This window comes from Cygnus olor, chromosome 18 (genome assembly GCF_009769625.2).
Source record: "Cygnus olor isolate bCygOlo1 chromosome 18, bCygOlo1.pri.v2, whole genome shotgun sequence".
NCBI lineage: Eukaryota > Metazoa > Chordata > Aves > Anseriformes > Anatidae > Cygnus > Cygnus olor.
The window spans coordinates 2,600,519-2,672,607 of record NC_049186.1 but is presented as its reverse complement, the minus strand read 5'-3'; the positions used below and the strand labels follow the sequence as shown (position 1 = coordinate 2,672,607).

At 46.9% G+C, this 72,089-nt stretch overlaps 1 long non-coding RNA gene across 1 annotated transcript; it reads right to left on the bottom strand.

Annotated features, from left to right (window-relative positions):
• Window positions 1–19,573: 19,573 nt before the first annotated feature.
• LOC121056959 lies at window positions 19,574–48,619 on the bottom strand. Its single transcript, XR_005813577.1, has 3 exons — window positions 48,456–48,619; window positions 26,676–26,789; window positions 19,574–20,459 (listed from the first exon to the last, which is right to left on the bottom strand). It is a non-coding gene; the product is annotated as an uncharacterized LOC121056959 (long non-coding RNA).
• Between the last annotated feature and the right edge of the window lie 23,470 nt (window positions 48,620–72,089).

Here is a 72,089-nt window from a genome sequence, read left to right as displayed (position 1 = left end):
ACCCATTCAAATGACATTTGGAAGCGTCATTTTGTGGCATTACCCCTTGTCATATCATTTCCCACCACCAACAGACGAAGAGCTTGGCTCTGACGTCTTTAATACAGTTCTTCAAAGTATTTGTAGGCTGTTAGTAGATTGCCCTTCAGTAGTTGCCAGTAGATCACTGGTGTATAAATATACACTGGTGGCACATCCTGACTGCTATGTGAGTCCTGGTTCTCCCTATGTTCACAATGCCTACCAAGTGGTGAGCAGCCAGCACTTCCCTCTGGTACATGAGAACATGCTTCCTTGGTGAGAGAATTAAAGTAATGATGCTCATGTCATTCCTGAAGGCAGGATATGGATGGGTTCAGGACCCAGTGTGCAAGAAGACATTTCATGCTTGATAAACCTCTGAAATCATTGCCCTGCTATGGACACCAGATGCAGACACACCTGCTCCACACCAACGCTGGCCTGGGATCCCAGAGGGACGGATGCTGGGCTGGGGACCACAATGCACTGCCTCCTGCTCAGACCCTGGAAGATGAAGCTTTTCACCCTCCTGGGCTGAGGAAGGTGAGGTCTCTACACCTAATACCTCTGCAACAGAAACCACCACAACTATCTGCAGGGGTTGATCATGTTTTCCCCTTCCCCAGATCACCTTCTTGTGATTTGAAACATCTATGCTTTCTTTTCACATGCCTATCTTACCTCTCCCTGGTTTTTTACCCCGTATTATAATATATTCTTTTAACCTCACCTCTGCATAGCATTTTTCTTACATCAAGCAGCCTTGCTGCATTTATTATGCTTTTGGGGAGTAAAGGAAGAGCTCTGCATGGTGCAGTAGCCTTGAGGATGGCAGTAAAAATAAAATAAAATCAGGATACCATAAAGTTATCAACATCAACAAAGTGAAGAGCTAAAAAACAGCAGCAATTTTCAGCCTCCTCCGATGGCATTCATTATGTATGCACAGCACAGAAATTTTCACAAAACTTTCTTTCAAATGGACCTGTTTAAATGTATAAAATGTGTAGTGGATTAGGTGATTCTTTAACCAGGCTCCCAACGGGACTTACTTAAGTGGAAACAGCTCTTTAGAGGAACATCCTGAAATTTGTTTTGACTTATCTCCCGAGCTGTCTAGAGATTTAAATCGTCACTCTTAGATGTGGTCTCCTGACTGTGCCTGCAGCTTAAAATAGCATAGGAAATGGGTTTCTAAAAGGCTGTTAAATAACAAAAATGCTGGCAAAAAATAATAATGTTAATTTCTCTATTCCTCTCGAAATGGGGGAAAATGTTATTGACCTGTTCGAGCTCAATAGAAATTTTCTCACAAGTTGAAAGAACTGGTTGTTTGAGCAGATTACATTACCCAAATTGTCTCCTGTGGGAGACTTGATCACTTATTGTCTTTTCTGAGAGCTGCTCCTTTTCCAGTACATGCTCATGTCACCCCCTTTGAAACTGCAATAGAATAATTAAGACCATCCAAAAAGTTCTGTTTCCCAGAAAACTGGGCTTCTGGACAACAACAAACGTCTAGTAAGAAAATGCAGGGTTTTGTTTTAAGTACTTCCTTTAAAACACTGAATGCTCCCAACTAAAAATAAACTCATTTTTCATCCAAAAGCCCAAAGATTTCTCTTTTGAAATGCTACTATGCTATTTCACGAAAGGAAACATTCATGAGTCTGCTATGTTTGGACAAATTTCTGTGGTCATACCTCATGCCTTACAATGCATTTTGGTCATGATGCTTCCCTTACCAAGAGACTGTGAAGCGATATGGGAGAAACAGTTCAAACTATCTGGTCCATAAGGAAGGAGGAGAATGAGGCACCCACAATACACTTCCCATAAAGTGCCATGGGAGCCCAAATTGTTATTAGGGGTAGTGAAGGTGATCTAGCTACCACTAATCTAGTTACCATGAATAACCATAATATTTAGCAAGCACCCAGGAGGCAGAGTAAGCACGATGCAGTGTTCAGTCTGGGTCATTTCCCCATCTGTAACATGAAGGTAGCCATGTGGCTCTTTCCTAGCTTTTGCCTGCCTTATTTCCCTCAACACAGGTTCTTCAGGCTGTCTGTCCCATGCAGGGCAGGGAGCACATCCCTGGGTCTGTTTCCCTGAGGTGTTCCCTGTAGCCATGACGAGATATCTGCAGGGGACCGTCACCTTGAAGACCTTCCACACACCTTTACTGGCATCAAATTAGTAGAAGCAGAGCGCAACGCTGTGAGTTTTGACTCCATGAAATACCTGAATGAGGAACAGCCAGTAGCAGATTGGATTCAAAGAAGCAAAGCTCTGAAGTGATCTTTGCACTGCTCTCACAGGTAAGTCAGAGGTAAAGTGCCTCCTGGAGGGCCCCTGGCACGCCCAAAGAGAGGCCCCAGAGCTGCACCTTGCATCTGCACCCCCTTGTCCTTAGCCCCAGATGCCCCATCCCTCTCTGTCCTGCTGGAGGTCTTTACCTACCTGTGGTGCTCTGCAGCCCCAGCTCTCAGCTATGCCCAAAGCTTCCTCAGGGTTCTGGTCTCTGGTATGGACGCACTCCTCACAGCCTCACATTTGGCCTCCTGCACCGAGAGCACTTAGGGGAGCCTACAGCTCTGTTCCCCCATCCTCACGTGCTGCAGCAGGTTCCAGATGTACACTCTTTCCATCTTATTATTATATTATTATTATAAGCATCCATGTGCCCTGCTGCCAAGGGAAGGCCACATGGGACAGTCACTTGCTCACTCCAGGCCCTCAGAAGCTCTGCCCCTGTCACGCCATCTCCCAGTGCCCCCAAACCCCTTACAACAGCCACCTCTCTCACACAGAGACCACATCCACCCAAGGGTGCTCCCAAAGACACTGGTGTCAGAGCTAAAGTTGTCGCAGGGATAGATAACACAACAAAAGGTCTACAAACCATCTCAGTGATTCAGATTCTGTTACCTGCTTTCAAACAGGGCTGAAGCACACAAGATGATCTTCAGCTGGCCTAACTTCAGGTGGTGAAAACTGCCCCTATGCTGACAAGTAGTTTGGTGTAATGGGGCAGACCCGAGCACCTGCACACCTGGTCCTGATACTCAATATGCATCCTGGGGGATTGATTTAGCACAAAGTTTAGTCTGGTGCCCCAGAATAAACATCCTGACCATGCTTGTGCTTCAGAGCTGGAAGGATCAGCCTTTGATTTGGACCATTACATCTCCACCAGGGGATGGAGAGCATCTGGAGCACACCTGGAGACAAAACGGGGATTTGCTTCAGAACTGCTCTCCTCCTCTGCACTAGAATACTCATTTATTTACAGGTAAAAGACTACATATCTAATCCAAAGCAGTTGCCAAGATGCCACTTACAGTCGCTGGAAAAAGAAGACTTTCTCAGGGTGAGATTAAGAAACCTTACTTTTTAAAAGAGTACTTCAATGCTTCAGTAAAGCTGCCTGTATGTTTTTTTTTGTTCTTTTTTTTTTTTTTTGAAGATTTGATTAGAAAATGCCAATTAATCTGCTTCATCAAAAAAAAAAAAAAAGACCAACAACTTTTCCTGGGAAAGCATCTGTTTTGATGTTGTTTTCTTTCTTCTTTTTTCTTTATTTTTATTTTTAAAGAGACAGAAGTTATAAACAAAAAAAAGAATCCAGTTTTCTGGTTTAAAATTACTTTGAAATTTAAGCTAATTGGAGTAAAATAAATCTTTTAAAAATAAGAAACATTCATAACCAAAGTGAAACATGACCTTTCTGGGGATTTTCATCTTCAGAGGGAAAAGCACACTTTGAGCTCTCATCTATACCGTGGGTAATAAGAAAAAACAGGAGCTATATATGTGTTTTAAACTATTCTTAGTAAAATATTAACAAGCCATGGATGCCTTTTAATGGCTCTTTGGCATCCCCAAGTCTCTGGAGTGGGAATCTCAGACTCCAGCTGAACCATCTGCATCTCAGAGCAGCACCAAGAGCCTTGTGCTGACCGGGCTGCACTACCTCGCACATCCATGGAGGACATTTGCCCTCACCTTGTAGCGCAGTGCCTTGGCAGACCCCGACTCCCCAGGTTCCCAGAAACATCCCAGAGCATCTCTGCTCGAGTTCAGACATTCAAAATGAATAAACAGATAAACAAACACAAAACGGCCCCACCTCATGCCGCTCCCTCCCCTTCCCTCAGCCATCCCGCACACCCTCCGAATGCTGCTCTACAGAGATAAGCCCCTGGCATTTTCCCTCCCAGCCTCCAATCAGCCATTATCATAAGAAAGTGCAAAGCATCTATCAGCCGCACAGCCCAGTGATTTATGTTCAAAGTTAGGATTATCTATTCTGCTCAAATCCCTTCAAACAGGAAACCAGATAAAAGAGAATCAGACTCCGCAGATAAAATTGGAATATAGGTTCATGCAACAGAATGACAGGCAGGTTTTTATCTCACGGCAGCTCCAACCACCTCATTTTGTCAGGAATTGTGCATTATCCACAGCCAGGGACTCGCTGCATGACCTTCACGACATTCGTGCACCTTTCCCCAGGCTGCTGTGTGCGCGGGATGTGGTGTGCAAGCCTCCTGGCCAGGGAAGGGGCAACAACCCTGCAATAACGTCTCTGTTAAAGCACAGCCCCAGGGCTTCCAGGGCATGGTGCCAGACAGCAGAGCTCCCACCAGCCCATTTCTGCTCCCTGCTGGGCAGTGATACACGCTTCTGCCCCTTATAATGACCAGTTGATCTCATCATTACACTGCTTCCACCCTCACGTCTGCAGTTGTGCTCTATGCTTTAAGAGGAGAGAATAAAAAAGTCTGTTGAAGCAATGCACAAATAAATACCATCCTGAGCCGGGCAATTTAGCAAAAAGAAAAACAAGTTTCCAGTGTTGGACCTTTTTGACTACTTCTTTTCCAGCATACCAGGATGCAGGGCTCGGTAATTTATTGCCTCCGTCTGACAAATAACTTCTCTATCCTGTAGCCATTACGCTTCATCTCTCTTTATTCTGCTTAATTAGACACTATTATTGCTGGCACAGTAATGAGACTTTTGCAAGCAGGATCACAACGGGCTAAGGTAGAATGCTTTCTTAATACAGTAGAAACCTTTTTGACAAGACAGCCATTCATTATGGCTGCAAAGCAAGGCACAAAGGCACTTTGTTGGGCTTTTAATTGATTGCCACTTCGTCTGCCTCCCTTGGACTACCTAGCTGTATTCACAGGAAAAACGGGTGGTTTAAGAAGTGGTGGAAAGCAAGGGAGGACCAGATGACCACTCAGTGTAAATGAAGGGATAGGAAGCAAACTCAGCCAACACAAAGCATCCTTTAGGGTGACTGCTTGGGTACAGGGGTGTCCTGCAGTCCACACCGTGAGTTACTGCCACCAGCTGAGATAGGAGCAGGCAGAAGAGATGTGTTAATGCTGGGACACTTCACCAGACCAGGTGGTTTCCAAGTCACATCAAGTTGCATTTATCTTCCCTTTTTCCTCTGGCTCAGGCACTGAAGAACCATGATTCTGTCCGAACCACTTACACGACCTGCATATCCATGTATTTTTCTCTTGGGATATTCTCAAAAGTACCAATTAACCACCTCCTACTTTTTTTTTCCCCCTTCTAGAACACAGACCCAAGTGACCCTCTCTGACAAGTGAGGGACACTCAGACTGCAGGGATGTGAAGGTACCACAGCCAAAACAGGCTTCAACAGCTGAAGTAACATCTTTTGGTGGAAGACTGGAGGCCTGCGAGGAGAGGGGATCAAGGAAAGGCACAGAGGGTGTGAAAAGATCTCTGACCTGCCTGCACAGCACCTAGCATGCCACAGCCCAGCTCCATGCTTGGGTCTCCTTGTTGTGACCACAGCAGGAATCAAACAGGTCTTCAAAAGTCTTCAAAATCTAGGGAGTGTGATCCTGCTTGCAAAATGTAGGGGAACAACAAAACTACTGCCCTCTTATCCTCAGTAAGCAATAGAACTCCACACTTACTTATATTATTTTTAATCCTTTAAATTTTAATAACATTGTTATTTAGCATTTGAGGTATTCAAGACAAGATTATGTTGAACAAGGTGATGACACAGCCAGCTTTGACAGAACTATGCCAGAAGGACACACTCAGGGCAAAGCAGTAATTTATGATTTACGTTGCACTACTTTACACTGGGGAAGAAGCAAATCTGGAGCCGCAGCAGAGCTGGCTGCGGCTGGGACTGTTTCTCATTTGCTGCAGGACAAAGAGCCCAGCAGGACGAAAGAAAGAAAGAAAGGGCCACAAAGACCTTTCCTTACCTTTCCTCATTTACTCAGAGGCTTCATCTAAAGATTCACAAAGGGCAGGAGATTAATTGTGCCAGCTGCCATCTCTCTTCTGTATAACCACAGACTTAGGACCTTTCGGTTCTTTCTCTGCAGTGCCTGCCACAGCTTTGGGAGATTTACAGTCTGTCAGCCCCTAGCATCCTCAGTTTTGTTCTCCCTGAACCTCTCTCTCTGGCATCACCTTCATGTCGGGTCCAATTCCTACCTTAGATAGGTGTTTGGCCATATTACCTGAGAACTACCTGCTTTCTACCCCAAAACTACCACAGTTGTGTCCTGACGCTGCTGTCTATGACAGCCCTCTGCTCCAGCGAGGGCATGGGGCTAAGTCTGAGAAGTGCCCCCAGCCCTGGTGGGAGCTGTCCTGCGCCCCCTGGCAGCAGCCACTGCACCACATCCCTGGGTGCCTGGAAGGCCAAGGCTGTCCCCACAGGTCTCTCCTATACTGAGAGATTCAGAAGAAACCACTGCCACTAGGCCAGCAGCGCAGGTACAGCAGATGTTGGTCATCCCAGGTGTCACCAGTTGTTGATTCAAGGGGTCGAGGCAGAGAAAAGCTGACTTTCTCCTGGTGCAAATCACTCTAGATCCTGGTTGCTGGTACAGAGAGAAAAGCAGCAGAGAAAAGAATTTTCTAGCCTAACTAGGTGGCTTTAATCTGCCATTAACCTGAGCTTCAGCAACTTGTCTGGACCCAGTCTCTGGTAAATAGCCATTGCTCAGAAGCAGCCCGGAGAGGAACAGAACAAGCAGGACCTCTGGTGCTTAGGTACCCTGTGAAGTCCGTGACCATCCTTCTCCATCGAGCTGTGGTCCCATTCCTGGAGACATCCCCTGCAGCACAGCGCCAGCACGGGCACATCCCTGACAGCTGCAGCCACCGCAGCAGAGAAATGCCCTCAAGAGCATTAGACAAAATTATTGCATTTCCAGCTTGCTGCTCCTGCTCCAGCATCCTGCACCACAGCTGTGCAAGAACACATCCCAGAGCTGCAGCAGAGCAGCCAGGAGGCCTGGCAGGAGCTGACTGCCAGCACATCTTCAGCAGCACCAAAGATCATGCACACCTGCATGGCCAAATGCAAGTATCCTTACTGTGTCTGTGCCCCCTTGGGACTTTGGTTTGAAGCTAACAGGTCTGCTACCACGCCATGGTGCACGTGAAGGTGATCCTGCCTGACTTAGATGCCCTTGGCATGGCTGACATGCAAGCTTACAAACGAGGAAGAGTTTACAAGCCTTCACAAGATAAATGAGGATTGCATGAAGAGTCTCAAAAGTGTAAGAGACAGGAAAAAAAAATCAGGTGAAAAAAACTCATGACTCACATTGCTCACTAATTCACGGTGCTGGCAGTATCGAATGAGCCACAGGAACAGAGACCAGAGCTGTAAACTGGGATTACTGCAGAAAATCTGAATTTCCAGTTTGTGCTATTTTTACATCTCTGTCTAATCCATCTCCATCTCACCATATCAGAACTATCTCAGCAGCCCCTAATAGCTTCCCACTCCCCCAGCCATTACAGCTATCATGTATCATTTCACTTCTTTAGCATTCATTAACACCTTTTCAGGCCTCCCTTCAAGCAATGCATCCACAGAAAATCAGTGACATTACCCTGCTGCGAACAGGAGCAGCCCTGGCGTTTCTGGGAGAAATACCCAGGCCAGGCTGGCCCAGCTCCAATGCAAACACCTTCTTAATGCACCTAATCAATGCCTTGATTACAGCAATTTAGTTTTCTTTTTAATGGGCTGCACAGAAAACAGAGCCAAAAGGAAGGGTCCTGGGGCACTGTCCCAAGACAGGACCAAATCAATGTAAAATACTCAAAAAAAAAAAAAAAAAAAAAAGAAAAAGTTGATTTGATCTCCTAAAAACCTTCAGTGTGGACTCTTCTGTTCCCCCATCCAATCCCCACGTTTTCCCCCACCCCAACAGATAGCCAACATCTAACTTAATTTCTCTACTGTGGTTTAAACTCCTTGGGACAAATTACATCTCCTCCATGGGTGCATGTTGGTTCTCTGTGAAACCACCCCAAGGGATCACCAGCCCCACCGCCAGTCCCAGCAGCTTGGGTGTTTCCAAACCTGGGTTTCCCTTCACAGCCAGGGCTTTGCATGCCCACCTATCCGTGGAGTGGAGCCCAGAGCCCCACAGAGATGGGGTGGGCATGCAGAAACAGGTACCAGGGCTTGCTGACAGCCACTTTCCAAATTACTGGTAGATCCAAGGCTTCTTTGTGCTGTTGTGAAGCCATAAAATGGCCTTTAAGGAGGATCACGTTGCACTTCCCTGAAGCTATTTTGTACCATAGGAGAGATTGCAAGCTGATTCAGGGATCAAGCCCAAAGGAGTTCAATTAGGACGTTACCCCCAGCATCTTGCACTCCTCTTGGAACTCCACCCTGGGCAAACCAACAAAAACTCTCCTATTTCTCTCATATTTCTGAGCACTGTTTTCCTGCCTCTCCCAGCCAGGCTCACCAGTTGTTCACAACAGGTCCAGCCCATTCTCAAAGGGCTGTCTTTCTATCCTGTCCCAGGCACACAGCAATGCTCAGCCCTGCAGCTGAGAAGGCTCCGTGGTCCTCTGGGAAACAGTGCCACAGCTCTCCTCAGGGACCTTCAGGTGTGGACGGACAGCTGGACCTGGTCAGAACCAACCCAGAAACCAACCTTGCAGAGAGCTGCCCCCAGTTGGTGTGAACATTGTGTGTGTGCCCTACCAGTGAGAAGATTTTAGCTGCTGAGTTTTGGGTCCTCACAGTTTGCCCTGTGTTAGAGACAATGCATACAGGGAGGCAGAAGACCAAACCCTCTGGGCACTTGTTCCTTTGCATGAAATAGCACTTTCAAGCTACGTCAAAAGCCTGAATGAATTGTTTTTGCAAGGCTCTCTAGTGCCCTGGGATGCAAAGTTCCAGTGGGGCAAAGCAGCGCTGCTAACAGAAATGCAAACATCAAAGTCGTCTTCTGGAATGGGCTGAAGTGCTGATTTGAAAATATTTCCAAAAGATGTTTTGCAGCTGGAGAAACCCAGTATTCTAGCAATAAGTGGGAGAGCATTCCCATGTAAATTAATATTTTCAAATGCACAAGCAAAAGACGTAAGAGTTTTTCAGAGACGCAAGATTGGAAAAATCCCCCCCATCTTAAATCTACGAAGGGCATTTTTGGTAATGGAAAGAAAGGAAACAAAAGCCATTTCCCTTCTGGAACATCAAACAGAATTTTACTGTTGCTCTACTCCCCATATTCCGTCCTCAACAATCCAAAACTTTTCCTACAGTGCTTTTCTGTACCTCAGCTGTTTATCTGTTTTTTTTTTCTTCCAGTTAAAAAAAAAAAAATATATATATATATATATAAATCCCTGAATCTTTATGTTTGCCCTCATAGGGACAGAACTTATCCTTGGCAGCTAGGAGTCCAGAAGGCTTTTTTGGGTTCTTTGGTCAGAGTTCCTGAAGCATTTTGACCACATTATAGCTCATCCACATCTTCCCCTTTTTATTGTACAGTTCCCAGTATATTTAGAAGCAGTTAATCATACATCTGAAATGAGAGATAAGCATTTTACATTTATTGCCACTCTCAGGTGCTGTATCGTTTTTTATCCCTTTGGCTATTATCTGATGCATTTGATCTTTCTGTTTAATGCCTGCTTCCCCCATTAACTTCTTAACTTCCGTAGGCTACTGTGCCTAACGTAATAGGGAAGAGCTTTGATAAAAGCATACATCAGTCAAATTCCCTTACTTCAAGCTTTAACTTGAAAGGGACACTGCTAAGGTGTTTGCCATAATGTTTAAAGTCCATTCCCCGCCCCATCAATCTGCGTTTGCAATAACCCTTTGAAAAGCTAGCAACTCAAATCACTTCCCTTAGTGAAAACTTTTCCACCAACTTGCACGCCGCTCTGCAAGGAGAAAGCAGCCAGACCGTGGTTAGAGCAGGAAACAGCAACGCAAGCGTTCTGGTTTCTATTTCCAGCCCTGCCCCACAATGTGCTGAACGGGTCCTTTCAGGTCTATATGACTCAATTTCCCCATCCATAACTGATCACTATCATATATCCCTGCAGAATTGTCGGGAGGTTGGATTAATTAATAGTTGTAGGATATTCTGAGAAAAAAAAATATCCGTCTTCTTGTGGCTAATGCAATATGACTACACAGTTTCTTCCAAATGTGTTGGTATTTATTTAATTAGAAGGAATAAGAGCGGGGGAAACCACTGGGGGATATTCGCTGTTATTAAGAAATCCCATATGCTGAAGCAGGAGCCACCAGGCGAGAGCCCACACGCTGTACATTTCTGGTTCAGTTTGCCCAGGGGCTGCTCACCGGCTGGGCAGCCCCTTCCTCAGCAGCACCAGGACCCCCTGCCCAGAGACCCAGAGCTTCTCCAGCGGCCAGAATTGGACAGACAGAGCAGAGGAATTAGTGGGAACAGCACAGGGGGTAGGAATGCCATGGCTCAGAAGGCACAGCTCTGCTGTGGCCCTGCTCCCTCCCCTGGCTGAGGACATTTTGGCCCTCTACCTTTTTCTGCAGTCCCTTGCAAGAAATGAACACGACGTGCATGAAGGGTCTCAGCCCCTTCCCCGAGGAATGGGTCACCCAGAGTTGAAGTGCCCAACGTCCCCCTGCCCACCGTATGTCCCTCCTTCCTGCGCCACCCACCTTGCCTGGGCTGCTTGGGGAGACCTTGGTTCTCTGCCCGAAGTAAATCAGAGTTTCTCCAGCTCGGCTCAGAGCAGAAACCACCAGGCTCCCTGATACAGGAATATCAGGGACACAACTGATCTGAGGCCACTGCATCCTCTCCAGCTGGACACTGTGCCAGCGGCCCGGCCCCACCAGGTGCTGTTACAAGTGACCCTAATGCCCACTTTGCCATCCCCCTACCCCTCTCACCTCCACCTCCCCTGCCCAGACAGCCCACTAGCTGAATGTCCATCACGTCCCTGAAAAGTTCTATCAATTTTGCTTTGAGAGGGAAAATGATGGCATGGGCATCTTCAGCTAAGCAAGAAGACTCCTGTACAGTAGGCAGAATTTGAGTTTAATGCATCCCAGGGGAATTACTTTCCCATTATTCCATTACTCCCAATATACTCAGATGCTTGCTTTCAGTTTTCTTTTGCCTTTTTTTTTTTTTTTTAAAGACATTCCTCTAATATATTTTTTTGCTGTTTGAAGTTTATGGAAGCCTCTTAATGTTGTAAAAGCATTGAGGAGTGGGCTGGGAACTGCTCTACACACGTTGCCAGACAACACAAGGAAATATGAGGTATTTAACCAGTCTGGCCATACTATTCCACCTTGAAGAAATGCTGCTTTCCCGGTAAAACCATGGCCTGGGCTCCTACTGCTGCTAGGTGACATGGAGAAGAGGTTGTGTGAAGTTACTGATGTGTATTAAAGGGAGAAAAGTTTCATATCCATGCTGGTTAGGATTCATTGAGAAGCTACAAAATAGTGTGATGGAGATAAATCTGTCTATCATGCAAGTCACCCACGGAATTTATTAAGACTTAACGCCCCTGGGTTACACTCAAACTATCTATTTCACAAAGCAAAGAGGGTTGTTATTTTCTTTCTGACCTCCTGTAAGCTGGACTAAGTAATAAATTCTTGTGTCATATAAGCTTGCCATATCTAATCTGGGGACAGCTTCCCCCTTCCCCTGGTGATTCTGCCTCGAATCTGAGCCCACTGAAATTCATTTGGCGACAGGGGGCAGACGACACGAGCAACTTGCCTTGACAGCTAATTATTTTCCAGCATACCGACCTTTCAGGGGATAATATCACTTGGAAACTCACTTCTTTTCACCTTTTAAATTTGGGTACTTTTGCAGAGCAAAGAGACCAGCAGAGCTAGTGCTCCCCAGCAAGGGCACATATCCTCCTTTTTTAAAAAAAAAAATATATATATATATAAATAAATAAATAAGAATTTGCTACATTAACATTGACTGATAAGTCCATGACCTTGACAGTTCTGCTCCTTTCTCTTCCCCCAGCAACACCGATGCCCAAATCCCCCTCTGAGGGGTGGCACAAGAAGCTCTGACCATAATCACACGTGGCTGCTCAAGCACCCCCAGGTCGCAGCAGGGATGGCCAAGGCACACCCAGAGTCCAGGAGAGACTTTGTCCATGCTGGATGAAGCACAGGCAAGGTCTAGAATGGACTTTGGTTCCAGGGCAGTTTGCACCAAGCTGCATTGTGTGAACAAGGCAAACAACAGGGGAGGCACATGGAAAAGCAGTGGTTGCTCAAGGGGTGAGCATAGAAGCAAAGGCTCTGACCAGAACTTTAGTTGGAAAAAACCCTGTGGAGCAGCATCTTGGAGGGAAGAACCTGTCCACATTCAAATGTGTCATCAACTAAAAAAAGATGAGGCTAAGGATTTTCCATTAAAATGCGCCCTTTTCAATTTTCCAGTGTCATAACCCTTTGGGAAGGTGAGAAGAGTGATTTATTGACCCGTTTTAAGCGACAGCATTGCACAGGGAAGCTCTAACTCAGCTGCGGCCAACAGTTGAGTTCTGCCAGCCCTGTGCAGGTGAACATCTCAAAGGGACCCAAGCAGAGCACTTAGAGGACCACATGAAAGAGAGAATAGTGTGAAGGCACAAGAGATGCTGCCTGGGAACTGGATCAAAAAAAACATGTAATGATTTGTAGAGCCTTAGTAAGCAGAGGGCTTTCTGAAGATGCTGACTTCAGGATGTGGGAGAGAGAGGGGGGGATTAGGACTGGCACCGTGCCATCTCCCTGTAATTGCTATTTATAAAATTCTGCACCTGCAGGACGAGGTGATTGATTAACATGCTTCATAAATCTCAGGCAGTTGAGCAGCTACGACGTGGTTACAATTTTCTTCATAAAGTTCTGGCCATGAAAAAATAAAACAGGTTTCCAAGGGAACCCAGGAGCTTCCACAAACATAGCTATTAGGTTGGATTCTTTTTTTAAATGCAAACTTTCAGATGGAAACAAAATGATAAATGCTCATTTTAAGAAGTATCATTTGGGCTTTGTCCTCCAGTTTTGGAAGGACTCTCGCATTCCATTCCTTTCTGTCTTCTTTTCCTCTAAAGTTTTTCTTCTCTTTCAAAGTTTGGAAAGCCACAGAGCTTTTCCCCCTATATTTTTTCCTTCTTAAAATCTCTCATTTTTATAGCAAGAAATAAAAGCAAACCAAGAACAAAATAAATAAATAAATCCTAAACAAAACTTCAAATAAAAGTGTACCCTGTGTTGCTTGAAACCTATAATTAAACTCACCATATTCTTAAGTATCTCATTCAAAGTAAATGGCATTTTCCAAACAGACCTACTTCTTGCGCTTGCTGCATTGTGTGACTCTGGATCCAATGCAGAATTGAGGAGATATGCACAACTGTCTGCCTTGGTAATGCAGAAATACTCAAGGTATATGGCTGTGAAATCATTGACCGAGGGGATTCATCCACAGTCAGGTGATGGGAGCTGTGCTGCAGAGATGACTACTAAAAACAGGGCTCTGGGTGATATGTATAGTCTGCAATATAAACGCTTCCTTTTCAGCATACAAATCCCATCTCTGCCAGAAAGAATTCCATGATAAAGCAGGAATATTAAACAATAGGTACATCCCCAAGTTTGCTAAGAGTTCAGGGCAACAGATACTATTGCAAAAAACAGCCCAAATGGAAGTGAAGCCCAAGCTGGATCCACACCATCTCCGTGCTCCTTTGTGCAGCAGCACTTCAGGCTTTACTCAAGTACTTCCAGAGGATTTACATATACACATATAAAACCAGTTCTACAGAAATCACAGTCCCCTTCCTCCCTGCATCTTCCTGCCCGTCCCCTAACACATGCCATGAGCTGCCTTCAGCAATGCCTCTCCTGCCTCCATCTCACGGCCCGTTTCATTGCATATCTCTCACCACGGAGATGCTGCCATCATCATGGCATTGCAGAAATATATCAGAAAGGACCAGTTGCCATATGCCACCTAATATTTCAGAGCAGAGCAGATGAATGAATGCAACTTGGCAGAGAGCTTCCTGGTTTGATGAAATTGGCCCCATCTGTCTGTCCCTTATGGAAAGAACAGAGCTGCCAATGAAAAATTTGCTGCGTGCACTCTGATTTTCCCTCTTTCCATTTCTATGGGTGCAATTGTGCAAAACTATTTTTATGTTGCAGTGCCGAGGCTTCATGCCCACATCTGTGCTTTTACACTTCTTTCCCGGTGCTGACATTCTCCCATAGCTCAGTGAAAAAGGAAGCTTTCAGAGTGGAGGACGATTTCAAGCATTGCAATCCAAAAGGAAGTCATCAGAGGCCAGTTCACCCAGAAAGGTTGCACTGAGGAAGCAATGCCTGGTTTTTAGCTACTTCGTGGCCCTGAGGAAGAAAATTTACTTCCAGGTCTCAGCTAGAAGGTAGCTTAAATCTGCCACCCAGAGCACAGCCACTGCTGCAGCACAAAGCAACGAGGTGGCTGAAGAACAGGAGCTCTGCCTGGGCACAAGATCAGCACTTCCACGGTAACACCAGCGCCTGGGCATTGCATGAGCACATATGCACAGAGAAGGGAAAGGCTCTGAGATAATCCACACCCCACCCCCTTCTTTTGGGGAACACTGATTTTATTCCCCACTTCAAAGTACCTCTTGCTTTCCCTTTTTGCACAAAAATTGGCTGAGTGTTCTCAGCTGAGATGGAAGCTTTATTCAGGAGTCATTTCTCTTATTGCTGTGGCAAACTTCACAAGCTTTGAGGACCATGCATTTCAGGCGAGCCGAGCTCCTCTTCCCAGCGGCTGAGGCTGCAGCCTTTCCCTGACCTCTTGCTCTGAAGGTTAACATGAGGTTAACAGTGGAAAAGCAAATCAAAGCCCAAATGACACCAGTTACCTGTTCCGGTTTGTGTTGCTTTATGACTCTGACTCCGGGGAACACATGCCTGACCGCCTGCCATCTCCCCCAGGGGGCTGTGAACTAATAACGTCTCTATTTCCTGCCTGGGAGCGCATTTCAGCTCGTGCCTTTAAAAACAACCAAATAAATTTCTGTCTCTATCAAGCTTTCATTGCGAACAGGGAAAATGAGAAGTCGAGATGATGATAACCTAATCACTGGACTCTTTTAATAAGCAGAATTTCCTCTTAAATAACTGGTTTGAATCTCTGCCAAGCAACCAAGCTCCCAACATTTCTAATACCCAGCCGGCGTATCATGAAAGCAAGTATGATGAATTGTTTTGCATTTGGTTCTTGCATTAAACGAAAGCACCAGTTGGGCGTTAAACAGAAGGGTCACGTTCCCATTTGCAGTCGTGGAAATCTGGTGCCGCTCCCCCAAAGGCTATGGAGCCGCTGAGATTCACTGGGTGACGAAGTGCCACGAAGCTAAAGCTCAGGGCAAGCCACTGAAAGAGGGGAAGGAGTGGTGAAGGCACTGCTGCGTGGATCCTCTTTCTGAAGGGGTTAAGGGCTTGCCCAGGGTTACACAGGGAGTTTTATCATGGACCTCCGGAATGCCAACGCAGTGCCTTTGGCAGCCAGACGTTAGATCAGGTTTCCTGTCTAAATACAGACTGAAGTGCCCTGCTTTGTGTGCAGCTGATGATCTGATACATAATCCCAAAAGAGAAATAATAAGAACCATAGGAAGCAGATTTCCCTGCACTGCTCGGTGCAGCCAGCCTCTTGATCCATTTGCTTTCATCTTAACCAGAGGAATTTTTCATCTCCCATTTTATGATCTTTTTTTCACGACAATAGGTTGGGGCTGGGCAGCAAGGCTGCATGTTATCGTTATAATGAGAACAATCGGAGTCGAGCAGTTATTAATCACCCAGTCATATGATCCATTAAAACAAATTCTTATTAACCACAAGACATATGTTTTTCTCCTGAACTCCAGAGATAATGCCTGAAAGCAGATGGAAGAACTGCACTCACAAATTAAATTTGATGGGGCTTTTAAAAATAAATTAAGTCTGGCAGGCCTCTCTTGTGTTAATTAAGCTGCTACATAACTTTGGGAATGTACCTGTTGCTTATTACAGGTGTTGCTGAGGGGTCTATTTTCTACTCATTTTTTTTCACTGCTTCAAAGACCATGAGCTAAATCCTGAACTGCTGTAAAGCAACACGACCTGGGGAGCAGGGAAAGCTCTGGTGAGCCACTGCAGCTCGTCTGGACTATTTGACTTCTGGCCAAATATCTCAGCGTTTTCTTACAACTAATGCCCATGGATTCAATTCAGACATATTTGCTGGCTCCAAGCCGCACCTTATTTCTCCACGGAGTAATTTAGGGTGACTGTTGTGCAGTGGTACACTCCTGCCCCTGCTCAGAAGCATCTCCCTGTGCGTGCCCCTGCCTGCAGCAATGCAGCTCTAAGGAGTATCAGCCTGCCAGCACAATTAAGCAGTTCTCAGCTGAGATCAACATGAGCGCAGGATGGGACTGATGCTGGAAATACCTTAGGGTGTTGCATACACCAGCACTTGGGACTAAAGGCACCGGCCCTAACCAACACACACCACTGGAAAGCATCAGGACATTGAAAGTGACACAAGGGTGATGAAAACACCCACACAGATTGCTCTGTGGGCAAGTCCAGATATCCACAGAAGGTTGTGTCCATGGAAGTTGCCTCCCCAAAGCCCTGGAAGCTCTATGAGCCCTTTAGGAAAGGGCTCGATTTTAGCGTGCCAGTTCAGCTCCTGAGGTTAGGAAGGACAGTAAAATAGTCACCAATACAACCCAGCAAATTTGCAGTTCCTAAATGTTAGGCATTAGTGCCTAAAAGAGTGTCTAGTGACATTTTAAGCTCCCTGAAGTATCCCTCCTGGTGGCCAGAAGAGAGATGCATATCTTTTCTAAAAAGGAATGGGTTTGCCAGAGCAATCCTCTCCCAGCTCCCTACATTCACCTTGCACAGGATGTTGTGTCTAAAATGGCACCAGGCACCTGAATCAGTTCTTGGGTGTGCAATCTCATTAATCATTGAGACTCCTCTGGTCCATGGAAACAGTCAGGCACTTTCAGAAGCTTATTCATTCCTACAACACAAATTGCTTTGCTTTGACCACAGAAGCCTCAACAACTGGCTTACACTAAACGCCTGATTTTTGGTAGCTAAATTTAGAAGAAATGAATCGCTTTGACTGTATATCATTCCCTAGATGAACACAGCAAGGGCCCAAATCTAACCCAAATGGCTTCTATAAAGATTCAAATCAATATTCTTAGATTGATTTTTTTTTTTTTTTAAATAGCATTTTCCCCAGGATATGCCCAGCGCAACTCAGGATGGAAAGTATGTTTTCACATAGAACAGCAAGGCAAAATAGCTTAAGAGTGTAAATTTAGGAGGCAGACTCATTGACACACTACAGGGGAAATTTAAAGTCAAGACAAGGAGAAGAAAATGCCTCAGGAGCAGCAAGTGGTATATCAAAGGATTTCTGTGCTACTTTCATATCCTCTTTTTATCCACAACCTTCACTAATCACCACCATTTCCATTACCTAAGAAGCCTTTTTTGCCTTTAGAAAGTAGAACATGAATGGCTCAAGTATTTGGGAGAGCTATTTATATACCACACTAAAGTCAGGGCAGGTTTAAATACAAGCAATCTGCCCCTCCTTTATCCCTAGCAGAGCACACATACACAGAGTTAACCCAGAATAATGGCATGTTTAATCAGGGGAGTTATTTGAACACATTTGTTCAATATGGCTGGCAGTATTTAAGGTGTGTACACACCATCTCTCAAGGGTGCTAAAACATAGCTGGAATGAATGGTTATTGCAATGAATATCTGTTTTCCCTTGCTCTCAGAAGTCACAGCGGTATTCCCCCTGCCAGCCCAGTCACGCATTAAAAGGTGTGGCTTAAAATTAAAATGTGACTTAAAATTAGAAGGACAGCCTCTCCCCTCTGCTTCTCCTTTTATAAGCATCATCTTTAATATCTAGATATATTAGTATTACTTCAATGTAATGTCAGCTGTGGATAATCAGCATTCTCACCTATGTTAAGCACCATCCACACCACCTCAAAGACATGTTAAATATTTTGGTGTTTTAAGATTCCCTTTATAGGAACATCTTTGCTAAGTAAGAAGCAGGGCCTGAAGCCTTTACCAGCATCCATAGCTGTTCCTCAATGTTAAATACAATGTTAAATACCTAAATACAAATTCATTTTTCAGCTAAGACACTTCCAGTTTTCAAAACCTGAGATCTTGAAGGGATCCACATGGAGGATCCACACCTGGAAGCCACCCCATTTGCACACAGCAGGACCTGGTGCCCTCTGGGTGACTCCCAGGGCTCATTCCCACAGACGCCTCCATCTGCAGCAGGGACAGCAGCTGCGTCCCACGAGCATAAAAGCCTCCCCTCTGGCTTGCCCCTTTGGCTAACTTCACATTACCTGTCTGCTAACAGGGCACCCTCCTGTAAGAGCATTTCTGAGTGCTGGGGGAGAAGATGAAAAGAGGACTTGGGTTCCCAGCTGGTCCCACAGCTGAGCAGGGGACTCAGGTCCCCAGCAGTCAGCACCGACCTGATCTTCTTCCAAGGACGTTTGTGGTGACAAAAAGAGATAACAGATTTATTAGAAGTTTCTCAGCTTTGTAGCCAGCCTTCTAACTTACATTTTAAGCCTTCAATGTGTGAGCAACTCCAGAATGCCTGGAAGCACATGGCCTTCTCTAACAGCACCCCACAAAGCATGGCACCAAACCACCGTGCAGGCAACCAGCAGCTGGCCTGAGCACAAGGCAGTTCACAGACACAGCCAAAAACCACAGCACTGGTTTCTGCCAGGTGACAGGGTGACAACCAGCGAGCTTCTCATCCTAAAATAATGCCCTAGGAGCTGGGAACCACCACAGCTGTAAGAGCATATTGCCCCAAAGGGATATTGGCATTCTGAGCACCAGACTTCATTTATTGCTGAAGTACCATTTAACATCACAAAAGAAGTGCACTAATGACTCTCCAAGTACCTTATGTCTGTTAAAAATCAGCCTTCCTGCCCTGCTGTACAGCAGCTCTTTTTTTTTTTTTTACCCCATTCTGAATTACAAGGCTTTTCCAGTCCAGAGTCTGATTCAAGTGCCAAAATAAAACCTTCTCAAAGGGCAAATAACTTACCATGAGATAGTAAAGATCAAGAAGAGCCTATTTTCCTATTTATTATACTTATTTAAAACATGAAGACAACTTAACACTTGGCAGACATTCCTCCCACTTAAACATTACAGTGTCAAGGTAAAGCATCTGTTGGCTTGCTTACCGCTGGATAACGAGGAACATTTCTGATATACTAATGAGCCTGAATCTCCTCTAGAGTCTGTAGGAAATGGATGGTACAGTTTAAAGACAATCAGCCGCATGATAGACCCCACGGGACCTCAGAAGCTGCTCTGTCCTGTGCAGCTAGGTGAACTTCTGTTGCTGTTTGCAGCACTCGGCAGTTTCAACACTTCATCAAGAAGTTCTGCTGATTTTTCACTGTGGCTCGAATAGCAAAAGCATGGCTGTTTTCCACGTCTCACGGCAAACTCCAGATCTCCAGAACTGCTCTGGCTTGCAGCACGTGCTGGTAAATGGAAACCAAAGCAGCAGCCAGGGTGTTTTATTCCAGGACAGAAGAATTTTGCAGTGGATACAGATGTTATTTCCCAAAGATAGTTAGCTGGCTCATAAATTTACTGCATCTCTACATCCTTTTTTAAAGCCAAAATTTGTGGGAGAAAAAAAAAAAAGCACATTTTTTGCTCCATTGTTAAAAAACCAATGGTTCTAGGCCTCCATTATTATCAGTGCATGAACAAGGAATGGGAATTTCTGCAGCCACACCTGAACAGAGCCAGAGACCATCAGCTGCTATAAAAATTGCCCTTCTCTTATATCATCACCTCCTGGCCACTGCAAGCACTGCTCAACAGCTGCTTCACCAACCACTGTATCAGCAGAAACCTCTGTCTGTCGTGTTGGTACTGGTCTGCACAACACAGAGGTCTGTCTGCAGGAGATGACAGCACAGAGTTTCCCCTGTATTTTGAGGTGTCAGTGTTTTAGCCAGACCTGCTAAAAAAAAAAAAAAAGCAAAACACACAGCTCCTTCTGAAGGGAAATAAAAAAAACTAGAGGACCAAATGAGAGCTGGTCTGGGCGAACAGCCAGGGCAGGAACAGGTCCTAAAGCACTTGGACCTCAACAGGGAGAGTAGCTCAGTAAACTTGGTACTGAAGGCAGGTTTGGGCAGAAGTCAACAAGGGTCCACTCCTCCCCTGTGCAGCCCCCAAACTAGCACCAGCCCTAAGCCATGAGTTGCTCAAAGCAGGAGGTGCTGCCCCTCAGCCCAGCAGGGGTTTTGACCCACTGCACAACACCAGGGCCCAAAAATCCCATCAGGAGGAGGTGTGGAGTTCGGTACCATCAGGACAGAGGGACACATTAAGACTGTGGCTTAAAAAGCAGTAACTTTGAAAAGATGACAGACTACTGATGGGTTTTGGATAAACCACACAGGGGATTCCTTATGCTCCATGCACTGCAGCAATCCCTACACCCCTACCCCCACAGTCCTCCATGGGAGTCAAGAAAATATGAAATGTATACTATCTTTATGAGGTGACCTTGTCACATACACAGCTTCGAACAAGCAATGTAATGGCATCTATTAGACGCAGTCCAGATCCTCTGTAAACTTATCATGCATTTGATTTACTGCCCACAAGTAAAGGTTTACAACAAAACGCAGAGCCAAGGCAAACGTGCCCAGGCACAGGTCCTGCTGCCAAGCTAAAACCGAGGCCAGGCTCTGCAAAGATAAGATTAATAACAGGCAGAGCACCAAGTAAGCCCAGTGCAAACTATAATGCAAATCAGCATTTCACACTCAAACAAAGCAGACCTTGGAGGTTTGGCTTAAATTTCCATGGCCAGAACCTTTCCATCGCGAGTGCTCTGGATGATCCCAGGAGCTCCAAGGCTCCGCTACCAGATATCTCTGCTCCTGCCTGGCGGCTCCATGGGGTGGCATTTCTCCATGGCAGTTCGCACAGCTGGTTTGCAATGTACGTGGCCAGTCTGTCACTGGAAGTGCCCAGGCCATCTCAATGTCTCAGCTGCTTCTTACTTTCCTTCAAACCATTTATCCCCTCTCCCCCCTCAGGCTTGCCTGCCCCCAGAAGAGCCTTCTGGCAGCACGCTCCCATACTGCCCATTTCTGACATGTCTGGAACAAAAGAAGCCACCAAGCTCCGACAGAGCAGACAACTCCCTTTTTGTAAGCTAAAGCTTTCCTAGCAAGGATCACACACTGACTGCTCCTAGGGCTCCAAACGGCTGAAGGGAAATGCTAAAAGACACCCTAAGATTCTCCTTCTCCTCACCCACTTGCCAGGGGTGTGCATCCCGGATGCTGAAACATCCGCTCTGCCATCAGCTCAAATGCAACCTTTTACACCAAGGACCAGCTTTTCAGAAAGTAACCCCAGAAAAGAAATCCTGCTAGCTGCCCCCAGCTCAGAGAAGATTTGCCTGCTGAAATCCTGCCTTCCTTCTGGGAGCTCCTTTGCTCACGCAGGAGCAGGAAGGCACTTGCATGTTTTAAGGAGAGGAAGGGGCTCTGTGTTCCTGGAGTGCATCAACTCCAAGCCCTTCACAACTCCTGCAGCAGCATTCCTCCTCCCTACCATGCAAAAAAATGGTACCAGGCTGCAAGCCAGGCTGATAAAATGGGATTAGGAGAAATTTAGAGGAATATTTTCCTTCTGATTTCACAGCAGAGGCAGGATCAGCCACTGTTTCAGGATCGGAGTGCAGCCCAGCCCACTCCTGCCTGTTAGAGGCAAAGCAGCCTGCAGAAGTGCACCCCAACACCACTGCACATGGGACCACTGTAACTAAAAGGAGAAAAGCAAAAATTAGCGACTAATCTTTAAGTCTGCTTTTCAAGCATCTCTCGTTTGTACCAATTAGCCACATTGCTGCACTTGGGAGCATTAGAAACCTTTTTATTATTCATCTTTTCATCTTTCTGTCTATCATTCCCTTAAAGTTTTCAACTGATGTGATCTTTACTGCCCCATTCTTCGTTCAGATTACAATAATTTGTCATTTGTGTGCAGACAGTTTCTTAACTGCTCCTGTGTTAGAAATAACCTTCGCAACAATATTGGTTCTTTCATCTCCAGGGTCCCGCAAAGCATACAACTATTGAGTGGGAAGGCATTAAGAATGCAAGGAGACCCCATAAGGCAAGGCATTAAACGCGAGCTCTCTTGCTATGAAAATGGAGGGATTGCACAGTACAATTGCTCAAATCTAGCCTGCATTAGGAATAAAACCTTGCTTGAAAAAGGTTCATGGCACCAATGTTGCTTTATCATCTGTAGCCTTAATTTTGGTGGCTGGAAAAGTACTATTTTTTATTATTATGTTTTTATGGGCAGTTTGGGCATATTGACTCATCCTTTTACCTTTTTTTTTCCCCCCCATAGCACAGTCATTCACAGAGTAATATGCTTCAAGGCCAGACAGAAGTACAATTAGGGTGAGGTAGCTTTAGTTGCTGTGTAACAGAGGGCAATGAGAGACTGTACCTGAAGTCCTATCAAATCTCCTGGCACTATGTAGTGAACCCCAAGAGTCCCCAAAAAATAATTGGGAGAAATCTGCACCTGGAATTTTAATTTCTAGCTTCTCAGGACTTCAAGAAGTCCGAAGGGATCACATCACAGCATGTAATTCCAACACTTGAAAGGGTAAAACAAGCGACCTGCAGAACTATAGCACAATTAGCCCTGATACTGGCACAGTGGAATAGCACATTAAAGACTACCAGGGATTTACAGGCCAACACACAAAGACTGCAAGTCACCACAAATCCTGCTTTTGGTGGAGTTGTCAAATCAAGCTTTTTTTTTTTTTTTTTTTTTTTTTAACAAGACTATAGGCTGGCTAGATAAGCCAGCTCTGCTAAGAAAGCGCACTTGGATTTCTCCAAGGCGTTCAGTTCAGCATCATGTGATGGCTTTATGAAAAATATGAATCATATGCAGTAAGTACACACACACTGCATTACAGGCCACCAGGCACATTTTAAATGTAGTTGTCACAGGAAGATATCTGGGGTCAGTGCACCTTATAATTAGCAGACTCCTCTGGGGACATGCTCTCGGGATGAAGTTGTTATCCCCCCTCACACACATTGGAGTTGCAGACGTGGAAAACAGGAGTTATTCACAGAGGAAATCCTTCCTTTCTCACTAGCCCAGCACTGAATGCATTTGTCACAGCTTCTTTTTCCATTGTGGGCACTAGTCCTCCAAGGAGGGCAGAGGCTGTTCCCCAGCCCCTTTACAAGCAAGGCCCAGTATTGGTGCATGCATGGCTCCAGACACATGCAGCTACTCCCAGATCTCCCCAGCCACAACCCAAATACCCACCCATCAGGGATCCCACTCCCTTGTGCCCAGGAGAAGTCAGGGGTTCAGTTAGACTGGTTCTCACAGGAGGCTTGAAATGGCCATGACTGAAACTCTGCAAGAATAAATTACACAAACATCTCTCAGGATGACACAGAGCTGATCCTGCATGCATTAGGGGCTGGACAAGATGACCCCTTGAAAGCTCTTTAAGCTCCACTTCCTACAGTACTTTTGACATGCCAATCTTGGGTCCTTTTTTTTTTTTTAATAAATAAATAAAAATCAAAGCTCATATCTTTATACATGTACAGCAAACAGAAGTGCAAGCAGTTACACATATAAATGCTGCCCTGCAGATCCTGGATGTCCTCCCCTAGGGTTGCAGCAGGACTGGCAGATATCGTGCACTGTCACACGTGCCAACACCTGCCCTTACCTACAGCTGACTGAAGGCACTACGCTGTGACTGGGGCCACTTGTAGCCAACACCACTTTGTTCAGTATCTCCTCAACGCACCCCAAGTTTAACTCCTTAATCTGTCAGATTTCCTGCATTACCTCAGCCCATTTCTCATCCACAACACAGCCCCACACCTGAAGAGGAGACACCAACATCCCGTAAGACCAGCTGATAGGCGCATTGCAGCACAACAAAGAGTTAAGATTTCCCTTATTTTGTCCTTCAGTGCATGTCGTGCTCTGCTGCCATCACGGACCCCTGGAGTTCTCCTTTAAATCACATACAGCAAGAAAACACCCAGAGCAACAGGTTCATCTCAGGACCCAAGTACCATCGTCATTTACCCCCCTGGTTAAGTGTGGTGTACACAGGCAGGCTCAGATGGAGTTTTTCCCTATCGATGGGACATGCCCTGACCCCAGGCTCCTTCTCAAGGGAAATAACAAACCACCTCAGAGGTACAGCCCCACTTGCCCCACTACTAAAAGCAGCAGATACCAAGTGCAATGGAAGTGGAGGACAGCAGAAAGCATGTCTACCATCACCATGGTGCTCATAAGGGCATGGTACCAAGTCTTGATAATTTTGATCCCACAGAATGCTCCCTTCTTCCAAAACATCCCAAAACAGGATGGGAAAAATGTCCCCTCTGGGGTGAGCCTGCTTGCTCTCTACTGTCAAGCCCAGGGGAAGATGGATGGCACTTGGAAGTCACTGGTCAGAGAAGGAAGAGGGTCAGAGCACAAAGGCCATCTGTCGCCATGCGGGGACACCAGCTGAACAAAGGGGGAGCGAGCCCTGAGCACCAGGACCGTGCTGGGAGCCCCTGGGGAGCTGTAGCCTTCATCAATCAAACAGGGCAGAGCAGGGACACACCAGCATTTGTCACAGCCCCCAGCAAGGCAGAGGCAGGCCCCAAATACATGCAAAGCACCACGGCAAAGGGACTTTTCCTCAAATCATGTGCAAGAGCCATTTTTCCTACCACTACTTCGAGATGTGTACGTGCCACGTACTGCAGAGAGCCTCCTGCTCCAAGCCCCTAGGAGCAGCTGCTAAGCCCTGCTGGCTGCTTCAGCTTTTTGGGCAGCCCGCATGAGTTACATGACTCAAATCCTGGGCAGCACAGAGGAGATTTTGTGGCGTAAATATAGGCAGCCACAGCCATCCCAGGCTTCAGCTGCATTACATATAACCAAGGAGGAATGCAGGCAGCCCTGTCCGTGCACGCCTCAGGAATTATTTTAAACATGTTTGGGGGATTTAGAGCCAGCGTTTATGAAATAGTTGAGGCGTGTGGTAAGAAGTGTAGCAATTAAAATGCTGATGAATAACAGGTTAGGTCCATGCTGTTGGCTGGGGGCTGCCAGCAGAGGTGCAGAGCGATCACCTCGGTGTGACCTCAGTGGCTGGAGCGCACCACGAGGCTCCAGGAGGGCTGCACATCCCCATCCCTCCCTGTGCTCAGCATCACCACGGGATCAGGCTCTGGCTGCCTGCACCAGCATCAGGTGGGCTTACTGCAGAGCTCTCTCTTCTGTACCCTTCTAGAGACAGCCACAGGGTTCAGAGGTCCCACTGCCAAGCCAGAGGCTCTTAACCCCCAGCAGATCCAGAAGGAAGCCGATGGTTTCCATCAGGTTTTCTCGTACCTACTTGGAGCTGACAGTAGGAGAGTGACCTGCTGCTCTCCCTGTTAAATAATCATTAACGTTGGAAAAACCTTCAAGATCATCTGATCCAACCGTCCCCCTACCACCAATGTCCCTAAGCACCACACCCAACCTTTCCTTAAACACCCCAGGGACGGTGACACCACCACCTCCCTGGGCAACCCATTCCAATGCCTGTTTTTCCCATGGGCTCCATCTCACCTCCCTCCACCCCTCAGTGAGCCCCCATTTTCAGCAGATCTGCTAGCGAAGCCCATTGCTCTGCGCAGAGCCCTCGTGGCAATCCATCAGCCAATTTGTCACAGCTGTTCCCAGCGACACCACGGCCATCCTGCTGCACCAGGACAGAGCTGTCCTCGCCTCTCCCACACCACGGGAGGGACAGGTGTCTGGAGCACAAAGGACGACACTTCTTAGAAGCAGAGGCTTTTTGCAGAACATTGCACGTACACACTCATCCCAAAGTGGTGGTAGGCACAAAGAACCCCATGGAAGACTCCAAACAGAAGATGTATCTAACATGCTTCAACTACTAGTGGGGACCAATCCCCATGACCAGACTAGAAACATCCCAAGATAAAAAGGGCTAAAAGGTTCACAATGTGAACATCAGCTCCTCAGTACGGTTCCTTCCCCTAGGCTGCTCCTATCACAGCACATTTATCAACAACCCAGAGAAGCTTTGACTCGTGGGGTGCAGCCACAGGACATGAGGAAAGAGAAGCCTGCTTACCTCTGCCAGCTGGGACCCTGCACCCACGCCTGGAGGACTTCCAGAAGAATCCACTGCTACTGTCCGCGATGTTTCATTTCCAAGGCTGGAAAAGCTTTCCGAGTGCATAAGTTCCTGAGGAAATAAGGTGTTTCTAATCAATAACCAGGTTGGAAGACCCTCAGATTTTCCTTCTTGATAAAACCCTGCTGCAAACAGGCAGTGGGAATGTTTTTCCTTATCATCTCATGGTTCAGTTTGTCAATACAACATATTAATTTATAACATTAAAAAAAAATAAAATAGAACTGCTAGAAACTTTTATTATCCCCACTAACATTTCACACATTAGAACTTGCCAGCATCCTTCATTATCACAGCCTGGGTTGCAAATAATGGCTCTAGATCAGTACATTATCCTATCTTCAGTTAATGTAGGATTTAATCCACATGCTCTTTTTTAATAACGTTTCCCACAGTAACATTCCCATTGACAAATGAAAGCTGACACCTCACTTTTATTCCAATTCAAACTGAAGATTGACTTTAGTTTTATTTTAAAAACTTACTGATATTTAAGGACAATTTGATTGCCTTCACAGTCGCTGGGGCATTATGAACCACAGCTTTTTTTTTCTGCCAAGCAGACACTAATAGAAGGAAGTTTAAAATTTGGTGGGGAGGATTTTTCTTTCAGCTAGAGAACTCTTCTTACACAGCCTGATATTAAACAGCAAGCACTAACCCCATATAGCTCCATACCCAGTTTCCCTGTAAGGAGCGCTCAGCTAGCCAGGTGGTCAGCTTAACCGGCAAGCAGCACCTGGGGCTCTACCACCACCCCCAAACACTCCCAGCACTCACGCAAAGGGAAAAGGACTTCCCAAATCAAATAACCAGCCAGAAAAGCCCTTTAGAGCAGGCTGCCTCTCTAAGCTCACGGATTACTTTCCCCCTTCCCATCATCATGCAAGCTCCCAGTACATACATGCCTCTCGAGGTGCTCAGCCCTCTGCCAGCGCCACCCACGGCCATTTTCAGCAGCTTTCTCGCAGAACTGCCACAAGACACCTTCCTACATCCCCCAAACCCCCCAGCTGCTGCTGCTTCCTCCTGCATCTCCCTCCAGCCCTTGCACCAGGTGGAGCCAGGCAGGAGCCCTTAAAGGGCCTGCAGCGCTTCCCCTGGGGCCAGGGGGTGTTTGGGGCCAGGACAAGCCAGCAATACCTGGAGCACCCCTGTGTTTTCTGCTTGGCTCCTTTGCAAAAAAGTGGGAAGTCAGTGCTGCTTTAGGCAGGACAGGCGTTACGGAGCTTCTTGCCCTTGCCACTTCATTTTGCGTTCCTGTTTTTTCTTGCTGTGTTTGCTTCGTGAAGATTTAGCATGCCACACGCAGCATTGCACACCTTTCTACCTCTAGAAGTAAAGAACGATTTTTTTGGTTTTACAAATCCTGGCTTTTTAGCCCTATAAGCTGCCAGCTGAGTCCCTAGTGTGGTCACCATCTTACCCCTCCCCTGAGTCAGGGATGCTGGATTCCACCCATCTCAGGACGGAGCTGCTCCAATCTGCTGGGAATGGGGCCCAGCACTGGAATAGGCTTCAGCTGCACAGCTGAGATTCAAAGCCTGGAGAGACAGAAACCCCAGGGATTGCTATTCACGGGTTCACTTCAGGCCATCAATAACCCTTAGTGATGTTCCCTGGAGAAGAGGAGCCCATGCGCGTAACAAAATGATGGGCTGAAATTACATAATCAGCATCTCCCCTCAGTACAAAGGGAAACGGCCAGCATGTTTCCATGTTGCTATTTTTTTTCCCTTATTACAAAGATGAAGTTGTAAAGAGCAAGGCTGGTGCTCTTGAAACCAGTGGGTCTGCTTTGCAAGGCTTATTTCAACCTCCTCGCTCCCTGATTCCCACATGGCAAAGAGGCATTACAGTCAAAATGAAGTAATCCTTTGATAAAGTGCAGTCATTTATTTGAAAAGTGTAGTCTCACCATTAAAATGCAAATGAAATGAGTGCTAATATATTAACTTGGAACAGGAGTTGAAATAGCTTATGACAAGTGCGCTTTCATGTGGAATAGAGTTAAGTGATAACAGTGGGTGTGTAAGAGAAAGCAATATTCAGATGTACATGTTTGTTTATTGAAGATATTAATGAAGGACAGTGCCTAAAGAGTGTTGTTATTCCCTCAGCTTGTCTGTCTTTCGTCCCTCCCTGGTTCAAGTCTACTACTGAGAGGTTCCTCCCAAGGGGGGTTTGATCAAAAGTCATCTTTGATGAATGATCTGAGTCCACACAAAAGTCTACACAAAAGCTGAAATGTATTTAATGATCTCCTTTGAAGAGGAGCAGAAGGTCCCCCCCAACAGATATCCATATCCCGTGTGCTGCAGTTGGCGTCAAAGCTTTACAGTGATTCAGAAAAGAAAGGAAAATCTTGAGCCATTCTACTCATTTTCGAAAGATACCTCTTGGGAGTGTGGCAAGCATCAGGGGCGGCTCTGGGGCTTCTCTCTTCTTTTCTGCACCCACTACTGCCCCTTTGCACATTGATGACCTTAGGATCCTCCCCAGTACTGGCCCCTTTTGTCCTGATGCAAGTCCCCAGAAGCAAAAGCCTCTTGGGCAGGCAGGGTGTGTTCCTTGAATTACCCTTCAACATTGGGTGCCTCCAGCTTTCGCTGCAATTCCTTGTCTCTCCTCTGTTCCACAGAGCTCCTGCAGGTGGGCAGTTGCCTGCCTAGGCACCTAGCTTCAGGATAATGAGTGAGACACTTACAGCACAGGTCAAGGCTCCCACCACACACCGCGAGGAAAGACTGGTGGGGAAAGAGGGTGAGAGAGTCCATTTAGGGTTTGCACCACCCATGGGAGAGGTCTCCCTGTAGAAGAGCCCAAAGCAATACCAGTCCCAGTTGGGCACCAAAACCTCCTAAACCCATGGACACAGCCTCAGCCCCTGCTCTGATTCCTTCCCACCACTTTGCAGCTCGGGGAGAGGTGGCAGAGCTGGAGCCAACTGAAAGGTGCTGCAGCCAGAGCCCCCCCTGCCAGGCCAGAGGGGAGCAAAAGCGATGTCGAGGAGGAGAAACAGCCACCCCTGTTTCTCAGGCTGGTGCCAGCAGCACTGACGGCTGCTTCCAGAGCACAACTGCTTCAGCTCAGCTTCTCATCCATATGCAAAGCACTGCTAGTCGCATGGGATCCTCGCTTTTTAGATTTGCTTATTTTTGCACTTTCTTGGCAGTTGTAAGCAGAAAACACACCGCTCACCGCCCTCTGCCCTGTGCCCCCCTGCACCCCCCTCTGACCCCCCCAGCAGGAGGATGCCTTCACAGTGCTCTCCCAGACAGCAGAGGAGCTCTGTGAGAAGCAGCTGGGAGAAAACACCAATTTGCAGAGAGCGTTAAAGCACCAGATATGAGATGTCCAGGCCAGAGGCTGCTTCTTGCTCTGTCTCTATCAAGTGAAGAGCCTGAATCCAGGGAGGGGCAGTACTGGGACATCAACATCATACACTCTCAGTCTCAGTGAGATCTTCTCAAGCACCAGAAATTTCAATATTTCATCCCAACAAGACTGATTTCATCAGCCTAAACCTCATTATGGTGCAAAATCAAGAGCTGGCGTTGTACTGAATTGCCAATGTTTGATGCTGTTTTCCTTCTCTTTCTTGCACAAAGCAAAAGGGAAACAAAGATGTTTCTGGAGGATTGGCTTTCTTTGCTGGGTGCTATTTGCACTCAGCAGAAGGCGTTTTTACACTTGTGAAAGCAGGCTGTGAAAGCAGAAGCACCCAACCTGTTGGATGATGATGCCTGCCTTTGTGTAATGTTAGCTATTGAGCATCACATAACACACCCAGGGCTTTGGTGCCAAGGGAGCCATAGACAGAAAGGAAAAAAAAACTCCCAAGGGTCTGTAGCAGGCAGCTGAGGTCACAGCAAGCTTGCACCCTATAAAGAAACATCTCAAAAATAAAAATATATTAAAAAATAAGAAGAAAAAGATAAAGTGTACTTGAGTATAGAGTTTCACGGCCCTTTGCTGTTTGCCAGGAGTGACCCAAAGCCTCCCCTTTCCCTGAGCAGCCCCTGACAGCTTTTTAAATGCACGGCCACGTGGGTTTTAGATTCACCTCTTCCCATTGCCCTGCTTAGCACTTCTCAAAGGTGCAGTGAGCAGGGCTCAAACAGAGAAATGCTCCCTACCCTTCCTTTCCCTTGAAGCAAACTCTGGGTAGGGAGGTGGAGGTTTTGCCTTTGACCCTGTTATCTGAAATAACTGCTTGACACTTTGAAATGAAATCCTCTTGCCAGTGCCATCACCTTCCCCATCTGCTACGTTTATGCACACACAGGTTTGTTATTGTAGGGTTGCTCATAAGGGCCCTGGCTTTGTCTCCATTACACAAAAGGTTTTTTTCCACCAGAACAGCTTATTAAAGTTCATTCTCTTGTTGTGAGATCATTGTCTAGACAAAGAATTACAGATTTTACCTAGATACACCTAGTCAAGACAAACCCAGGCAGTCACATCCAGGTAACACTATCTTATCGCTGTTCGCAATGTACACCAAGGTAGGTATCTCCAGTTAAATTTCTTCTTGTAAAAACGCCTCTCCTTTTGTAGAGAAGACATAACATGAGATACATATGCTTGATCTGCCTGGATTTGGTTGTTTTTATAAAGTTGTCATCATCTTCACCTACATTCTGTTGTTACTTTGCCACTGCAAGCCAGGACGAGACTGCCAAAAATTATTTGCAGCTCTTGCTTTGCATAAAGAAATGCAAACATATTCCATCAGCATTGGGAATCATTTGGTTCATTTTTACAAACATTCACAGGAAGGAAATGTTGTGTGCAAGGCCATTTTTGGAAATGAGAATCAGCAGGAGCACTCATGCAGAGGTGGCTCCACATTTGAAAGGGAGCTGGGGAGAGGCCAGGGGCAGAGCACGTAAAGCCTCTGTCCCCAGGGAGCAGGGGGAAGCCCTCGCCAAAGGCTGCTCCCAGTGAGCCCGTCCGTGAGCAGTCAAGCTCAGGATGTGCTTACCCCACAGCAATCCCGTCTGCAGAAACCACTGTGGCTTGCCCAGCCTCGGGCAGGCTGCAGTAACTCTGTAATCGGTTTTATTCGTTCCTTTCGCGCATCATCCAGGCATTTCCCAATGCACGGTGCAATACTGGGGTTAAGATCCGATTTTGTTCTGTATTTACCTGCCTTTGAGCAGTTTGGACAGACATTTGCGTGATGTCAGGACAGATACATTTGATGCTGCAAAGTGTGATGTAGCAAATGCCTTTGCGAAGATGACCAAGACGCTATGATGCAAACTGTGCCTAAGTTCAGGGATGAGGCAGTGAATTCCTTTAGACTCATCCATCTGCACTGAAGTCCTTGATGTTGCCTGCAGCCATCCAGGGAGCTAAGAAGCTCTGAACCCTAAGACCTTTGCCAATGACCAACCAGATGATGCAAAGCACGTCATCTAACTGTTTGCTGACTCAGACTCGTGAATGCACATGTTGATTACAGACAGACAACTGTCTGGAGCACCTTATCTCTGGACAAAGGGTGCTACTAGCCAGCAACGTATTTGTTATGACTGCAGTGACAGTAGAGATCCCACAACCGCAGTTTAGGGCATCCCCACACACCGGCTGGTTACCACACTTACATTTATTTTCTGCCTTTGTTTTCTGATCCATGCAAGTGTGTGACACCTGAGTCATGCCAAAATTAATCCTGCTTCCTCTGCAGAGAATACAGTTTTCACAAAGCCTCCAGATATTCTTGCATGGCCAAGAAGTTTCTCTTTGCAGCTTCAATTGGTACAGGCATTGCAAGAAAGGAGAGAAAGCCTGGAAAAGTGAGATAAAAAGATGAGATCACCTGGCACAGGGCAATTCTCACATAGAGCATTAGCACTGCAGCAGTCAGCCCTTTAGAAATGCTAAGGAGTTAAAACTCTTTGCTCCATTTAATCTGTGGCCATAAATACATAGAGATCTTGTCAGTGCTTTCTCTGACAAGCCCAGACTGCTTTTGCTGTCCCGAACGAGGGCGTCCTGCTGGCAGAGCAGCCTGGCCACCAGATGACTTCGTGCTGTGTGTGCTCCAGGGACCACAGAGCCGTGGCCATTGCCTGTCACCGTGCCGGCGTTCCCTACCTTGACAGTGCTGCAGGAGCAGTAGTGCTTGTGCAGAGCATTGCCTGTAGCTGTGTGGCATTTCCATGCACAGGCGTCGAGTTCTCTGAAGTCAAAAAAAAAAAAAAAACAAACAAAAAAAACAACCAACAACCCAGCTCTTTTCTCAGGAAAACAAAATTGAAAAATTCTGACGTGACAGTGCCTGTGTGGGAAGCAGTGAAAGGCAGGGAGGGAGGAAAACAACAAAACCATGCATTTCCCCGCGGAAAATTTTGATTTTGCAAACAGGGCACTTTCCTTCAGATAATTATGCCAGTGGAAAAATCTCCAGCTCTAGCTCTAGTATTTACCACGGTGCAGGCACTTAATGATACGGCTCATGGCAGCAATCACTTGTAACTCTGTGGCAGGCTGTCAGAGGGGATTTTTATTGCAGTTTGTTGTAGTGTGGATTGCAGTGGAATAATATAACACACTTTGAGCTACTACCGATTGCAGAAAATAAGATATCCCATTTGAGACCAAGGTACAGTGATACAAAACCAGAAGAACTCACATTTGCAAAAGCACAGCGCTCCAGCAAGGTAGCAAGCTTTCTCCTGGTGTAAGACAGAACAGAGCCTTGCCTTACTTGAAGGAAACAGTGCTATGCATCGAACAGAATAAGCTTTTCCCACCTTTCCCACCTGTTAGAAAGCATTCCTCTTTGGCTTCTCTAAACAAAACCTATATGCCTGCAATTTCCAATATACGCAATTAACCCTGCTTAGCATTGACCTGGAGTTGAAATTTAAGCGATGCTCCTATGGGGTTATAAGCAATGCTAGCTTTTCACGTGCTCCCTCTGGTCATGTTTTGAGCCAAAAGAGCCTGAAAACCTTGTGGGAATTCATTGCCCCCCTTGCCACTCCTTTCCTCTCTGCTGCTTTGGAAACCTCCCCTTGGCTGGGCTCGTTTCAATGGAGCCCGAGCGAGACCAGCAGCACCACGCAGTTGTTCCAGCTGCTGGAACACACTTGGTAACCTTAGAAATGAGAGAAAACAAACCTGGGAGTCCCACAGAGCTGCTCTTAAGGTCCCCATTCATACCCAAGCATAAGACTCACAAAATGTGCTTTACAAAACTCAACCCCTCTTCCCTACCCCCAGTGTCCCATCCATCCCACCTGCCCCATGGCAGCCTTTCAGGGACAGATCCTGAGTGGTGCCAAGCACCAGGCTCCTCTCCATGGCTCTGCGGGGTGCTTGGCTGTGCTGGGGGAGGTGCTGAGCCCCCCAGGATCAGGCCCTGCCAAAAGATGGGGGGCAACGGTGGTAGCACTAGCAACAGGGAGACAAAAGTCAATTGTTCGGCAACAATTGGGAGGGAGGGAGCCCTGCAGTCCCTCCAAGCTGCGTGATTTATGGCTTGCAATAATATGTTTTGGAGCACCGCAACCCAGAGTGCTGTGCGGCGTGACCTGTAAAAATAAGTCTATTAACCCTAATCAATCTCCCATTATCCACCCTCGTCCGCAATTTAGCCAGCAAAGGAGTCGTCAAGGCCTCTCAACTCAGTTTGAACTAATCCCATTGTCTTCCCTAATCAGGGGCCATGAAAGCAGAGCGGCTTCTCCGCAGCACAAAATTATCGCGCAGTGTTTTTTTTAATTTTTATTTTTTTTTAAACGGGGTTTGGTAAAGGGGGGCGCTCTCCTCTTCTCTTTCATCTTTTAATGAGAAAAATGGAGAATTGTTTTCGTTGGAATTGCCAGGGCTAATTGAAGCCCCGGGGCTGTGGTCAGAACGAGGGGCCAGTGGGTATCAGTTCCCAGGGCAGAGGCGCAGCAGTAGGTGAACAGCTCTGACCAAACTTCCCCTTGTAATTAGTACGAGCATTTATCTGGATTAAGTGGTCTATTACAGAAGCTAATTATGAAGTTGATCAGGGAGAGGCAGCCCCAGCCTTGGGAGGACAAAGGGACCAAGCGCAGCGTTGGAGGACCCAACGGGAGCGGGTTCCGCTGAAAACATTGCTTGAATCCGGACCAGGAAAACCAGGAATACAATGCCTCTTTCTGAGGTTTCTTTTTTCTTTCCTTCCCACCCCTTTCCCTCTGCCAAACTTTAAAATAAATAAATAAAGCTGGAGGTCCTATCAAACTGTCAGTGCCCCTAAATAGCAGTAAATCAGGAAACGCTGCAATGTCCCCTGTTTGGTCCCTTGTACAGCAGGGGAGTGCTCAACCATAATAAATGTGCACCATGGTGAAACATCCACTAATTTAGTCCAGTGGCAAATTAATTTTCTTTTGCTCTATTATATTAATCAAAAAGGAAAAGAAAGAGGGAATGTTATCTTGCTAGAACTGAAAACAATTCTCACAAAATTCCACCCTTTCAGCATGAATTAGAGCAGGGGCAAACCCACCATGGGGCTCCAGCAGATCTTTCAGGATTGATTATTATATTCACTAATGGTTCAGCATTTCCTCATAAAATTAAATTTCTCAAACCCCTGTCCTGTGAGTGCACAGACCCATTGTCACCTCCCAGTGTCCCCCAGGGACAGAGGATGAGACCATGGGGCTTTCAGGGGGTTTTGCTTTCAAAGGCACATTGAAAAAAAATAAACAACTCAAGTGGGCTCTGAACAGAGGGAGGCAGTTTCCAACCACCACTTTTTTGGACTGAAGGCATCCCCACAAAACTGAGGATGAAATGGTTCCTGACCCAAACATCTCCCCCCACTCCAGCACGCTGGTGGATGGGTTGCATCACAGCTGTGGACCAGCACAGATTACTGCACAGAGCAAGGGGGGGGGAAGCATCCTATGCACACAGACACCTGCGTACTGCAGACAGGCTTTGATGTATGAAGGCTCCCAGTTAGAAAGATAAATGGATACAGCTGATCTTGGTAATGCTGTCCCACCAAAAGGACTAAGCTTGAAGCAAGTCAGCCGGAGCTCACAAAAGTCTGATGACCCATGTTAGTACACAATCATCTCTGGTGGGATCAGGGCATTTAGCAGCAGACCCTCAGGTAACTGCTCAGCATGAGAAATCGTACCCATTGATGGGGCTGGGGACACAGGGGCTCTCCAGGAGTGACAGAGGAGAGCAGGTCTGGCCCATGTATACCCACAGCCCCATACATGCTTTGTTTTATACATATAATTATCCATACATCCCTACCTATATCTGCCTATGCAATGTGCTCAGCATGTGGGTCAAAAGAGAGGAAGCACCAACATAGTCTCTAGAAGGGGTGTTGAAGATGCTGTGTTATGAATTGAGTGTGTTATTAGATTTATTTAATGAATGAAGATCCTGATGTGTTATTTACAGGATGTCTTTGGAGATAAAGCTCTATCTCATGGGCTGCCATGGGAAATTTGCCACGCCAAGGCCTTGAGGAAAAAGCATTCATTTTTTTTATGGTGTCTGTTAGGGAGGGAAATTAATGCTATGAAGGCAGCGATAATTTGCTGCTTTATAGGACTGAATTATCACCCTGTCAGCACTGAGACGAAAACCCTGAGCCATGAACAAACGCACCTTTACACCTAAAGCTGGCTGGAGCAGCTATGGTGAGCTCTCATCACTGCGTCAGCTCCATTGTTCCAGTAATTAATTCTGAAGGCTCGTGGATTTCACCTTGTCCTTTCACTTGCTGGGCATGCCTTCATTTGGCATTTCGCTATTCCAAGCTCCTTCTCCAGGCTCATAAATCACACGCAAAGCCTTCCTGAGAACAGAAAGGGGATCTGTTCTCTTCTTGATACACACGCACAGCTTCCCAGAGACTTAACACGAGTTTGGCACGTGCACAGGAGAGGTGGCTGCACCCCGTGGACACAGTCACTGACATAGAAAAATAATTGCAAGAGAAACAACTGCCCAAAAAACAAGAGTACTGTGTCTCTGGATCAAATGTGTTATGCTAAATAAGGCAATTTTATAATATGGCATTATTTCTTCCGTGGAAGAAAGAAGGTGGAGTCCTTACCTATGCTCTACCTTTCCTTGCCCCATTTCTTACTGTCACTTCTCCCCACCACTTTTACTGACTGGATTTTTCTAATTGCTCCCAGATGTTGAAGAAAGCTCTCTTGTCCTGTAACCATGCTGGGTTCTAAGGGACATGGAATGAGAGATGGGGCAGTAAAGGACTCCCATCAGTGAGGAGGGGGTTGTGGGCCTCAATCCTCCTCTTTCGCAGGTTGAGCATCCCTACTGATGGACTTCTGCATCACCTGGGGTCTTCTGGACTTCTACTCTGAATGTTTTCTATGAAAAGGTATGGATTATATCTTTAGCACAGGGCACATCCTTCCTTCCTTCAGAAATAAATACAGCTGCTGTTGGTTCCTCTGAAACACGGGGCTCTGGGAAAGAGCTTCTCTGCTTCCTTCAGGGTGGGCTCCAGGCTGTGTCACCCCAGAGGACGGATGGGGGACAAACTGAGTCCACTTTGTGCAAGGAGGCTGAGCTGATAATTGTCTATGAGATTGAGAATAGAGGCAAATCACCCAAGTGCTTGCTCTCAGCATCCTCCAAATTACTTACTATTAGAGAAGTACACAGAGGGGCAATCAGTTTTGCTCTTCTGTCAAGAAGCAAGGTATGATAAAACACCTGGGAGCTTCCACACTGCACAGGGACCATGCTGGCCGAGGACAAGGCATTCCCATGCCAGCATTCATTCACTGTTTTCTGTGTCCACGTACGATCCCAGCAGCTCAGCCACCCCCTGGTGCTGGGATTTTCCAGCTGTCGGTATTGGCCTGATGCTGCTCCCTCGGCAGGTAGGCAGCTGGATGCACGATGTGTACTTTGGCTGATGGCACCTTCAGCAGCAAAAAGATATTTTCCTTGCACAGGCAGAGAAGACAGCCCAGAACTGTTGCTCAGCTTGTTTTCCAGGAGCCAGGACACCTCCCTGTAGCTGTGCTGTTCTGAGGAGCCACCAGCTCTGATAGAGCGAGCTGGAGCTGATCAAACACTTTCAGATGACCTGAGTTGCACCTTTTCCCCATCTTCCAAGTGCTCATTCATCAAAAATGCAAATTTTTCTAAACTTTGCCAGTTGAAACAAGCCAGGCAGCATTTAAAAAAAGGACAGTTTTGACATTTGAGTTGCAGGGTGCTTCACTCAGCACAACTAAGTCTCATACATTTCAGGCAGCTCTACAGCAAATGGCTATGGAAAAAAAATATTTAGACCTATGAAATATTTTGTATCGATGCATTTTATTGTGATAAGCTATTTTTTGTGTTTCAGGATTTGAATGTTATATGCCCATTTGGAACTGGAGTCCTTTTCAACCCCCTGGGAATTCCTGTGGGGAAAAAAAATCATCTTCCACCCAACCCTGGCAGCAAGGCGGGGGGGGGATTTCAAAATGACCATGGAATTGAAGGAATGGCTACCCATTGCTCAGGACCATGGGACAATCGCACTTCATTCATCAATATTTGCAAAAAGCTCTGGTATCCCCAGATTCACGCAGCTCTGGATGGGTCATGGGTAATTATTTGTATAAAAAGAACCAGTGGGACAATGTTGTTCAGCCCTGAAGTCACTGAAAGACGTTAGTGAGTTTGGCTTCTAGGGTGGTAGAGAGGGAGTGTGAAAGCCAATTATACAGCCTGGATTGTTCCCGAGTAGTTTCCATCACTCCCATTTGGCTTTTATTTGTTCTGTAGGAAACCCGATTATAAATGAGAACCGGGCAGCCTTCAAACACATTTTTAGACGGCCTGCCTCCACCAACAGGAGGAAAGTCAGTAATTTATTTGTGCGCCTGGTAACTATGATATCACTTATGATGTGCAATCCTTTTCTCCATACTGTACCTCCAAAATGGCCTTGCTTTAGAAGGATTACCATACAAAACAGGCATTTCATAGCAAAAAAAAAAAAAAAGCCCATCTGCATAGATAGGCATTGCCCCAAACACAGGAAGCAACCCCCTCTATCAGTGCTAATCTCTGCCCCATCCCTATGCATAACCTAACAGCCATAGAAAACAGGCGTACACTAAATGCTAAATAAGTTGATTGTACAACACAGCATTAACCCACTCTGCACATTTTAGTCTCTCAACGATTACTGCATCGACTGAATGTAGCACACAGAGGCAAATGTAGCTCTTCAGGGAGGCATTGGGTTTAATATCTCAGTCCCTGCAAAGTCACTGGCAAGTTTTCCAAAAACTTCAACAGGATAGTATTTATCGTTAATCCTTATTTCACCACGGTATGAAAGTAGTCATATTGCTCTCATAGCCACATCTGCAAAGCTAACAGAAACCCCAGGTGGGCATCAGGCATGAGAAGCAAGCTGGGTAAAACCATCCCAGCCCTACATCGTCACTTCTCTGTCCATCTTTTATTCCAGCAGCCGGATCCCACTGTACCGTGACACCAAGGAATCCCCATGTGTCCCAGAAGAAGCTCAAGAAAAAAGGAAAACACAGTTGCTGCTCCATGAGCAGGTCAAGGTCTGACTATCCTTCAGCTGCACGTCCCATTCATCATCGCTCCCTGCCCAGCCCAATGTTCACACACTATCTGGTCACCTTTCATGCAGGAAGAAATAAAACAACATCCCAGTGAACAAGAAAACAAAAATAAAACAAAAACAAACAAAACAACAACAGAGAACAAGAGAAAAAAAAAAGATCAGAGGGGGTTATCCGGACAGCAAACACCGCCTCCATCCATCGCAAAGACAAGAAAAACTCTGACACTGTCATGGGGCTGCTGGGACTTTGGAGGCTGCTCTGCAGGGCAGCAGTGGCTCTCTGCACAGCTGTGGCACCCAGCAAGTGCCTGGGCACGCAGAAATCTGTGCTTTGTGTTTCCATGTGCTTTTTGTGGACTGAACATTGATGTCAGCACTGCAGTCCTTAAACTTGTATTCTCATTTTCACTGTTGGATTTTAAAAGCATTTGCAAGTGCTATGGACTGTCATGACCTTTTGCAGAGCTAATCAGCTTTTCATATATCAGACTCAGAAACTAATGCACAATTACAAGACATGCAACCCAGATGATCCCTCTCCAACCTGCAAGGGCCCAACATTTCTTCAAACTGCTAGAGAAGTTCCTTCCCTGATGCTCAGGGCTGCCCTTGAAATGCAGGGTTTGTTCTTCGCTAGCAACGCAGCTCCCATAGAGTGGGAGATTGACTGGAAAATGGCCTGGGTTCAGGGTAACAACAGCCCTGAGCATCGCTGCAACCGAATAATTCATCTTGGAGACATTTTTCCTTGTCAGAGTAAATGTAATTATTTATGTGATATAAAGGAATAGCTCCCTGAGTGGAGAAACCAGTTAAACCTGACCTGTGTCCCCAAGGACGAGTTTCCCTGTGAAATTTCTGGTGTCTAACAAAGACTGAGCTTCTGCTGGCTCTCTCCTAGTAAGGCCACTGCTAGCGTCTCTCTCACATCTACCTGCTTGTTCTTACACAACAGGAAAAGCCCCCCCATCTCCAGGCCCCCAACCTCTGACATACATTACACAGGAGATTACAATTGTCAACTGCTTCTGAAATTCCTGTGGGAAAGAGTTTGAAAGCCCTGAGGTGCTTCCATGCTCCTCTCAACTGCCCACTACCAAAAAAAAAGTGGGGGAAAAAAAGAAAAAGACACGATGAGTAGTATAACAGATTAGGCTGCCTGTACTGAACAGGGGATACAGAAGGCTTGTATTTGCTCTCCTTTTCGATTTAAGGCCCAGGATTTGGCTAGGAGACAGAATAGCTTGCTGCAAACCAAACAGAACAGGCTTCTGTCCGACAGTGCAGGCTTTAGATCAGGCCTGTCCAACACGTTGGGCAAGGATCCTGCCAGATTTCCAGCAAAGAAGCAAAAATCAATCAGCGCAAGACAAATTCTGCAACCTTGTCCAGCTCCAGCTAATGATACTGATCAAGTATGTGGACACTGAATGCCCCGATTGGAACCGCTTCTCACGCTTGCACAGCGTTCCCTCTCATTGCCTCGCGTGCTTCCTCCTACTCCCATCCCCTGCAGAGGCAGGACAGGGCATAAAGAACTCAACTCTCTCAGCCTGAAGGTGAGAGTTTAGAAGAGGAAAAATAGAAGAAATGCCTGCTCCTAATGGGTAATCAACAAAGACAGAAAAGGGAAACCACCTCCAGCATAGCATGGCCGAGCCAGGGGTACCAAAAAAATAACAGTATCTGGTACAAGCTCTCTTTCCATCTCCTCAGCTGCTCCACATAGGTACTGGGCAAGAAAAGTGTCCTGTAGGTTGGATTCCTGATGAGCGTGGGGATGGCTCAGTCCTGCATGAACACCATGGCAGCAGATACCAGTGTCCTACCCCAACAGGGAAAAAAATTCAATGCAGACAACCTCTAATAGAGATTTCCTGAAATTCCTGGAGAAGAATAACTCATAGAAAGCTAGTGAACACTTAGACAATAGAAATTCCTCAGCAACTCTTTATTCTTACACATCACTATTTTCTGAAGATTTATGTCCAGATTTTCTGCTGCAGACACCTCTAGGTCTTTGCTGGAGTTGGCATCCCCTGTGCCAGCACAGGCTCATCCCTTGCTGCAGCAGGGTACCCATGGGGCATGCAAGCAACTGACTGAGAAATCAAAGCCTGAGTGGGGAGCACTGTGTGCTATTGAGCCAGCTGATGCTAACCACATGTGTAAATCCCAGCAAAAATGCTTATGACAATAACCTATTTGCTATAGCTTGCTCCTCTGAGCTCTGAATGCTTCTTTGTTGATTCACTTTGTTTTTGCAGCCTGGCCTGACAGCCTGGGCGACTGGCTTGGAGCCTGCCTGTGAGCTGCATTTTCTTTTACCAAAATCCCACCTACCTTGCTTTATATGTTTTTCGCCACTTTTGTCCGTTCTTTTGGTGGTTAAAAGATTCACTGGTAAACTTGTTCAAAATGCAGGCCAGGAATCATCAGAATAGCAGTTCTTATCCTCTGTAACATTAATTTGATCCGAAACTTTGGCCAGGTTGCCTACAAGATTTTTTTTTTTCCCTTTTTTTTTTTCCTCCAGGCAGGAACACTTTCCCAAAATCTCCCCAGCCTCCTGTGGCTCAGGTCTAACAAAAAATTCACTTGCTATCCATAAAATGGAAGTGATAAAAGCTACTTCCATCGGCAAGTTGTGCTGTGCAGGGCAGACTGGAGGTATCAGTGTGCCTCAAAGCTGCGTGCACCTTGCCAGCCTTCCTGGCACCAAACTACAGAAGGTCTGAGCTGCTACAACATGTCTTCCCAACATTTTCAGTTTCTGCTTTTACCACTCAACAGGGCCAACAGCCAGTGACACTGGTGCCAAGAGGAGGAATGAAGAGGTGACACTGCCCTTCCACAGAGCATGGCCTTGCAAGGCTCACACCTGATGTTATCCTGGGGCTGTTTTGGGGGTCCCTGGGGCTGAACCATCCAACACCTGCAGTGACATTACAGCTTGATGGATGGAGCGCTTTGTCTCTAACCATCTCCTCCACAGAGGAGGCTTCAGCTTTCTGCATGCCCAGCTCTAGTCACAGCCCTGCTCACACCAGCCAGGACATCTCATTGCACCTTTGGGGTGTCAGACAAGTTGAGAACTCAGGTATTTGTTTCTCTAGCCACTGCTGGGCATCTACATTTAAGAATTAACAAATCCAAGAAAAACCTGGGCCCAACCTGAAGCTGCTGTAAGTCAGCACTCACAGTGTAAGTCACCACACAGCAACACAACACACTTATCACCTGATGATGTTACCAGGTAAGTTTAATTAGAAGGGTAGGATTTTATCAGCAAAAATGAAAGAGACATTTACCATTAGGTCTTTCTGGCTTCCAAATCCATCAACAACACCACGCATACCTTGCTTTTAGATAAAGAGGCCAGACGTCTGATGGACAATATTTGTCTGTTAAATGATGGTATCCTTTAGGGAAGGACCCACTGTGCAACATTGCCATGACCAGAGCCTTTGGGATGCAGGGACACAGTGAAGATTCAATTAGAGCACCTCTGTGAGTGTGGGAATACTTACTGCTGATCTGCCACAGACTGTGCTAATTGCCTTGTTCAGGCCCAAAAATGCACCAGGTCTGCTCATTAACACAGAACTACACCCTTAAATTCCTAAGGGAGAAAGCACAGGGAACAGAGACATCCTAACCAACTGCATTCACCCTGGAGCATCTGAGTCAGGCAGCTCCTCCAGCTGCCTAGTGATCAGCTAGCGCCTGAACCAAGGCACGTCGAAGGAAATAAGAGCTCTTCTGGAGGCTTCAGGGGATTGACACAGGGTCACAAGGCAGCGATCCACATTAATCTGATTTTGCATGAATTATCTTCAGCTTGAAGGACTCATTGTCCTTCTTCCTCCTGTCTTTGGACTCGTTCCCTTCCCAAAGTGAGCTCAAATTGACTGAAGTCTCCAGAGGCTCTAGGAACATTGTTGACAGCCGTAGAGCCCAGGATGCTTACACAGACCCTTAAGGACCTGGAGCACAGTCCATATTGTTCAGTAATCATTCAAAGCCTTTGACCAAGAGCTGCTGAATGGCTTTACCAGGAGCCACCTCCTGATGGTCCTGCATGCACAGAGTGGATGGTGACACCTTCCCTGATACCTTCGTACCACCACAGGTGACAACCACCACAGGTGACATTCAGGGGTGATTCCAGTAGTGGATACCAGACCTTTCACACCCAGTGCAGAGATGCTGGTGAACCAACCCTGCCACCAGAGACCTGGAGAATAGCTGTGGCCAGTTACTACCACCATGCACACTCAATGAGAAAGGACAAAGGAATGTTTTACGTCTTTCTTTTCTGAAAATAAACCTGTATATGCATGTGAACACATGAAATTAGGGTCTACTGAGACTGCTGACAAATTCAAGTCCTTGGTAGTTTTAAGAAATAGATCCTTGGGCAACTGTAGGTTCTTGCATGTCATCTCAAAGCATAGGTGACTGCGAAGAGATTTCCACAGGCTACTATGACATGGAGGCACCTGATTATTACCAGAAGATGGTGGGATTTGGTCACATCACCATCTCTGGTGTCTGGGAACCTTCCTCTTTAGCAGCCTGCATGGAATCACTTTAAAGATACAGCTTTTTTGCCCTCTCACACCTCATGGAAAAACCAGCAGGTACGTGGCACCTTTTTGCTTCCAGCTCTAAGCATCAGTACAACTTGGGACCTTCATAGTCAGTCTTGCTGAGTTTGTTGAAAACCCAAAAGCTGTTCTCAGTCACACTCCTTTGCAAATCCCCAAAAGCATCTATTTACATCACGGACCTCCCAAACTTGCACGCACGTGCCTGAATCACTTTATAACCCAACTCAAGAGCCCCAACCAGAAGAGAATCCTTCTTCCCTCTCCCACAGTCCCCTCTTTAAGCCCCAGCTCTGCTGGGACAGCCGTGGTTTGTCCTCCTGCCCCGCACGCTGCATTCAGCAGCCATCACATCACATTTCCAAAAGCATTGCTTATGACTGCCACCACAGATTGAAACACGGAGGGAGAAAGAGGAAATTCAGGAGAGGCCAGAAAGTAAGGAATAATTTAGAACATTATGGAGATGAAAGAAATAATACAATTGGTTTAAAACCAGATGAGCTGCAAAGGGGAAACATTAACTGGCTAAGCTGTGAGCAAGCGAGGGCTGGGAGGATGGGAAGGTGAGTGCTGCTTGATATTGGAGGTGATTTAAATGGAGCAAGAAGGTAGCAGGGGCTGGGAGAGAAACTCATCCCCGAGCCAGGGCCCTTTAAGAGCAGCTGCAGTTGAAATGGAAGAATAAAGAGTGCAGCAGCTGAGGGCTGGAATAAGATTGATTTAAGACTAGATACAATTTAAAGGCAAGGCAGAGGTGGAAGCAGAGGCTGGAATGAAATCAATTTACACCAAGATGCGATTTAAACTGATGAACTCGGGATGTGAGAAGCAGGGTTGGGGGAGGGAAAGGGGGATGGGGAAGTTGCAGACATGCCTGGGGGCTGCCGGTGCTGGGGGACAAAGGGCTGGTCCCAAAAACCTGCACAGAGCCAAAGCGTGCTGCAGCCTGTGAGGGCTGCCTGCACTTGTGAACTTGAATAATCCTTAGGTACAGGCTTTGACCAATCCTAGCTGGTCTCGTGACACCTGAAGTGTTGCTTATCCTAAACTGCAATTATCATTTAATAGTGATCCAGGGCTACCTCCAGAGAGCTACCTCCAAATGAGCCAGGCACCGAGGGACAGGTTCCAGAGCTCCCTAAATCAATTTCTAAAATTGGGGGTTTTGACAGAATCTCTCTCAATTGTTCTTAAGTTAGAACTCAGCTGGACACATTTTCAAAGACTCAATTTTGAGATTTCCTTTAAAGACAAACAAGCGTGCACCCACTATGAAGGAACTGATTTGTCACTTATTTCTACTCACTGTTGCTATATCTATACTATAGGTTGTTCATAGGAAGAGAAGTGGCAGAAAGACTGAATTCAAACAAAATTTAGTGGCTTACCAGGCACACTGAATAAAAGCCAGCAATTCAACTAGAGGATCCACTGTTTCCCCCATGCTGCTGAGATGTGGCTTCTGCAGGTACAAAAAGGTCTCCAGCCTCCTTGGAGGGTCAGCAGATAGCAAGCATTCAAGTAAGAGGCAGCTTGTGCCAACAAGCCTCAAGGATAAGGGCAACGTCCAGCACCCCTAGAGGTTTGTGTGTTATCAAAATATCTTTAGAAGTGTCAGTGGATTTGTGAGGGAACCTGGGCTTCAGCAGGATGAAGGCCATAGTTACGCTGGGTTAAATAGCATTGCTTAAAAATTCAACTCAGCCTCATGCAGCACCATAAATCAGGGAAGTGCCACTGAAATCTGCGTTGGCACAGAGACATGGAGGGAGACTGACTGGAAACAGGTACTGGATGTGGAACAGCAGAAGGCACCCTGGGATAAAATGGCCACGGATCAAGCAAGTAAAAGGAGAGACCTGAGTGTCCTTGTTCTGCCCTTCCCATGACACTACAAGGGCTTTTCCCCTGTTGGAGGAGAGATAAACCACCCGATCCTACTCCTGCTTACATAGGTGTATATCAGGAGCAGCCTCACCTTCAGGTCAATCAAGAATGAGACTTGGAAAATACACTGTGCTACCCAGTTGTGCCAGAATGTCTGTGGGTTAGTACTTTCCACTCCTGCTCACATTTAGGAGGGGGGAAAGGAGGAACATGTGTTTCCATCCTCATCTCCCATGAGAATTTTTCATTTTTTAGAGAACACTGCAGACTTTTCCTTTCTAGGTATTATTGATTTTTTTTTTTTTTGATGGGGTTGTAACAGCTCCAGGGTGGCAAAAGGGGAGCTATGCATGACAGAATAATTGCTGTACCTTAGAAGGTCCCTTCTGCAGCACATGCCTGCAAGCAGGAAGCAGCGTGGGTGTGCAATGTACAGGCGATGCCCTATAAATAAAGCAAGGGATTGCCTGGAGGAAGAACAGGGAACAACAAAGGCTCCACAGAACAAAGTGGCTGCAGAACATAACGTGCTAAACCTGAAAGTCAACAGGGAATGGACTGGATGTGAAAAGAAAATAAAGGCAAAGAAAGCCTAATACCTTAGGGAGGGAGATGTTTACATTGTTAAGTCTTTTATGGAAGCAGAAAAATCTATTTTAAATGAAGGCAGGAATAATTACTGGTCCAACTAAATGCTCACTGGGCAATCTGGATGTAGTTCAGGAAGAGCAGCGGATGCTGGATGTTATTCTTGTCAAGAAATAAATTTATTCAGTTTATGTGCATTTCAACAAGGAACACCCAGACTAAATGAATGGATTGGTGGCGACGAGTGGGGGGACACCACCACACAAGTACTGTATGCTATGAACTCCATCCCCTAAATTACTGGAGGTTTGGGGACCCTGGTAATAAGAGACATTTTCTCTTATCTCTATGTTATTCACTGTGATTTGGGTCTGGTGAACAGACTGGACAGCTTTTGGGTGAACAATGAAGGGGGTGGTGAGCAGCCATTTCATTGCTGACACGTTCATGGGTCAATGTACACATGAGCAAGGCAGCCGCAGGGCGAAGCACACGCCATAGGTTGGCACGTGAAAGTCAGGACATGAGAAAGGGAAGGGCCACCCCCTGCAGGAAGACCACCTGGGGTCATGCCAAAGTCTGAAAGGTGCTGGACAGGGAACAAGGAAAACCAAGGACTGGGAAGAAGATGGGCATAGCACAGAAGAGCTACAGGCACAATGTTGAGTTGGACTTCTCACAACATGGTGAAATGTAAGGGATTTCATGAGATGCTTCAATGGGAGCCTGATGCCTCAGGTAGCTTTTTTTAGTCAACTGAAAGCCAACTAATACCACCCTCCCCACAACCTTCTGCTGAGGAATAAGAACACAGCTGGATACATCTTGCTTGTCTATGACATTGGACTCTTAAATGTCTTAGCAGTGATGTGGGTGGAAACATAAAACGAAGACAGTGCAAGTGCTACTTCTTTGTCTTTGCAGTTCATCAGCTGAGAAAAGGAGCTTTCACTATCCAGAGCCCGCCTCTCAGGTGAGGAAAGCAGTATACATTTTGTAGAGGGCAGAAAGGTGCATCAGTGGGTCGGTGACCTTAGACTCTTCAAGCCACGCTGCTGCACAGCACTGGGTGAAGGACCCCCAGAAAGATTCTCCCATGCTCACTTACCACCAACTCCCAAAGGACAGAAAATCAATTTACTTTAAAAATACTTTCACTTTGCCCACTGTCCCAGCCTCCCACAAAAAAAGGTAATTCAGGTCTTTGCAGGCAGGAGGGCAATAAAGGGAAGCCAGCAATCCACACAGGGTTCAGCAACCATGCCCGAAACACGCTCAAAGGGGGCGTGGGTGCATCAGCACATGTGCATAAATACCCCCTGTTCACCACATCCCACCCCCAGTAAATCCATCACCAACCCACGAAGTCACCGCGCCACTGAGTCTCATAGTCTAGACTAAACAGAAAAAAAAAAAAAAAAACAACACCACACAGAGGAGCTGAGCCCTGCGCGCTTCCCAGAGGATTAGCTGGCTGCGCAGCAGGGAGGTTTGAGCTAAGGCAGATATACGGAGTGCGGCGCAAATGGCCGGCGTCAGCGTGCAGAGCCCTGCCAGCTCCCCAGGGGACTGGGTTCGAGCACATTCCTCAGAGCAGGGTCTTGCTTTCAGAGGTTCTGGGACCAACATCCCTGCAGGTTGTGTGTGTGTGCATCCTCATCCCATCACCCAGGTTGGAAACACAGCCACCACTGCCCTGTGCACAGGGCAACTGCACATAGATCTGGGTGACAGCTTCTACATCAAGTTATTTCAATACAAATAAATAAATACAGGATCCTTTTTTTTCTTTTTTTAAATACTTTCAAAATAAGCTGTTTTGATTTTTTCAGTCCCTGCCAGCTTTTCAGTACCACATCTATTTACCTTACCTTTAAAAATGCATTTAACAAATTCAACAGTAATATTAGAGTCTCTCTCTGTGCTTTATAACCCACCCCCATAAAAGTACATTCATAAACCAAGCATTTTCTGCTAAATGTGAATCCTTTCAAATTCTTGGGAGAAAGAAAAAAAAAGTAAAGGAATTACCTCACTCAGTGGGAAACAGGGATCAGTTCTCCTCTCTCTAGCAGGTCTAACAAGCTGCTACTACCTTCTTCTCAACCAAACTGAAAAAGGGGCCAGGGTGCCTTAAAGTGGGAGCTTTTCACCATGGTTCCCATGTCCCACAGGCAGTGGTAGACAGCCTGCAGCTGCTCCACAGCAGCCTTACCCCCCCAGGTGGCTTCATTTGGAAGACTGAATGATGAAGGCCATGCAGTTACCTGCAACAAGTGCTGGGGGCTGACTGCATAAGGACATTTCAGGTGTTTCCCATGTTTGCTGGTGATTAGTAGATCAAACATTTAGTACCAGGCTGTGGAGAGGGAGCAGGCAGCCCCAAGCACATCTGGAAGTGATTAAGCCCCAGCTTTGGGCTGTCCCAGCCTGGTTCTGGGTCTCGGGGGAGCTGCCATTCATTAACACCTGGCTGGATTGGGGTCCTCACCATTAACCAAGTCTGGGGTCAAGCCCATCACGTTCAGGACTTGCCTCAAGCCTCAGCCCAGCTCTCTGGACTTTTTAAACTCACCCTAAAATCATCACTCTTGGGCAGGTCACAAATCATAGGTTTAATGTGTAAAGCAACCACCTCTGTCTTTCCACAGGGGTCCAGCAGAGTTGCCCCCAGATTCCCACCCGTGTGCGAACATCAGCACCATGCAGAGGAGTCCCTCTGCCTCACGTTCCTTTTCTCAGCTAGCAAATGCAAAGCAGTTTTCTTGTCCCTTGTCGTTAGCTTGATTTTGAACAGGCTGAGAATGAAAGAAAACCAGACATTTCCAGTACTTTTAAGCTCCATTTGGTCTGATTAAAGAAGTCTTTAAAAAAAAAAAAAAGAGAGAGAGAGAGAGAAAGGAGGGGGAAAGCAATAACTTTTTAAAACTTGTCCTGAATGCAAAGGAAAATGGAGTCCACTGTATGAGTAATTCAGAATTAATTGTAGACTTATGTTATTCATGCTTTGCTGGTTGGGGGAAAGAACAAGCACTCTTGAAGTCATTAAAGAAAGTCCTAATAAAATATTACTTAGCTGATGTGTGTAGTCTTATTGGCCCTTAAGGGAACGCGTGCGGCAGAAATGTCCAATTTATAGCTCAGGGTCTGTCTATAAATATGTAGTCCAAAGCTACCACTCTGTAGATACAAGGAGGGGGGAAATGTTTATCTGCAGGATATTATGGCTAACCTAAGACCATGTTTCAGGAAAGCATCGCTACTCAGGAAAGCACGTGGCACATAATTAATGCAAAGTCATTGAGATTGAGACAAGCCTTCAGATCACAAGCAGTTTCTTTCTTGCCCAGCAACTGCTTATTTGCCTGTGTGATATGTGAAGTCACGCTTAGTTTTCTAAAGAAAAATGATTTAAAGATGTTTGAAAGTCATATTGCTACAAGCTCAGCTATGGGGCAGCATCATGGCACTGATGCCTCTTCCCTCCTGGGCTGCAGCAGCTGCAGGCTTTTCCCACTCAAGTTACATCATTTTAGGCAGCTCAGATGCAGAAAGGGCCTGCTGCTCTGCAGTGAATCTGGAAACCAGTTTAACTGTGTGCAATGGTGGATTTCATCACAAGCAAGAAGGGCCTGGGGAGGTGGATGCAGGGAGACATGGCTGGTCCTGCTGCCACTGATGTCCCCAGGGCCCAGGCTGCTGCTGAGCAGGTCGAGGGCTGGGCGATGCCTGCCTGGGCTGCAGCTTGGCCCTGGGGCAGAAATTGGGGCCTCTGCTTCAGGAGGAGGAACTGCATCCCCACCTCCAGGTCCTTGTCCCAGCTTCAAGGGGAAAACATCAAGTTTTGGTCACACTTCCACAGCCCTCATACAGCTGTCCTGGGCAGCTGTGAGAAGTGAGGGAGGATGAAAGGCAGTGATTGAGCAGAGAGCAAACCCCGAGAGCAGCTCGCAGCTCCTGTTAATGGATTTGGGGTCCTGGACCAAGCTCGGGTGTGTGCTGCTGCCTGATCCCCACTGAGGCTGCAAGTGCCTGGGGAAGGCACGGTGCCGCCAGCCCACAGCTCCCCTCCTCCTGCCACCTCTCCAGTGTGGCACCACGATTATTTCCTCCCAGTACTTCTCAGCACTTGATTGTTGCCGTATAAATACAGAGCCAAAGAAAAAAGGAAATAAAAAAGGCAGCACTCAGAGTATTATCAATGACATTTAATCTTAACACCGGGATGACACCTAAAGCGTTTAAACCAACGCATTGCCATGTCAGCAACTGTGCAAACAAGATCAAAAGGCTGCTGTAGCTGCAGCTTCATGTGTTTTGGCAGAGATGCGTGATGGCCAGGGGAGCTCCAGGAGCCATGGCTCTGCACTGATGGGTCCCAAGCACGCAGGGGACAGCTAGCCCTGCAGGCACAGGACACACATGGTGGGCACAGCACCCATCTGACTGCGAGCAGAAGTTGCTGTGCAATTGGTCCGTGTCTCTTCAGTCCCAATGTAACTTGACAAATTTGAGTGTATTGAAAATATATTATGTCATGGTCTGGAATGGATTTTAAACGCACCAATTGGCTCGCTCTGGAACATTTTAAATACCTGTTAGAGTGCTGCCACATGGCCCGGCAGGGTGTAACTGCATAATGAGATGAAATTGAGCAAAGGAAAATTAAGGCCAAATAACAGCAGCAAATTCCTTGGGAATGAGGTCTCCTGTTCCCAGACCGCATCCGTGCCGGGAGCTGAACTGCAGGGAGGGTGTTGCAGTGTGCCCATCCCAGCAAAGCAGTTCCACCCTACAAACCAGAAGCCAGGAGAGCTTAACTCTTATTCCTGAAGCAAGCCCTTCAACAGGGCATCCAACAGCTAATGGTGGTGCTGCCTGAGGGCTGGGGGCACTGGGAAAAAGCAATGGTCTTTCTGAATGGAAAGTAACCCGAAAGGAGTAAAGGGAAAACCCCCCAAAGAGAAAGGGAAAACACCAAATGCCAGGAAACAAGGGCTTCACCTCTCTCTGCTGCTTCTTTTTAGGAACATCTGACTGCATCCTGCACCTCCACCCTCACACATACCCATGTGTCCAGACCTTAGGCTTCAACCAATAATAGCAAATTTCATATCCCAGGTCAAAAGTCATAAAAGCAACATGCTTCTCCCAGGCATGTATACATACTATCTGGGACCTTAAAGTCCTATCATGTAAGCCACAGATGTCTCCTATGCCCCCCTCAGCTCCCTTGCTGTTCCCCTTAACCCTAAACCAGGCCACAATTCCTCCCAGTGAGTCAGGATGTCTGATGGAGCAGTTCTGTGCCTCCTCTGCTTTCATACCTTTTTCTGCCAAAGCTAGTTTGTGTTCTCCCAGGGCTATGAGGAAACAGCCCCCACTTAAATTCCATTAGAGATTGACTCCTGGAGTCCATTTTGACAAATAAAGACACTTTTGCTGGACTGCCATGTTACAGCCCCAAAGCTGGAGGGGGGGACACGTGTCCCACAGAGGCGCCTCAGGGTTTGTATCTCTTCCAGCATTGTTGGAGTGAAGCATGCACAACCTGCACGGGGCTTTTTGGGAACAGGTACCTTGTCTCCAGGCCTGGATGGTGCTGAGTGGTTTCACCACCTGCTAAGCCCCTCTCAAAGCCCGGCCGTGCCTTTGAACGCATGTTCCAGTTGCGCTATAGAAAACCTTTGTAAAGCACTGGCCAGCTGCCTAGAAAATGACTGAATGAGAACCCTCTTTTCTGGCCATAGAATAATCGGTTACCTGGCTATCTATGACTGCTCCACTGCATGTCATCGGAGGACAATTCACTCATAGCAAACTCCATTAACCTCGTATGTGAGCCAAAAGGGTTCTGCATCTTGAAGATGCCCCATGAGTCTCTCCATGACACCAGCTAATTATCTCCTCATTAACAACAACATTAGCATTCCATTTGATATATACAAGTTAATTTGTTAATTGCACTTTAATTACAAAGTTATTAAGAGCTCAGAGGCATTCAACAGAAGATTGCAATTAACACAAGCTGCAAAATTGCTCCCAGCAATTTGGAGATGTTATCGGAAACTGATTCTCTGCATTCAAGTGAAGATGGAAAAGAGACAGGAGATTTATGGGCTGACATCACAAATTCTCTGTTCCCTCTGAAGATGCTTTCATCTGCACCCTGGGAAGCACCAGGAGCTGCCATGTTCAGACACTGTTCAATGTGGCTGAGATCTCTGGCCCATGTTTCCAGAAGCTCTGTTCCTCACCATGCACCCAGCAGAGGCTGGAGGGAAGAAGGAAAAAAGGAGGCATCCATGGGACTCAGTAAGTTGCATGAAGTATTTGGCATCTTGCAGATCAGGCCTGCACGTGGATGCAAAATTGCTGGTGCCTTCTGCTGTTGTGGAGAGGCCACGGTAAGATCTTATTCCTCTTCGGAGTTGAATTTCATCTGCACATTGCACTGGTTATCACCTGCACTGCCCGGGATGCTGAGCACCTCCCTACCTTCAGTTCAGCACAACTCACGTCACCCTCTGCGGTGTTGGGCAAGGTTTTGTTTTATTTTACTAGATGTCCACACAGAGGAATGCTTACATTGCTGGGTGGACACCCCAGGGATGAGGCTGCACCTTGGCCATGCTTCTTCCTGACCCCATGCACACCAGGATCTCCCGGGTAGCCTCCAAAACACTGAAAATCTCAATGACTGAGACCACGTTCTCAAACCCTTGGAGCCCTAACGATTAAAAATAACATAACCTGGTATAACCAGGCATCATGCTCAGGATATAATTAAGGCTTTGTTCCTTCCCAGCATGCTGGGTTTCATGACCAACACCCCAATCTGCTCCGCACCTCCTGGAGAAAACCAGGCAGTGGGGGCTCCCCTGGGCTCGGTGAGATTTCCTGTTCTCTTTTTCTTTCTTTCCATTTATCTGAAGCCTCTTACTGCAGCGTCATTCCTTAGATTAGCTGTCAGATCTGCTGGAAAAATGCACTGGTGAATATGGCCATTATCCACCCAGCCAGACGGAGCAGAACCCTGTCGCTGCTGCGTAAAAAGTGCACGGTGGATGGAAAAAAGCAGGACACTGACCGTAGTACATGCCAAAGGCAGAAATAAATGATGAATACAGAGGATTTACAGGTGGATTTAAGATAAAATTCCACTTTCCTACTAGCCTTACTAATGGTGAATTTCTTAAATGTTTTCATTTTGTAACTTATGAAAGACCGAGTTATGAAATGCCAATTGCACTTTATTAAAAAGGCCCCAAAGAAATTTTCTAACTCCTTTGGAAAAAGAACTTCTAGGGAATAACCACCAGCCCAAGGATTAGGGCATCCCAAAGAATGGGGGAAAGAAGAGAATTACATTTCTGCTAGAGAATTCTATAAAAGTGTTCAGAAACCATGCAGATACAGAAAGGAATTTATTCCCTATAAATTATATATATATATATATATATGTAGGCTCATTTCTACAGATCTGTATTATGCGCATTTCAGCTGCCTTCTGTTCCTTTCATCTCAATTTGTCTTTATTGCACTGTTACCTACGGGACTCCATCCCACTTTTGCAATATAAAACATCTCTGGAAGTACCAAGTTTTCCCCACCATTCCCCCTGGACCTGAGTGTTTTCCCTGTTGCACCACACTCCACTGCCACTGCTGCTCTGTGCTCAGGCTCCCTCTGCCGTCACCAGCTCACGGGGCCAGACACCTCACCACGCCGACACACTGAGGACAGGCTTGGTGACGGCTCTGCATCAGGATGAATTACTTGATTTCATCCAACATTACACTTCATAGCTGAAATTACCATTTTTCTCCTCAAGGTGATTCCCACCCACCTTTTCCAGTGAGAACACTTAGGAGGACTTTGGGAATGACACGGTTCGGAAGGGTTCCTCCTGAACCTGAACTCATGAACTCCACGTTCAGCACTGGAGCAATCACTGCGATGCTCCACAGCACACCAGCTAGATGAGATTTAGTGTGAAAATGATCCATACACACACATCAGTTTGAGTTTCCTAGCAGCAAATCAAAACGTGTCAGCAGCAGTCACCCCCTCAGATTAGTTCTGCACAAGCTGCAGAAATGAAAAACCATTCCTCCGATCTGTCCCATGGTAAGAGCAGGAATAAGACAAGTTATAAATACAACTTTGACAACTCGCAGCAAAACCCCAAATAAGAAAAGCTCCTTTTGTTACTCATTTTGGTGAAGCTGCAGTTCCTCAGCTTTCTGATGTTAAAGCACCGGGGGGGCAGAGCAGAGGGAAAGCAGTTCCCAGAGGGGAGGGCATGGTTAAATTTGCTTTGCATTTTGCTGTGCTAAAGGAATCTCATTCCAGTTAGTTTGCAGTTATCAAAGGTAGAAATAATAATAATAATTACAATTTCTCCTACATTATTACTTTGAAAAAGAGCTAATTCCAGCAGAAAAGTGTCTTTGATATGCTAAAAACTATTCTTGCACTCATCACATATTTCAGTCCAAAGTGGGAGGAATATATTCATAAAATCATGATGTTTCAAAGAACTATCTAGATCTCCTTGGACAAATGCTCAATGATTTTAATGAAAACTGAGGGAAAATTCAAGCAAATGGAGGCCAGAGTAGTTCCTGGACCTCTGCTTGCTGAAGTTTCACATGCTGGCAACACTGTTCCCCCACAAGCAGGTCTCCCTGCATGCACAAGATGCAGATGGAAGAGGACAAGAAAGGACGTCGAATGAAAGTCAAAAATAGTTGGGAGAGAGAGGAGTAGTTCAGGATAAGAGGTCACCAAACGTAAGGACTGCAGGGACAGCATGGAGCTGGGGGGAGATACCTGAGGGGTCCTACACCTAGAGAGGGGGAAAGAGGCTCACATGGACACTGCCCTTCTGGGCTGGCATCTCTGCAAGGTTGGGGCTCCTCATCCCGGTCCATTCCTGAGGGGCTTTCTGCAGAGCACCATCGTGCAGGGGCCCAAAGGTGTTGCTCCCACATCTTCCCTTGAATTTTGCAGTGGGTAAACAGAGCTGTCAGACACCAGGACTCTGTCTACACTAAATATTAAGTGTGAGTAGTAAGTGCCGCAGACTTCCCACGCGCTGGCTGGAAAAAACAGTGCCAGTGTTAAACTGCTTGGCACCACCTCTGAGGGCTGCAGCTCAGGCTCCAGGGGAAAAAAAGGAAAAGAAAAAAACAACCTTGGAAGTGGCCAAACTCGCCTGTTTTCAGGGGACGTTTAAACACAACCTCAGCTGTCTGAGGTATACAAGCTGTTTTCAGGATAAAGACATGGGATTGAGTAAACCTGAAAGAAGTCAGCATTTCAAGCAACAATGATGAGAAACTCCGTGCCAGCTCCATCAGCTGGAGACAGCCAAAATTTTCGACTCAAGACATTTTTAAAACAGGCTAATCTGGCCCAATTGAAATGCTCATCCCAACTATATTTTGAGTGTTTTCTGTCAAAGCTCAAAGGCTTGCAGGACCACGACAACTGAAAAATGAAATGTCTACCAATCAAAGAAAAAGCACCAGTAAAACCTATTTATCTTGATGAAGCAGCTAATTCTCTTCGATTTAGATTACCACAAAAACGCCTGAAATGCTTGCTTATTGGCTGCCAAAAGTCAGAAACATTCAGTCTGATGTTTAGACAAAACTCGACTAATTTTATTTACAATTGATCAACAGTTTTCCCCCCAGAAATTGTCTTCAACCCATCTATTCTGAATCGAGCTGGGTTACCTTTAGACAGCAAAGGCCTTAATATTATTTACAAAGGACAGGAGCTAGCATGGAGCAGACCCTTCTCACACACCCGGGGGCACATGAGTAGACAAATATACGTGCAACAGAACTTTGGTTACAGCAAAAAGCAGGACAGAAGTGCCTTTCTCAGTTATGACATGCCACCAGCTGTGGATGTGCATTTCTGGGGTTGTACCCAGCAAAAACTTTCCCCCACTGCCAGCAAAGGCTGGCTGAAGGGATGAGGCTGGTTTGCTGGCTTTCAGTGCAGTGATGAAACTACCAATTCTGCTGCTGTCTGGCCTAATTAAAGTAAAATTATCAACAGCACATGAAATGCCACCAGAATGTAAGAAATAGGGGCTAATTCTACAAGCAAGCAATTGTATGGCTGACTCAGTGTTGAGAGGTCCAGGACCAGGCCCACAGGTGCAACCAGGTGAAGGAGAGCACTGAATTTACCCCTTCAGTTCCCAGGAGGTGCCCCAGGTGTTCAGCTCCAGGGAGGTCTCCCTTGCTTTTCAAGGAAAAAAAAGCTCAAAAGCTTTTCAAAACCAACAGCACTCCCCTTAATGTTTGTCTCAGTTAAAGAGCATTTCGTTGAATGTCACTGACCAGCAATTCCCATCCATGGCCCTATCCAGCAAAGCACTTTGGCCATGCTTTCACCATGGAGTCAGAAGAAACCTTCACTTGCCAAAGGACAGGACCATGTTCAGCTGATGGAAAACACCAAGGCAGCTTTTGGGGCTGTCTGCTCTACGAGGGCAGACAGTGACTTCTTGCCACCTCCAGACAAGCTCAGCAGCATCCCCACATTCACCCGAATCAACCAGCTTGCTAAAATCTGCCATGTGTGAGCATGTCAGCAAGACCTGCTCTTGCAGGTCCACCCCAGTCTTCTCCAGGGCCAGCAGGGGGGTCCGAGCAGGCAGCTGCAGTTTGGCCATCATGAGCCGGTTCCCAGGAGGAAAGCACCTTGGAGCTCACCCCAGTTCCTGCATGGACCCAGCACAGGAATGTGGTGGGAAGCCAAGGACTTGTCAGGCTCTCTCCTGCTGCAGATTTGCCAGGAGGTCTATAAAAATGTTGCTGTCTCTCAGCTGCTGGTGATTATATTCCCCTTTACTATGGCTGCTGGTAATATGTATGTGTGTATATATAAGGGGGAATATCATTTCTGCACAGGGCTGGCCTCCCCCTGGCCTTTTTCAAACAATAATAGACTAAATATAAAGAGACAGAAGCCGTTACTCGGCTCTTTAACCAGTGCCAAGGAAAATGAATAATTAAGAGCATATTACTTGCAATGAATTTATACTGATGCTTTTAAGTTAGGACCTACTGAGATCCTTTTTAAAATACATCATTCCCCCTTCATCTTTCATACAGAGTTCATATTCCAACCTAATACTTTATAGCAGCTACTGTTTAGAACCGAGTTAAAAGAAAGGCAGGCTTTAGGTTTCCATTACACGCCAGAAAGGAGCTCGGTGTAAAGGAATGAGGCAGTTAATCTGGTTTGTCTGTATTCTACCTGCCTGCAACTTTGCATCTCATCAGCCAGAAGAGATTACTCTGGCACCTTAAGCGCAAGCTGCTAGAAACACAGCCTTAACGAGAGAAAGAATTGAAGTACCCACCAGCAAAGATCACAAACATCGATGCTGCTTGCAAATACAATGGTGCTATGGAGCAATTGGTGCCAGAGGAGCCCTGAGCTGTGTCAGAGCCCATGGGCTCAGTTCATCCCCCCCCCCATTCACCCTCTTTTTTTTTTTTTTTAATAAAAATCACCCTCCTCTTCTGAGGGGGACAGAGGGGACTGTCCCCTGCTCATCGCCCACCATGAGACCAATGCTGCAGCACACGGGTCCAGCAGCCTGGAGGAGGCTTTGACGGCCAGGGAACCCCAGGGGACCTTGTTTCGTGGAGGACTGCAGTCTTTGGGGTATTAATTCCATTAAGTGCTCAGCCAGGTGAAGATTTGCTGGTCAACTGTCCAGTGTGGGAAGCTCCGTGATGTGAAGCAGGAGCCAAAGGACCAACATAAAGAGGTTCAGGGTGCTCTATTACCGAGCTCATTCAAGAAAAGGCTGAGAGGTGATTTGGTTACAAAACCTCCAGGAGAGGCTGTGACACCAACAGGTGAAGTTACAGCAAGTTTTGGTAGCTGTTAACCAGAAGTTAAACAACACTCTCAGGGAACAAGTGCAAATTCAATATTTTTAGCTGTCTCTGCAGGTGTGCTGCCCTGCATGAGCAGGCTCACAAATAGTTTGTGGGGATCTTGGGCCTGAATTACACAGAAGGTCAGCCTGGGTTATCCCTATGGTCTGCTAAGGCCTCGCAGGCTTTGCACAGTGGGTCTTTGCAGAAGACTTCAGATTAATTTTATTGCAAACAAGATCCCCGTAGCAATGTCCCTGGTCAGTGACAATGAGCACAAGGCCAGTATGCAGAAGACAGCAGCAATATAAAGCCGCAGCACACACCTCTGCTCAGCTGGCTCAGCATTATCAGAAGTGGTTTCTCCTGCTGGTTTGGCTGTTTTGGGGGTTTCTTCTGCATGTTTGGCTGCTCAGAAAAGAAGTGCCTGTCAGCTGGCTGCTTGCCTTCCAAAGCACCTGCACACCCAGGCCACTGAATGTATGGAAGATACTATAGCAAGTGGAAAAAAAAAACCTCCCATTTTCCACAGTCAGTTCAGCAGCAGCCCCTTGTGATCAGTGCACTATGCATCCATTTATAACATCTAACCACCATTAATTACAAGCCATTTGTGGTATTTCTCTGGGTAACTCCCCTGTTACTCCCACACTCTAAGGAGGTGTATGTAAGTGGTCATCACAAGCCAGGGAAAGCTGTAAAGGTAGTGGGTTTGTACTGACAACCTACAAAATCCAAGATAACACCTTTTCCTTGGATCCAAAAACCTTCACAAGTTTTCCCTCAGAAGCCAGCCACAAGGCCAGCAAAGAGGTCCCTCTGCTGCCGAGATGCCCGCTTCCAAATGCTCAGCTTCCATAAAGGAGAGGAAACAAATTGCAGCAGCCTTTCAGAACAGCAATAAGCATGTTACAAACTACATTTCATTTCATTCAAAAGAACATTTGTGGAGCATCATCTGTGACCACCAGCAATCTCCCACTCACAGCTGCTTTTTGGCAGCCCTGTTACAGCCCCCAGCAAGGCTTTACATTTAATGGGCCTGCAACTTCAGCAGGTCTCATGAATCAAAAGTTCCTCGTGAATCAGAGCCTAGCTGGAAAACACAAGCTCACTGAGCCCCCAAGTGTGCTGTCTGAAACATCTGCCCTTTAGAAGAGCTCTCACTGAGGTCTGATTGCTTTCATTCAGCTCCACCTTTCCTTCCTCTCCCATTCAGCCCTGGGAAGCAGCTGGACCACACCGATGCTCTGCAGGCTGTTGGGTGAGGACACCTAACCTAATCCACTGCTATTTGTTGCCGCCAGCAAGGAGCTGGGCAAACTGTTGTGTCCCACTCACATGGGGCACTGGTAACAGCAGGAGACTGGAAGGGACACGTCTGGGTTTGATACAAGCTTCGTGCTGTAGCTCAGTGACCCCCACTGAGAACTTCAGCCAAGTCCTCCTGCAGCCCAGCCTGCACTAAAGGTTTTGCTCCTCAGGGTCTGCAAACATCTGAGGCCCAAGAAAGATCTGGAGAGTGGCTCAGCTTCCTAGGGAAATGGTGACTGTCATGAAGAACTAACCCTCCTGTTCCTGAGATGAGTTGTTCTTGGATTCCCCCAGCATCAGCAGGTTAATAGGGCAACGTGGGGAAACTAAAGTCATTGCTGCTTACAGAGCACCAGACTCATCAAGAGTAAAGCATGCCCAGAGTGTTAACACCATGGTGCTGAATGCTAACAGTTGCAATCTTTGTTTTTAACCAAAATAACTTTATAATAAATAAGGTCTTAAGCTGCAATCGCTCTTTAGAGATAGGAATTTCCACCAGGTGAGTTGGACACACAGGAGCAGTATTTGCAGGCACTCGATGGCTCTGATCCCAGAGGCGTTAACCACACCGCTAGTACCCAGGCAATTTTAAATTTCTGTTTGAATATTCCTACAAGTGCCACTCCTGAGTTGATTTAACACCATGGCTGTGGCGTCTAATAGCTCTCCAGTGATTAATAACAGTCATTTGTTCAAAGCTAACAGCCCCAGTGTGACAGTAACAGATAAATTAGCAACATTAAAAATACGCTAAAGAAAACATTTATGTACTGGATCAGTGCAGTATGTGATAGTAATATACATCAGTTGTGCCAATAACTAGCTATTAATGATGAGTGCTATATGTTTAAGCAATTTTTGCCCAGTTCCTTTGTAATTGTTCTGACATTGTTCATATTTAACTTGACGAGATGGGACAGTTCTTACAGACATTAGTGGGGTTTTTATGTGCTCAGACAAATACTGCAAGCAGATGGTGGGAGGAACAAGGAGAAGGTATGGCATTGTGTCCCCATCAGTCCTGTTTGTCACTGAGAAGCCAATGTGCCAAGTAATATTTGGGCATAAATTATAAGGCTGTTTACCACACTACGTCCCCAGCATTAAATGTCATGCAAAACATTTTAATAATGCAAATTAAAATTCTTCTGCTCAGCACATCCCGAGACGCTGTGCTTGCTTACCAGAACTCCCTGCAGTGTGCTCCTGCCCCCAGGGATGGCCAGCAGCCCAGGGCAGCCGAGCCCATGCCCTGTATCACAGCCTTCTGGCCCCATTCCAGCCCAGAGAGGAGATATTTAACCTAACTTCTGACAGATGCCTGAGGCTGGCCTGGCCATGTCCCCAGGGCGGGTGAGAAGAGCGATGTGACATCCCCACTTGATCTCCCAGAAGCTGGGGAATACACTCCCAAGGCCTCGTAGTGTCCACATGTAAAGGAACAACCGACCCAGCTGGGCACATCCTTGCTTTTTGCTCTTATTTGTGCTCATGGAGCTCAGCAGACTCAGACTGTTAGCTTCCACCACTGACATTTAGGTGTTTGCAATAGGACAGCACAGTCTGCAGTTTTCCCTGTACATGTGATTCAGGGCATGCAACAGATGCTGCCAGTTGCCCTGGCTTTGATGCAAACAAGGCTACCACAAGCACTGTCGAGGTGGCAATATTCCTAAATAAATCTTACAAGGCAGGCACAAACCCCAAAACTTAGTCCTAAGTAGCAGAAAACCTTACAAACAGTCTGAGCCCTGATCCCAGAGAGGGGCACGCAGCCTTCCACCCCTAGCACAACAACTGCTCACACAGCCTGAGAGCAAATTTCCAAGTTTACGTGCGGTTGGTGATTCTGCATGTGTCAGACACGTCTCCAAAGGGCTCCAAGAACAGGACCATGCTGTCAACATGCGCACACGTGCATGGAAGTTGGACGTGGAGGCTGTGCTGACAGATACATGAGCTCATTGTTTTGTGCATGTTGTTCTGTGGTGCTCAGCCTCTGCTCAAAAGGCCCACTGCAACGGAGATGATCAGGAAATGTTTCTCTCTCCTGTCACACCGTAATGGACCACTATGATTAGGCATGTCTAGCTTCCTCTAAATACTGACTCTGCTTCCAGACTCTGTCTGGTTTTTGGGTGTTTGTTTAAATGCTCCCATTTTGAAAAATTTTTAGGAGAAAAGAAACATTTTCAACCATAAGATTTCTAATCAGTTGATAAGCAATTTCATATATTAAAAAAAAATAAATGTTATTTTGGGGAAAAATCTCAAGCTACCTCCTACCTGGGATGGTTTCCTCCTGGGACCTCCAGGGATTTTTGCAAAGGGAGGACAGAGGCTGGGGAAGGCCACTGATGAGCAGAAAGACAAAAGCTTTCACCTCTCCCTTGCTGTGATTTATAGCAAAGCACCCCAATCTGAGCCCTATTCCTCCCACCTGCAGCCCTGTTTTTCCCACCTGCTATCAGTAACAGCTTCTCTGCAAAGGCTCTGCAGCCTCACCCTGCAGAACATCTCTGTACTGGTACCTACAGACGGGACTGGTTGTCACTGCCTGTGCAGAGGCATGGAGACGCCTCTCAAAACTCACTCTTGAGTTACCCAACATAAAATCTGGGACCTATTGTCCCATAAATGCCAGCTTACAGCCCTGAGCAGTAGAGGAATATCATCTCAGGGGCGATGTTTGCATCCATTTTATAACCTCTCTTGTAGAAGCAGGAGAATCAAATTTGAGAAGAACTGATTTGAGGTGCAAAAATGCAAGAAAGTATATTTACCTAAGGAAAAAGCATGGGAATAACAGATCAGAGAATGGTTGAGTAAATGAACACTTACAAATTACTGTGCTATACAATATTAGTCTTGAAAATACAGTTAGACAATTTTTCTTCTGGATTACATGACTCCAAGTCTCCTAGAAACTAGTGGTTCTACAGCCTTGCTTTCCAGCTAGGGTTTCTGCCTAGGCACATTCCAGCATGTTGAGACTTTGCAGCGTGCCAGAAAATTTGCCATCTACCCAGCACAGCCTCTGCAATTCCTCACCACTCCCCAGCGCTGAAAGGGGATGCCCTGTGATTCAGCATCTCTGTTTGCTGTCACGCAAAGTTGCCTTCTGCTCCCACATTTTACCCCACCCCGGGCTGTTTGCATGCAGGAGAAATGTGTCGGGCTGTTTTGCTGGAAAGATACCTCCTTGGCAATGCATCCCTGCAAGTCCTGAGCTGCAGGGCGCTTTCTGACAGGGCTCACAAAATGCCTCTGACAGATGGATGTGGTGCACACGTTACATATTGGCTGAGGTGGTCTGTTAGCTGTGGCAGATTTGTGGCATGGGCAGCTGCGATCAAAAGGCTTTGGACGGGTTATAGCAGCAGTCACAGAACCTTCTCCAGATTTAATGGACAGGAGGCTCTGCACTGAAACTTGCCAGCTTGGCTTTGCTTTGAAGGCATGAGTTATGGTTTATTCCCAAACAAGCAGGGGCAGATGTATGTTGAGATAGAGGTGGTGCCAGATCTCAACCCAAAACAACTCATCGCTGCTGCTGACCGTGGCTTCAGCCGACCGGTGTTGGGAAGGGAAGGGCCAGCAGTCCCCCGAGGCCACTGCTGTGCACACGAGACAGGCACGGGCTCAGATGGCAGTTGTCTACCTGGCTCTCACAGACCGGGTGTTGCTAAGCCTTTTTTTCATCACTGCTATCAGCCCAGCCAGAAGCTGCGGTCAGCTGTGCTGCTGCTGGGAAGAGAATTCCAGATTTCATTCATTAAGCCAAATCTCAGTCTGGCTAAGAAAACACGGAGCAAATCAGATTGAGCCTATCAATCACTTGGATTGGCTTTTACATTTCTTACAGGCAGCAAAAGCCTTAATAAATATCAACTGCTGGAGATTTCTGACGTTGCTGGAGAAGTTTTCCAGGTTGCTGGTGGAGCAGAAGTTAACCAGAACCCAGGGCATGTGCTGGAGCCCCGAGGCTGAGGAATGGAGAGGACCACAGGGAACTGAGCCTCAGCCAAGTGTGTATAAACCACCCAGAGACTCATGGTGTGCAGGAAGGGAGAGGAATGTGAACAGCTAAAAAGGCAGGGAAAAGCAGCCCCAGGAATCGTGTGGTGGCATTGGAGGACAATAAAAGCCAGAATGTGCTGTTTGGATTCAGGTTAACTCTTCATTGCAAAGGAGATGGAGTCAAACTCCTCCCGCCTTCAAGAAAAGTCTGTCCTTCAACCCTGAGCTCCTAAAGAGTGAATTTAAGCCCCTGTGAATAGCGAATTTCAGTCACCTGAGAAGCAGCTCCCTGGACCCTAGTGCAGACTCCAAGCACATATTTCTGCACCTGGCCAGAAGGGTTTGTATGCCAAGACAGCTCAAGCAGGAGCACGCTGGCTAAAAAACAAGGGAGCCTAAGGCGTACCTGTAGGATTGCCAAACCCAAACACATGCGTGGGCAGGAGCCATGCCCAGAAAACCAGGGTTGGAGGAGCTCCTGCTGGAGGAGCTCCTGCTGGAGCAGCCCCTTGCCACCCCCAGCAGCCCAGGCTCTCTCCTCTTGGTTCACACGTAGGCGTTGCAACACAGCGGATCAGCAAGTGTCCAAATATTTCCTTTAGCAGCAATAGGCAGGAAATCTGCCTATATTAGTGGTGCAAGCTCACGTTGCAGACCTTTGCCCCCTCGGTGTGAACATCGCACGTTCCATGCGGGTCGGCGCAAGATGCTTATCCTTTTCTGGCTTGTTTCAGACCCAGACTCATTTGCAAGGGCCCAACTGTCATCACATTTATTTTTCTTCCTCATGCTTTTCTTGGCCTGGCCTGCCAGGCAGTGATGGTATGCGGACCCGAGGGACCCCAGATGTGCTACGAAATGACGCAGAAGCATCAATATTTTCACATTGAACGGATGGGGCTTTCTGTTGATCGACAACTCATTGCAGTCAAGGTTGTTTAAGGGCTTGGGCAAGGAGGAGAGCACCGATGGAAACAAAGGAGGGAAGAAATGCTTGAATGCAATAGTCTGGGGGAGATGATTTGGTTTTAATAGGGCTGATTATGATGCACAAGCAGAAATGGAGCTGCTGAAAGCCAGCTCCCCCGGCTTCACTGCTGATAAATCTCTGCACTTCTCTACAAGTGACAAAGGCAGCACCTCCGAGAGAGGCAAGTAGCTCGGAGCTTAATTTTAAAGGCATCGTTTTGACCAAGGGCACTCTGTAGGCTCTGCAAAGGTAGGGCCTGATCCTGTCAAAAGAGATTCCTGTGTGAGCTGTGAGCATGGGAACAGTCCCGGGGGAGCAGATGGGTGTTATGGCACGAGGGAGGGAGGGAGGCTCTGGGGCAGGTCTGGGGCTCGGGTATCCCAACGGTGGGAGACCATCGGCAACAGCTTCTCAAACTTTATAAAGAAGATAAAAATCATTCCCTCTCCCTGTACTGATGGATCAACCGGAATAAAAACAGAGTAAGCAAGTCCCAGAAAACCCTCAAGGGGACAGTGATGCCAACCGCCTCGTTTATGATGAGACCAGTCTGGTTCAGCCCAGGTAAGGGGCAGGAACTGAGACCCGTCCTGCCCCAGCAGGATGCAGAGACAAGGTGGGAAAGCAGCGTATTTACCCTCCCAGGCCATTTGGAGACACCCAAAGTCATTCCCATGCCTCAGTTTCCCATAAACAAATCCAGACAGTAATACCAACCAGTTTTTTAACACTAATTGAAAAGTGCTGCATCATATTCTTGTGTTTTTATTGTTAGTGCAATACTGGCAAACTCTGGTTCAAACTGCAAGAAAACAGCTACGCTGTAATTAATTAAAGCAAAAGCTTGTGATCAAGTATAGCTTGACTGGGAGCCTGTGTTATATGACTTTCCCTCTTGAAAGAGGAATTGATGTTCATGCAACGCAGCCCTGCTGATCTGCCAGGAGATCTCAGCCGTACGGGGACCACAGAGGCAGCCACGGGGTACTTCCCGTCTCCAGCTCCCCCCAGGTTTTAACCAAGCGCCCTTGGTGTGATTCCTTTGGATTTGCGTATTATGCAAGACATTTTCAGAACGTCTGATCGTCTGGTTTTCGTATGCTCTGTGACACTGGGGAACAGAAACCGGGGCTGTGCAGCCTACTTCTAGTGCAGTTCCAGGACACATTAACACCAAGGGCCGGAAAGCATTCCTAAGTAATAATAATCATTAAATAAGAAGGCGAGAAATGCAAGCCAGAAATTGGAGAAACAGAGGTCGATCAAAAATATCATTAGTAAAGGAGAACAAATACACTGAACAGACTCTTTCAAGTTCATGGAAAACCCCAGACACTTCAGGGCACTTTGCCTGCTTGCAGTAAATGGGAGGGTCACGAATTGCTACCTGCCAGCAGGAGCAGGGCGGTGCAAAACCACCCCAGGATGCTGAAGGAAGGCTTACACCCAGAGCTGTTTTTTTTTTTTTTTTTTGGCAAAGCTTTCTAGTTTCTCATACATTGTGAAATTATACTATTTCTCCCTGCACTGGACTTTTATGGAAATGGACCAGACTTGGCAGATGATCTCTGAAAGAAACTCCCCCTTCCAGATTTTTTTTTTAATTATTTGAATAAGAAATAAATGCAAAGGTCATGTTAAGAATGAAAGGGGTGTTCTGAGCTCCCACCTATACGCAGAAGATGGGCAGCCCCATGAACAGCAGAATGAACGTACTCTGCTTTCCTACAGATGTGTGTCTCCCCTTTGATTCATTTTGTAACTGAATTAGGGCTAAGATTGCTGTCATCTCTGCCCATGCCCATAAAACTCCTGTCCCGGTCCTCCCTTGACAGAGATGCTGGCTGTGGCATGTCAGCCTCTGGGCTCAGCTGCAGGAGTCTGCCCAAAGCAATTAGAAGCAAAAGTCACACTGACCAAACCCCAGCCCATTTCCCATGCAGGTACACACGTTTGTTATTTCGGTAGTTACCTTCCCGTCAAATTTGGATGAACTCAGCCAGTGCATTCATGCATGAGAAGGAGAACGAGGACGGACAGAGATACATGTCCTTCCACCAGCTGGCTGCTCGGAGTCCCTTTCCCTCGTATAGGGAGAAAATTTTGCAGCAAGGTTGCTGCTTGCACAAATAAAACTCCAACAGTCGTAAGGATCCCTCCCAGGATTGCAACGGGTGTTCTCTGGTGCCTGATGTCAGCAATGTCTTCAAATGTTGTAGTGAAATGCAATTTATTCCTCGTTACTTGCAAACAGCATTTTGTGCTGGGGACCATGTACAGGGCACTCCCAGTTCCCTCACCCATGTAAGCAGCCACAGCTGTATTTCCTTCCTTGCCCCACCGCCCTTGCTGCCCTCCTGCTGTGCTGTGCCCCCCTCTCCTGATGCTCGATGCCCTTTTCTCCACCAAAACCCCACCATCTGAATGCATCTGAGTAGCCTCCCTCTCTGAAGCCCTGTCCTCTGTCTCCTTGCTTTCCAAATTTCTAATCCAGCTTTCCTACGGAGATGACACCGTGTCTGTCAGTCTATTCCTCCAGCTCTCCAGCCTTTGCTTTTAGATGATTTCTCTTGAATTTCCCAGAGCAGAGGCAGTTCCAAAGACCTTAGTTGTTTCCCAAGCACTGAGACCAGAGCATGCAAAGCAGAAAAAAGAGACTCCCCATGCACATCCCTGTACGCTGTGTCCTCCAGTGCCTACACTTAGGGAAGCCAGGCAAGAACACAGTCCTGCTGCCCCCACAATGGGAATTTGATGAACCGGAGACTACATCTGAGCCCTGGACCCTGTGTGGGGATAACTCTAGAAACTGGGCTGCTGGCCTTGCTAGAAAAGAGGCAAATGGCTCTTACTTTCCTTGCCAGTCAGAGCAGGAGCTGGCGATGGGGATAGGAAGGACCCTTCCAGAGCTGGGTTTGATGCCTGGCACCCAGCACCCAGACAACACCCCCAGCCCCGCTGTTCACCCACAGTAAGTCACAATAAGAGATTTTAATTGGCAATGTATTTTTTTTCACTGCAACATCATTTTGTTGAACTCTGTCTTCATGTTCCTGACCAAAGAAACGACCGTGAGAGAAGCAAAGCTTTCCCTTTGGACTGGTGCCTCATGGCTGGTTTACTAAAACTTTACTGAAATCCTGTAATATTCCTCCTAAAATTGCAGGGAAGGAAGTGGGAAGGAACTTTGGATTAAAGTGCCTGAGGAACGATATCCCCAAGCCTCATGTCACGTCCCTAAGAATAAAAGAAACTATTGACCGTTTGATGGTTCCCCTTTATAATCAATTCCGAATTAGTCTTTGAATATTCATTTGTTATTTCTGCTCCCCACCTTTCACTTGCTTGAGTGGAAATGCATAGAGAGGGCTTTGGGGTTTTTTTGCAGCCTCTTCTCAAGGCACCCTCTGAAGCCCTACAGCCGGGACGTACCCACAGGCCACCGGACTGAAATACCTGGACCAGGCTGCTCTCCTTCGTCCCAGGCCAGGACTGATGGTTCCTGGCAAAAAAATAAAATAAAAATAAAAGGCATCCAAGCCTGGTTGCTCCCCTGCTGCTCATCCCAGCAGCCCTTCCATAGTATCTGACTGGAACACAGCCCGAACAGCCGCTTTCCTTTTGGCGTGGCAAGAAGAAACGTCATTTTTTTTAAATCATGCAAATGAGGAACAAGATCTGTGTATAAAATAAACAGACAAGCCATTTTTCACCTATAATTGTTTCTTTGCCACATTAATAAAAATATGGTGTGTGTTATGGTTAATGAATATGTAAATGAGAGATGATTAATAACTCATTTGGAGAGAAATGGGAAGATTCATTTACCTTCTGCAGTTCCTCTGTTCTTCCCTTCCTCTGTTTGACGTCCCTGCACCTCCCTTCTCTTAATGCCTAAACCAGGGCCCTGTGCACAATGAAACAGTGGAACCAATAATGCCAATATTCCACTCGTGCCCGTGCCCAGAGTGTTTGCTTTTCCTTCCTTTTGAGGGCGCTTATTCCCTGCACAGAATAAATCTTCAGTCACCCCCAACCTCTTGGGCTAAACGTCCTGGTGTGGACATGAAGGTTTGGGATCACGTCCCAGCTGGATAAATAAAGCCCCCTGCCAAGGTGTGCCCCCACGGGACATGGGCGCGGGCTGCTCGAGGGCTTTTCGCTGAAAAGTTCCTTTGAGAGGTGCCTTTTTCCAGCCTTTATGAGATCCATGCCTATGGGCAATACTCCTTTTTTTAGACAATATTATGGGATTTTGTTTTTAATCTGGAAGTTTTCTTTAGAAAGCATCAGAGGGTGAACCATTTCCCTCTCTCCCTGCCCGTTTTTGCACAAAGCACCTCCTGTCTGTGCCACCTTCCCCGCACAGACCCTCCCTAGCCTTGCTGCGTGCCCTGCAGCACTGCCACCGCTGCCGGGATCCCACCACAGCCCTGAGCCTTCACCCTGGGAGCATTCATTTACTGAGGGCTGGGGGTGAGCTCTCACTCCCTGCCATGCAGGCTGCTTCCCTCAAGCACCAGATTGCATTTATTGGGTGGCTGCAACCCCAAAATTGTGTCTACCTCCCCTTCCTGCTCATCGTCATTTCACGTGGGAGCTGCCTTGGGCTGGAGCCCGTCCCTGGAGGGTCTCCCACATCCCCCCAGCATCACTTCTTCACCTTCTCTTTCTTGGAGGAGCAGGAAAAGTCTGGTTGCTGCTCAGAAGAGCCCTTGCCAGAGATCCAGAGCCACTGACCATTTGGAGGAACATTTTTATCCAAACCTGTGGCTGCATCAGTGATACAGCGGGGTTCCCACTCTGCTCCCCTCTCCTGCACTGGTCCTGCAGTCACCTTTTCTCCAGCCCTTTCCCAAAGACAGGCTGCCCATCTTTGGCATGATCCTGCTGCAGACAAAGGCTAATTTCAGCCTGCTAACCCCATCCATGCTGCTGTGGGGCTGGGTCCTGACCCAGAACCTGGCTGCTACAGGCACCTGAGGTCACCCATGATGCCAAAGCTGGATTTGTACCCAGTGCGTGGGACAGGAGGGCAGGACAGATCCCTGCTCCCCTCTCGGAGACTGGGGGGCTGAGATGCAAGGGAGTAGGAGGCTGGGCTGAGGTCTCAGCACCTGGGTGGCCCTGACTCTCCTGGGCGATGCAGGGCAGCTTCCAGCAGCCTGCCTACTGTGGACAAAGTCTCTCAAAGCTTTTTTTTCCCCCCTCCCTGGAATATACTACCCATACTGATGCTCTCTTGCAACAGCCTGGTAAAAAAAAACACAGTGCTGGTGTCAAAGGAATTTTCTTTTGGTTTCACTACAATTAGGTGGGTTAAAGGGGGCTGAAACCAGTCCTTGGCAGTGATTTTTTGCACATTACCTGACTTATTCTGCGGAGTGCTAGGATGTGTTTGAGGTGCTTGGGGTCTTTAATTTCCTCCCAGCTCCTCAGGACACACAGACCCCAGCTGTGCAGCATTTCCGAGGACCTTCCACTAATTCCTTTGAACTCTTTTTATGCATGCTGCGAGCTCAACTGTAAGGACAAACGCACCCTCTCGTGGCTGCAGATTTGCCTTCAAAGAGCCCAGGTTCTGCTTTGCACAGGCATTGGCGAGCCCTCCTGCGTGACTGCGAAGCAGCAGCAGCGTGGCCAGACCCATCCCACTCAGCCTGTCCTGCTCCCCATGGCTCCAAGATGCCCCATAAAATTAGGAAGGCTTCCTGGGGCTCATTTGGGCTCCACAGTGTTTTGGGTGGGCTGCTGCACTGGGTGAATGTTTCCCAAAGGTCTGGGGATGCTCTGGTGCTGCAGAATTTGGGGTCTGATTCTGTATTGGGTTGGAAATAAACCCGTCAGGGTGTATTTGTGTCTCCCCCTCTCCTCCTAATCCCAGGGGATTTTCCTCCCTACGGAGCCTCCAGCCCTTCCCCAGCCTTCACCCCTTTCTCCTGCACACAACACTTGGGGCTCATCACAGCATTCAGAGCTTTCTTCACCTTCCACAAACAGGGCAACTCCTGGAGAACCACAGCTTTCCAGAAACACACACAACTCGTCTTTAGCTCTCCCAGTTACTGGAAAACACAACCCAGAGGGGACAGCTTGGATAAGTGCTGCCTGCCTGCAGAGGTGGTGGTGGTGTGTCCCTCCCTGCAGCTCCTGGGCTCATGGTGGTGTCCGCAGCTCGGGGACAGCAGGGGACCAAAAGGTTGCAGTTAAGGAAGATAAAAATCATAGCTCGATGGGTTTCTCCTGAAATGTGGTTTAAGCTTCTCAAAGACAATCCCAGGCCCACTTCAGGGCTGATTTACCTCTTAGGGAGGACAGCCCATCCCACCCAACTCCATCCATGGTGCATGAGGCTCCAAAAGCCCACGAGGATCCCAGGAGAAGTCGGCTGCTGCAAACCCCTGCTCCTGTGCTCTGTGCTCCCCCATGCAGCGCATGGTCCCTGCCGAGCCGAGCTACCTGCAGCATCACGGGTGGGAATGGCCGTTGCCCAGATTCCTGGGTGAGCCCCGGCAGACAGAACCAGTGGCAGCACCGTGTGTGTCCCCTCAAACTGGGAATTTGCCTGGAGGCATGTCACTGGAAATGCAATATTTTTTTAAGGGGTGAAAAAAAAGAAAAAAGAAAAGCCATGATTAATCATTTGTTCCAATTTTTCATTAAAAGCAAGAATTTTCCTTAAAGTACACATTGACTGCAGAAAAGCAGCTGTTTGTTTTGTTTCTGTAATGCAAACCAGAAGATTTTTCCTGAAGAAGTTTTTGAAAACCAGCTGCTTTGGTCAGCAAAGCAAAAACAAAAGGAAACTGTTGCAACAACTAAAATAACTGTTTTTCTCCGAGCTTCCAAGAAAGTAAAGAAAATTCAACCAGCTGCACAGTGCAACAGGAGCCTCCCCTGCCCTCTCCCACCCCAGGTGAGCGCAGCCCCAGGGGAGCGACATGGCAGGAGGGGAGCAGAGCTTGGTGCTAGCAGGGAAATTCCCAGGGGGCTCTCGGGGACCAAGCCCCCACCAGGACCATGCAGATGTTGGAGCTGAAACCCAGTGCTACATGTGTGGGAGGCATCTGCGTGGCTGCTGGGGGCAGAAGGGACCCTTGGAGCTCACAGCCCAGCTGCAACGGGGGGAAGCACTGGGGCAGAGGCTTTGCAATAGCTGTTTGCAATCACGTTGTATGTTCTCAGCTACCCAGACAAGTTTCCATCTCCTCTACCTTTAACACAGCTTTCCAAGGCTGATGGAGTTCAGTGGACATCTCTGCTATATGCATCTCTGCCTTACACAAGGCATTTCGGCCACCAGGAAGAATAAATAAATAAATAAATAAAATCAAGGTGTCTTTCTGGTTCTTCAGTTACATATTGATTTTCACTTTGGACAAACAAAGTGTCACTCAAAAGCCAACCACTTCCTCATTAATGCACCTTCGGCGAATCCAC